Genomic DNA, 72089 nt, shown 5'->3' with positions numbered 1-72089 from the left:
TACAGGTAGCTTGTCACCAAGGGGAACACATTATTGTAATCCTTAAGTTTACGTTGAAGAGATCATATATTGATATGCAGAAGAACAATATCAATAGTAACTGATGATGGTCGAAGTAGAGAGGATATAAAATGTAGACTGGCAATGGCAAGGAAAACGTTTCTGAAGAAGAGAAATTTGTTAACATCGAGTATACATTTAAATGTCAGGAAGTCGTTTCTGAAAGTATTTGTATGGAGTGTAGCCATGTATGGAAGTGAAACATGGACGATAAATAATTTAGACAAGAAGAGAATAGAAGCTTTTGAAATGTGGTGCTACAGAAGAATGCTGAAGATTAGATGGGTAGATCACATAACTAATGAGGAGGTATTGAATATAATTGGGGAGAAGAGGAGTTTGTGGCACAACTTGACTAGAAGAAGGCACCGGTTGGTAGGACATGTTCTGAGGCATCAAGGGATCACCAATTTGGTACTGGAGGGCAGCGTGGAGGGTTCGCAGGAGAGCTTCTGTAAACTTTGGAAGGTAGGAGACGAGATACTGGCAGAAGTAAAGCTGTGAGACTGGGCGTGAGTCGTGCTTCGGTAGCTCAGATGGTAGAGCACTTGCCCGCGAAAGGCAAAGGTCCCGAGTTCGAGTCTCGGTCGGGCACACAGTTTTAATCTGCCAGGAAGTTTCATATCAGCGCACACTCTGCTGCAGAGTGAAAATCTCATTCTGGTGGAGGGTAAAAATTGTAGAGGGAGACCAAGAGATGAATACACTAAACAGATTCAGAAGGATGTAGGCTGCAGTACGTATTGGGAGATGAAGAAGCTTGCACAGGATAGAGTATCATGGAGAGCTGCATCAGACCAGTCTCAGGACTCAAGACGACGACGACGACAACAACAACAACAAAATACTTGGAGTTTAATGGGTCCAACCATACCATTTGTTTATTTGTGGTTGGAAATTTTCAGAGAGATTCACTAGAAAGCAGGGTTGGCTGGTATAGACAAATTTGTGGTGCGTATTATGTGTCAGTTTCGTAAGTCTCCAGAACCTAAAGAGAAACAGATGAGTGTGTCAAAAATGTGTTGTTTGAGCAAGTATTTATAAAAGATCTGCCATTTAGTTCTGTGTATTTTCACAAACAAGGGTCTATCTGTCATCTAGAGAACAATTATGACCATGCAAGTAAAGCAGAAATCTCTCAGAATGATTAAAGTGTACTGATAAATGTACAATGTTATATATATTTTTTTATTAATATTCAGGATTCAATAAATTTAAATCATTTCCATGCTGAAGAGTTCACAGCCAATGAGAAAACAGTGACATTTACTCATTCAGTACAGAAGTGCCTTAAAACATCATCTGGTTTAATATTTCAAACTGTCATTGAAGGAGGCAGTTTATTTAAAATTGTCCACGGAGAATCGCACTCTGAAATACATACCTACATACATACATACAAAGTTAATAAAAATCATTCAGAACAATAGTCATTTAACATCAGATGTAGATTTGTTTGGATCAATGATCAAACATTACAGTGTAAAAGCACTGTAGCTCAAAAATAACCTTACTAAAAATGCTAATAGTAATGTTATGTGGGAAAGAAAAAAATCCCTTTCAGGTTTTGTAGGTTAACTGGCTAAAATCTAGAAGAGGGGCAGCACTAATCAGGGTTCTTTTCCTGTATATCACAAGGGGCGGCAATGCATTGCAAGGTATTGTGTGTGCGATAATTGAAATCCTTCCATATTCTTCTAAGATTATTTGTGGTTCCATAGGTTCGTGGGAAGTCGGTAAAATTGCCACTGCCACAACTTCCATATTTTTTCCTACATTTTCTTTGAAATCAAGGAGATAGTCAAACTTTTGTCGGATCGGGCAAAGCAAATGAATTGGAGGTCATGAGAAACAAATCTGTTTCAGGTTATGAACAGCTTCAGTAGAGATTTTGTCTGCCTGTCATGTGATACAGTGCTACAGTGAATATTTTCCAACTTTTGTAATCACAGTTAGTTTTTTCAGAGATTGAGCAACCTGAGGTTATATTTCCAGCAAGATTTGATAGAGTTGCTAAACTCACTGCTGCTTTCTCGGTGTGTACTTACTATCAACTGCTGACATAAACCTTTCTGTTCCTGTAACGTCTCACAAAATGTCACATACTGTTTTACATTCTTACAGGATTAATTTATCTTAAGAACCTGTTGAGTAACACCATATGCTAGTGAACTCTTTGGAGCTATGGTTCCATTGTCAGGCAAAAACTGTGTGTGAAGATGTAGTCCAGAACATGGCCAGGATGAGGCATAAAAGGCATATAAGAATGTTAAAATTTTAAAAATCTTAATTACCTATGTCACCTACAGATATAAGAATTAAAATTCACAACTAGACTAGCTTCAGTTGTTAGTGGAACCAACCTCAGATCATGCTCATCTTACATGCAGGTTGAACAAAAACTGGATGTACCAGTAATAACCAATCATGCAATTACTTGCACTTGTATAACAGGCAAGTTCAGTGATTTTTTTTTTTTTTTTAACAGCACAACAAAAATCAGACTGGTTCTACTCCATGGATTGCAATATTCTAGTCCAACATAAAATATAAAAAGGCCCTCATGACTCCACCTAACTTGTCAACAGCAAAATAAAAAGTTTGTGTGACTAGTTAGACTAACTTGACTAACGTCTATTTAGAACCATAACATAACTCAGTTTTAACAAATTATGTGGGACTGCTTTCTCCTTCATTGGAAATGTCTGGCATTACTACATATAAAAGACTATATTTTGAAAATTACACACTTGCATGTAAATGTCAAAATTTGCTGGAGTCACAACTAATGATATTTAAGACATCACTCTTCCCACAGACAACGAAGGTGTTTTTTTTTTTTTTTTTTTTTTTTTTTTTTTTTTTTTTTTTTAAAAAAACAGTTAAATACAATCACAGTTTCCAACTAGGTAGTTCCAATAAAAGTATAGCAGCAAAACCAGTTCACTCAAGAGTAAAATACAGCTAACCAGAAGGTCAGAAGTAGGCTTTCAGTGACGAGATTCTGTGAAAACCAGAAAACTGGGTTACAGCAGATATCCAAGACTATTGAAGGAAGATTAAAGTTTAATGTCCATTGATAATGGAGGTCATTTCAGATGGAGCACAAGCTCTGTTCATTTCAAGATGGGGAAGGTAACTGCCCAGGTCTTCTCAAAGAAACCACCCCAACATTTGCCTGGAACAATTTAGAGAAATCACGGAAAACCTAAATCTGGACGGCTGGGTGTGGATTTGAACTGGTGCCCTCGCACATGCATGTCCAATATGCCAACCACTGTTGCACCTTTCTCACTGACAGCGTCACGCTGCTCGTATGGGATGACCTTCATAGTCAACTCATCTCCCTGACTACCCATCTTCAAGCTGTTGCCGTTCGCCTTTTCCTTCCTCACCTGACTTTCTCCCTCTGTGCTATTTATGTCCCTCCCGACATTCGATGTCACCAGGGCAGGCTTCCTTCAGCTTATTGGGCAGCTACCTCCCCAATTTTTGATGCTCTGTGACTTAAATGGCACATCATCCCCTCTGGGGTTCTCCCAGGACCTGCCAGAGAGGTGCCCTCTTGGCTGACCTTCTTAACCAACTCAACCTCTTCTGCCTTAACACTGGAGCACCCACTTTGCTCTCTGACTTCTCGTACACCTGTTCCCATTTGGACCTATCCTTGTGCACTGCCCAGCTTGCCCACTGTCTTGAGTGGTCTGTTCTTCCTGACGCCTACTCGAGCGACCATTACCCGTGTGCATCTACTGACTCCTACCCCATCCACATGCACAACCAAATGGCAGCTTAGTAAGGCTGACCGGCAGCTTTACTCCTCCCTGGCGATCTTTGAAGAACAAGATTTCCCCAGTTGTGATGACCAGGTGGACTATCCCACCAACGTTATCCTTACTGCTGCAGAACGTTCCATTCCTTGTACTTCCTCTTTACCAAATCGTGTCCCAGTCCCTTGGTGGACTGAGGCATGACGCAACACAGTTCTCACACGGAGACGTGCTGTCCGCGTTTCTGACCGCTACCCCACGCTGGAAAACTGCATTTGTTGTAAACACGTGCCTGAAAAGTGTCAATGAGTTCTTCGGGATAGCAAAAGATCTAGCTGGATTTCATTCACTAGTTCTTTTAAAAGTTCCACACCTTCATGTGTCGTGTGGGCCAACCTCCGACAGCTCTCTGGAACCAAGTTCTATTCCCCAATTTCTGGCCTGACAGTAGCTGACAATGTCATCATGGATCCTATTGCTATCTCCAACACCTTGGGCCGCCATTTTGCGCAAGTTTCGAACTCTTCCCACTATCATCCTGCCTTCATCCATCGGAAATGAGTGGAGGAAGCTCGGGCGATACCCTTCTCTTCTCCGAATCGTGAGTGCAACAATGCCACCTTTACTATGAGGAAGCTACATCATGCTCTCAGTTCATCCTGGTCCTCCGCCCCAGGGCCAGACCCCATCCACATTCATATGTTGCAGCACCTCTCTCTTGCAGGCAAGCATTTTCTGCTTAACGCATATAACTGCATCTGGGCTGAGGGCACATTTACTGGATGCTGACATGAAGCCACTGTCATACCCATACCTAAGCCCGGTAAGGACAAAAACCTTCCTTCTAGCTAGTGCCCCATCTCCCTTACCAGCTGCGTTTGCAAGGTGATGGAACTTATGATTCATGCCCAGCTGGTGTGGTGGCTCAAGTCTCGCTCGCCATTGACTCACGAATGCAGTTGCCCATCTCGTTACTTTGTCTACCCATGTCATGACTGGTTTTCTGTGGAAATCCCAGACTGTGGCCATGTTTTTCGATTTGGAGAGGGTCTAAGAAGCCAGCTGCAGAACTGGTATCCTCCATACTCTTCACACGTGCGGCTTCCGTGGGCGCCTGCCCGTTTTCTTCCGGCATTTTTACAAAACCTTGTTTTCGAGGTGCGTGTGGGTTCTGCCTTGTTGGACACCTTTATCCAGGAAAATGGTGCGCCTTAGGGTTCTGTCCTGAGCGTCATTCTCTTTGCTATTGTCATTAACCCTATAATGGCACCATTTTTGTTGATGATTTTGTCATCTATTGCAGTTCTCCACGGACCTATCTCACTGAGCATAGTCTTCAGCGCTGTGATCGTCTTCACTCCTGTGGCATTGACAATGGCTTTTGCTTTTCCACTGACAAAACCATCTGTATGAATTTCTGGCAGCGCAAGTTGTTTCTCCCACCATCTCTACATCTTGGGCCTGTTGCCCTTCCATTCGTTGACACTACAAAATTCCTGGGGCTCATGCTGAATAGGAAACACTCTTGGTCCTCCCATGTCTCTTACCTGTCAGCCTGCTGTACGCAGTACCCAATGTCCTACGTGTCCTCAGTGGTACTTCTTGGGGTGCTGATTAAACCACCCTCCTCTATTTGTACCAGACCCTTGTCCATTCGAAACTCAACTATGGGTGCTTAGTTTATGCATCTGCACGCCCATCCATTTTACGTCATCTCAACACTAGCCGTAATTGTGGCATCCATTTGGCCATGGGCGCCTTTTACACCAGTCAAGTTGGGTCTGTATGCTGAAGATGCTGAACTACCACTGTCCTACCTCTGTGACTTTCTCCTCAGCAAATATGCATGCCGTTTATCTGCGATGCGTGGTCACTGCTCATATGCCTCCTTTTTTGACGATTTCTTTGATCATCAGTAGGGGGTCTTGTCCCTCTTCTGTTACCTCCTGGAGTCCACTTTCGCCACTTGCTACTATGGCTTAACTTAATGCTACTTGCAACTTTCCCAGTGGGTGTGAACCCTTCACACCTTGGCTTTGCGAAGCAGCCCATGTTAACCTTGGCCTTGATTCACTTCCTAAGGACACTACGTCGGCCTCGGTCTATCGCCTTCAGTTTTACAACCTTCGCATGGAACTTAGCGATAGTACCTTTTCATACACTGATGGCTCTCGGACTGACTGTTGGGTCAGGTGTGCATTTGTCAGTGGCACCCGTGTCTTTCGATATCAGCTTCCGGCACAATCCTCAGTATTTACAGCTCAGCTTTTCGCCTTGTATCGGGCCACAGAGTACATCCAGCGACACAGCCTTCCCAATTGTGTCCTCTGCTCAGACTCGCTCAGCACCCTCCAACGTATCTGTGTGCTGTACACTGCTCATCCCTTAGTGCAGCAGGTCCAGGAAAACTGTCACTTGCTCACTCTTGGTGGAGCTAATGTCATGTTTCTGTGGGTGCTTGGCCATGTCGGTCTGCCAAGAAACGAGGCTGCTGACGCTACTGCCGAGGCTGCAGTGCTCGTACCTCAGCCTGCGAGTACCTATATTCTCTCTGATGATACCTGTGTTGGCGTCTGTCAGGTGGTGGTGTCACTTTGGCATTTCCAATGGTCCTCCCTTCACGGGAATAAGCTTCGACTTGTTAATCCTCTCCTGACACCTTGGACGACCTTCTGTCAGTCCTCCCACTGGGAGGAGATACTTTGTATTGGGCACTGCCATTTTAGCCATTGTCATTTGCTCAGTGGCACTACCTCACCACTTTGTACACATTGCACCTAAATTTTAACTCCCTGCCACTTTCTCCTGGAATGCCCTTTTTATAAAAATTTACATTCCAGGTTGGGTTTGCCGTCTGATTTATCAGCCATTTTAGAGAATACACTCAGTCTGTCAACTGCGTTTTACTTTTTACCTGCCGAAGCAATATCGCGAAGGCCATTTAATTTTTAGTTTTGGACCGCCATTTTTGTGTGGCGTTTTTTAGCCCTTTTTCCATGTGCCTTTTTTAGCTGTCTTCTATTCTGTCCATTGGGACTGACATATAGTTGTTTCCCTCGTCTCAGTGTTTGTGCTCTATAGTTTTGACTTGGGCACATGTGACCCCAATTGTTTTTTGTGACATAAAACAAAACAAAGGCTATTTACAATTTGTACAGAAACCAGATGGCAGTTATAAGAGTTGAGGGGCATGAAAGGGAAGCAGTGGTTGGGAAGGGCGTGAGACAGGGTTGTAGTCTCTCCCCGATGTTATTCAATCTGTATATTGAGCAAGCAGTGAATGAAACAAAAGAAAAATTTGGAGTAGGTATTAAAATCCATGGAGAAGAAATAAAAACTTTGAGGTTCGCCGATGACATTGTAATTCTGTCAGAGACAGCAAAGGACTTGGAAGAGCAGTTGAACGGAATGGACAGTGTCTTGAAAGAAGGATATAAAATGAACATCAACAAAAGCAAAACGAGGATAATGGAATGTATTCGAATTAAGTCGGGTGATGCTGAGGGAATTAGATTAGGAAATGAGACACTTATAGTAGTAAAGGAGTTTTGATATTTGGGGACCGAAATAACTGATGATGGTCGAAGTAGAGAGGATATAAAATGTAGACTGGAAATGGCAATGAAAGCGTTTCTGAAGAAGAGAAATTTTTTGACATCGAGTATGGATTTAAGTGTCAGGAAGTCATTTCTGAAAGTATTTGTATGGAGTGTAGCCATGTATGGAAGTGAAACATGGGCGATAAATAGTTTGGACAAGAGGAGAATAGAAGCTTTTGAAATGTGGTGCTACAGATGAATGCTGAAGATTAGATGTGTAGATCACATAACTAATAAGGAAGTATTGAATAGGATTGGGGAGAAGAGAAGTTTGTGGCACAACTTGACTAGAAGAAGGGATCGGTTGGTAGGACATGTTCTGAGGCATCAAGCAATCACCAATTTAGTATTGGAGGGCAGCGTGGAGGGTAAAAATCGTAGAGGGAGACCAAGAGATGAATACACTAAGCAGATTCAGAAGGATGTAGGTTGCAGTAGGTACTGGGAGATGAAGAAGCTTGCACAGGATAGAGTAGCATGGAGAGCTGCATCAAACCAGTCTCAGGACTGAAGACCACAACAACAACAACAAAACAAAACATAAACTAACTCTGCCATCATATACATACTGAATTAAATAAACATCTTAAACATAAATGTTTGTTGAAGCATCTGTATAAATGATCACTGTCTCTACCACAAACTGAACCTTCCTTGTACATTCCTGAAGGATATGGTTCTAGCAAGTTCCTTCTTTAGGACTAGAATTAGCCATGGTGGAGAAGTATCTGTTTTTGTAAATTGCCTTAACACTAAATGTTTCTCAAGAGGAAGTATTCGAAATTGCAGCTGCATCTTTTTCTAGTATTAAGCTAATACTTCTCTGCCACCTGTAATCCCACAATCTGGTGTTGCTGTGTTTACTAAGCATATCGAGAACCTCACTGGTAATCCTGACATTAAATATGGCAACTTCAAGCTTGTATTTATTGGAGACAACATTGAAACTAGGTGTAAAGCAAACTTTTTTTTTTTTTTTTTTTTTTTTTTTTTTTTTTTTTTTTTTTTAACTGTTCACGAGCTGTCAATTTGTATTGTATTAATGAACATTTAAGAAGATGGGTTGCATGCTTGGACAATATAATTACCATTCTACAAATAATTAGATTGTGGTGCAATAGATTCAGTGTCATCAAATCGTCTAGACATGGATGACTACTGAAAGTGTTAATTATAGTGTACAGCAACCTTTCTATGTTAAGAAGTTCAGAATGTTGAAAGCAGACCACATACATTTAAGGTACAAGTTATCCAACTGTGACCATTATGAAGTGCGTTTGATATGTTTAATACTCTTAATACCTACAAGTAAACTAAAATGGTCAAAACTGATTATGCGTGAAGCAAGCTGAATAAATGACAATGGTACACTACTTATCCAAAAATACTTTCTACCTTTTATGCCATTATAAAAGCTAGTGACCCTGTTATGAAGCAAATATATAGGGTGGGCGGGGTGGGGAGAGGGGGACTACTTCATAAGCAAATCACGAATAAACTACTTCCTCAGAAAGAGATGAAAATAATTCTCAAGGTACTTGGGACAATATAGGCCCACTTGATTTGAGACATTGCTTTCAAGTATACTCAGGTTAGTAGCCAGATTGTATACCTAACTGTGTCGAAGCCAGGTAAACTCGTGTAGTGAAGGTATCTATTTCTTCTCAAATTACATTCTAAAACATATTGACATAATGATTCTCCTCTGACTTACCCTGTAAACTACATATTTCAAGCTGGAAAATTTCCTGAGGTCTTGAAATCCACGAATGTTGTCCTAGTTAATGAGAAGGGAAATAAAAACAGTCCTGAGATTAACAGGCCAATATCTGTCATTCCCATAATATCTAAGGTCATAGAACACTGCGTGAAAAACCAACTATGAAGCTACTGTGTGAACAACATGCTAATCTCTTCTTTCCTACCCTCCATCAAAGCTATGAATTTTCTAGTTACAGATGTTCTGGAAGGTTTTAAAAGGCACTCTTTTGTTTGTGCTGTATTCCTAGATTTACGTATTTGACGCTGTATCTTCAGCCTCAGGGGTCATTCGCAGCTTCTGTTGAAGATAAATGTTGTATGTTAGGTAAGTTTATATTTCCAGTGTGCTATATTTTATATTTCCCAACAATCCCCTACACTGAACCAAAATTATATAAAATCTTACAAGAAATAGTGATTTCACATACTCCTTTGAAAATTGTTTGCGAATGTGGAAACAATTATTAGTTTTTCCTTTACAAAGTTAGGAACAAAGATAAGTTTGAGTTGTTACCTATACAAATGTTTCTTTGTATGCTAACAGGGATACCATATCATTTTGCATCTAAGCCTTCATTCATTTGAATTTGTCACTACTGTTAAGTAAATATAAACACAAACTTTATAAGAAAGCACCAAACGGTGTGGTGTAATAGCTAAACAAATCTGTCATGCTTCTAAAATTTATGTATTATCTGTACAGTGATAGTGTACAGTGGTCATCAAACTGCAGCACAGTTACAATTTTCCTCAAGAGCAAGTACACATCAGTTCTGCAGTTTGCCACCAAATGTGTGTGACAAGTAGGGATGGCCAATAAATCACACCCCTTGACATTGTTATCAATGTAGAGTAGCTCCCATTACCGACACTGCTGTAATGAGTTTACATACAGCAAATGGCTCTGAGCCCTATGGGACTTAACATCTGAGGTCATCAGTCCCCTAGAACTTAGAACTACTCAAACCTAACCAACCTAAGAACGTCACACACATCCATGCCCGAGGCAGGATTCGAACCTGCGACCGTAGCAGTCGTGCGGTTCTGGACTGATGCGCCTAGAACCGCTCGGCCACCGCGGCTGGCTTACATACAGCAGACAGTGTCAGTTGCCACTACTGCGTGTAATTGTACCCCTGCTCTATTGTACGTGCTTGAGATGGAGATACCCTTACCCCTCTCATGCTTCACATCACGCAGCTGAGCGACCGTCATAACTGCTTTGGCCTTCGGGCTATGCACGCAGTCTTTTCTTCACCTTTTTAAGATCAATGAGTTAATAGAGTTTTAAGTTTGAATGTAACTGCCAAGACAAAAATTAAGACTTATAAGGACCAAATTTTAAAAAAAGACAGAATAAGCACTTATAAAGACTTTTATTGCACAGTATAAAAATTAAGTACTTTTAAGAAACATTCAAAACCTGTTAATATACGAAAATTAATCAACATCCCATCCATTGGAGGAACAGAATACGGATTGTGTAACTAAAACTCCCATAAAAAACTGTGCAACTATCATACTGACAAGACAATGCTGAGGACTCATGCTTCTGCATCAGTTGAAACAAACATCTGGAAAGACTGGAGTACATTTAAATGTAATACCCGTCAAAAATTATTTCAATCATAGGACTCAAGGTTACAAGCTGTTTGTCGTCAGATCAAATAACTTATTGTTGATTAAGTTTTTTATTTAAAACAAGATATAGTAATTGACCCATTAAGTAATGATATCACGAACAATAAAGACAGGCTTAGCTGTAAGCAGTGGTTCAAAGAATAATCAACTGCTCCATAATCATGTCGCTGAAATGACTGAAGGTACAGTATTTTGTCATGAAGTGTAGGCCTCTATGAGTATAGAGCAGCAAAATAGTGGCCAACAAATTCTGACAATGTGTGAAATTTATAGGTAAGCTGTTAACTGCTTTCATAAAGTACTCGTCAAGCGTGTTGGCAACATGTCATTCCATACCAAGATAAACTGATTAAGAAAAGGCTTACTTGGTAATTAATGCATTGTTTTTAGATACAAAAACCTTATATTGAGCAATTCATGGAATGGAAACACACAGCAGCAGAAAGTACCGGCATGAATTCAAACACTTTGTTACAGGAAATGTTCAAAATGTCCTCCGTTACTGAGGATACATGCATCCACCAACCGTTGCATGGAATCCCTGATGCACTGATACAGCCCTGAAGAATGGCGTATTGCATCACAGCCGTCCACAATACGAGCACGAAGAGTCCCTACATTTGGTACCGGGGTTGCGTAGACAAGAGCTTTCAAATGGCCCCATAAATGAAAGTCAAGAGGGTTCAGGTCAGGAGAGCGTGGAGGCCACAGAATTGGTCCACCTCTACCAATCCATCGGTCACCGAATCTGTCGTTGAGAAGCGTACGAACACTTCGACTGAAATGTGCAGGAGCTCCATCGTGCATGAACCACATGTTGTGTCGTACTTGTAAAGGCACATGTTCTAGCAGCACAGGTAGAGTATCCCGTATGACATCATGATAGTGTGCTCCATTGATTGTAGGTGGAAGAACATGGGGCCCAGTCGAGACATCACCAACAATGCCTGCCCAAACATTCACAGAAAATCTGTGTTGATGACGTGATTGCACAATTGCGTGCGGATTCTCGTCAGCCCACACATGTTGATTGTGAAAATTTACAATTTGATCACGTTGGAATGAAGCCTCATCCGTAAAGAGAACATTTGCACTGAAATGAGGATTGACACATTGTCGGATGAACCATTCGCAGAAGTGTACCCGTGGAGGCCAATCAGCTTCTGATAGTGGCTGCACACGCTGTACACGGTACGGAAACAACTGGTTCTCCCGTAGCACTCTCCATACAGTGACGTGGTCAACGTTACCTTGTACAGCAGCAACTTCTCTGACGCTGACATTAGGGTTATCGTCAACTGCACGAAGAATTGCCTCGTCCATTGCAGGTGTCCTCGTCGTTCTAGGTCTTCCCCAGTCGCGAGTCATAGGCTGGAATGTTCCGTGCTTCCTAAGACGCCGATCAATTGCTTCGAACGTCTTCCTGTCGGGACACCTTCATTCTGGAAGTCTGCCTCGATACAAACGTACCGCTCCACGGCTATTGCCCCGTGCTAATCCGTACATCAAATGGGCATCTGCCAACTCCGCATTTGTAAACAATGCACTGACTGCAAAACCACGTTCGTGATGAACACTAACCTGTTTATGCTACGTACTGATGTGCTTGATGCTAGAACTGTAGAGCAATGAGTCGCGTGTCAACACAAGCACCGAAGTCAACATTACCTTACTTCAATTGGGCCAACTGGCGGTGAATCGAGGAAGTACAGTACATACTGATGAAACTAAAATGAGCTCTAACATGGAAATTAAGCGTTCCCGGACACATGTCCACATAACATCTTTTCTTTATTTGTGTGTGAGGAATGTTTCCTGAATGTTTGGCTGCACCTTTTTGTAATACCCTGTATATACGATGTACATGATGTCTTACGAAAGATGCCGAGGAGTGGTCCGCGATTCGCACGGCCCGGCCACTGGCCACTACCACCGCACCCACCGTATGCTACTGCGCCCTACTGACACTAATCTGCCGGTAGTAGGCTGGTGTGTGCTCCCCTTCAGTTGAGTATAAAGAATGGTGCTATCTGATTAACTTGATCTAATCATTATTTACAGTAGGTGCTCAAAATGATTTCCCTCTGTGATAAGAGCAGCCTGACATTCCCTCAACACATTAGCAAACATTCAACTAATTTTGGCTGCTGAAACCTGGGAAATGACTAGCTGAACCCCATCTTCCAACTCTTTGAGCATGTTGCGATTTGTTGCATACACCTTGTCTTTTAACATACCCCAAAGATAAAAATACGGATTTAGACCTGGAGAACAAGGAGGCCAGTCAACTATCCTGTCATCAAAAACTTTTCGCATTGCTGTTATAGAAGTGTTGGCAATGTGTAATCTTGCACTGTCCTGCATGAAATAACCATACATCTTTTTGTTAATGTTTTTTCTCAACAAAAAAAAAGATGATATATATTATTAACATACTTGTCCGATCATATTGTTTCCTGTACTGACTGCACAGCACGCAGCATTCTTGTTTTCACATCATGCCAAGATTGTTGAAGTAATCATTGAGGATTTTCAGAGCTCCAGTGTTGACTGTTCTGAGAATTTACATACCTTGATAAATGTGGGCTTCATCAGAAAAAAGCATCTCAGGATCAACCTCCCCATAGAGCACAGACTATAACAGCCACTTGCAGTAATGACATGAGCAACAGTATTCAAGTTCCTCAGTTGATGCACTCCCATTATTTTGTATGGTTTCAATTTAAGTCTCTGCACAGCTCTGTGAGCAGATACTTTTTCACACACCAGTCTGAAATGCCAAACGGCGCAGAGATTTTCTCGGACCACTTTCCAAGGCCGCCTGTATCTTGCCAAATTTATTTTCGGTTAAAACACTAGGTTCTCTAGACCTTCATCTGTATAACACAGACCCAGTCTCTTGAAATTTGATGACTAATCTGCATGTTGCCAAATCATTGAGATTCGAATTCCATTCAACATTCCACATACGATTCTGTTTCTTCATAGTTCAACAGAGGAAACACCCGTTCATCCTTCATGTATATCCCACCGAATGGAAGCTTGACAAGAAACTCAAAACAAAACGCCAGAACACCTAGTGGATCTGTGTAGGTGGCACATGCAAAGTATTGGTGTCCAAGAACTACACCTAGTGACAACTGGCAAATGCAGTGGCAACAGCTGGAAAACACACCATGTGACCCACAGACCCCTCCGGGCACCTTTCATGAGATGCCTTGTACTTAAAAGTTACAGAATACTTGGGAAATTCTCCTATAGTTGATTTCACGAGCATGGAATTTAATTTGCACAGAAAATAACAAAATTCAATTTTTGAGGTTTGCAAACTGTCCCTGGCACTTTCAAGTGGATACAAAGTATAAAGATCATTTCATAATTCTCTGTGTAAAAATAGTTATTTTTGAATAAATCAGACAAGATAAAATTATATCAACTTCTCTTTATTTGCCTTTCGACTGTGCAGAATAATATGTTAATGTCAAAATGTTAGAGAAATATCTGCATAAAAACTGATTAGGAGTTAACATTGTCAAACTACACAGTTGGGTTTTTTTTTTTTACGACGCAAAAACAACCAGTCATAGGCACCCATGTCAGAACTGTAGAACATGAAGACAAAGTGAGCAGTTACGAATGAGACTATACGTTGACCCCTATCGACGGAACAGAAGACAGCTAAAAACAGGGACTTGGAGAGAGGTATATAAAATACACCATAGAGAAACAGAGGTAAGGAATTAAAAAGCAAATGGCCTTTGCCATATTGCTGTGACAGATAAAAAGTAAAATGCGGTCGACAGCCCACGTGTTGTTTGTTAAAATGGTCTATAATTCAGACGGTAAACATAAATGATACCATAAGTGGTTAAAAAAAGGCATTCCGTCAGGAAATGGCAAAACTTTAGAGGTCAAGGGCAATGAGCAAAAAGTGGTGGGGAAGCACCACTTAACAAATGGCGATGGCTAAAAAGACAGTGCCCAATAAGCAACCTAGCTAACATGATCTTGTCATGAGAGGGCAGAGAGGAGGTTGTCCAAGCCACTGGGAAAGGCTTACTTCCCCAGAGCTTGTTCCCATGAAGGGAAGACCAGTGGTGATGCCAAAGTGACACCATCTGCTGACAGACGGCAACACAGAGATCATTGGAGGGAATGAAAGAACTAGCAGGCTGAGGTACAAGGACTGCTGCTGTGGCAGTAACATCAGCAGCCTTGTTTCCCATCAAACCAACACGACTAGTAACCCACATAAACATCACTGTAGCTCCCCAAGAACGAGCAAGTGACAGCTTTCCTGGACCCGTTGTACTAACAAGGGAACCTCCCCATCGCACCCCCCTCAGATTTAGTTATAAGTTGGCACAGTGGATAGGCCTTGAAAAACTGAACACAGATCAATCAAGAAAACAGGAAGAAGTCGTGTGGAACTATGACAAAAATAAACAAAATATACAAATTGAGTAGTCCATGTGCAAGATAGGCAACATCAAGGAGAGGGGAACTCAGGAGTGCCATGCTCCCGTGGTTATTGTGAGCAGCTGCTAATCGAGAGGTCCTAGGTTCAAGTCTTCCCTCTAGTGAAGAGTTTACTTTCCTTATTTTCGCAAAGTTATGATCTGTCTGTTCGTTCATTCACATCTCTGTTCACTGTAATAAGTTTAGTGTCTGTGTTTTGCGACCGCACCGCAGAACCGTGTGATTAGTAGACGAAAGGTCGTGCCTCTCCAATGGGAACTGAAAACATTTGATCGCAAGGTCATAGGTCAACCGATTCCTGCACAGGAAAACACGTCTGATATATTCTATACGACACTGGTGACGGCATGTGCGTCACATGACAGGAATATGTTGTCGACCCACCTAACTTGTACACTTGGCGAATGGTAAAAAGATTCTTCTACCTTGCCCTATTTAGGTTTTCTTGTGGATGTGATAAACTGTTATGTTTTCATCACTTTTTGGGAGTGATTATCACATAAACTGCAACAAATGAATGCAACAGTTTCACAGTCGCATAGTTTTCCCTGTGCTCTGTCAAAACATACGTTTTTAACATTTTCAAATTTTTCCGTGTGTACTCTGTCAAATCCTGCATATGTCCAAGCAAATCTGAACATGTCCTGGAATTTTGGAGAGCGAAGTTGATTATGTGTGAGTGCCTGAACTTTGATAATTGTCTGAAAATAAAAAATTAAAACATTTTACTCGAGGGAAGACTTGAACCAAGGACCTCTCATTCCGCAGCTGCTCACGCTAACCACGGGACCACGGCGCTGATGAGTTCTCACTGTCCTTGATGTGCCTACTCAGTTTGTATATTTTGCTTATTTTTTTCATACTTCCACACAACTTCTTCCTGTTTTCCCCGATTGATCTGTGTTCAGTTTTTCAACGCCTATCCACTGTGCCAACTTATAACTAAATCTGAAGGGGGGTTCGGTGGGGAGGTTCGCTTGTAAGCAATGGATGGTGCACGGCACACAGATGCCCTGAAGGGCCTGAGAGAGTTGGAGCAGATGACACAAATGAAAAGCCTGTGTAGCCGAATGTACTGCACGGCCTGATACAGGGCGAAGAGCTCTGCTGCAAATACTGTGCAGTGTCCTGGGAGCCTATACCAAAAATCGGTGCCAGTGACGAAGGCAGACTCAACACCATGGTCGGTCAGAGAGCCATCAGTGTACGTGAAGGTACTATCGTGAAGTTCTGTACAAAGGTTGTGAAACACAGTGATAGAGTGAGGCTGGAGTAGTGTCTTTAGGAAGCAAATGAAGGAGAAGGTGAACAATGGCCACCACATGACGCCAAGGTAGTGAAAAGTTCAGTCATCGAGAAAGTGTGAGGTAGTGTGAAGTTAAACTGCCAGAACAAGAGCTGAAAGTGAACTCCACGAGGTGACAGAGAAGAGCATTGCACCCCATACTGGCAATCAAAGGAGTCATCGAAAAAGGAGGTGTAGGATGTGTGGCCAGGTACAACAGACAAACGGCGTGCATATCAGCTGATGGGGAAAATCACAGTGGTATGACAGCAGTAGTTCAGCATACAGTCTCTCAACCAGACTAGTGTAAAGGGTCCCAGTGCCAAAATGGATGCCACGATGGTAGATAGTATTGAGACAGCATAAGAGGGACAAATGTGCAGATGCATAAACAAAATACCCATGGTCTAGTTTTGAATGACAAGGGACTCGTACAAATGAAGGAGGGTTGTCCAATCTGCTCCCCAGGAAGTACCGTTGAGGACATGTAGGACACTGAGGGACTGTGCAGAGCAGGTGGCCAGGTAAGACACTTGGTGTGACAAAATTTTCCTATCATGCTTGAGCCCCAGGAATTTTGAAGTTTCAATGAACAGAAGGGTAACAGGCCCAAGATTTATAGATCTTGGAAGCAGCCAATTACACCACCAGAAATCCGTATAAACAGTTTTGTCAGTGGAAAAGCAAAAGCCACTGTTGATGCTCCATGAGTAAAGGCAATCCCCACTGAAGATGGCGCTCAAGGAGACAAATCTGTGGAGAACTACAATAGATCGCAAAATAGTCAACAAAAAGTTAGTCAGAGATGCCTGGCAGGAGATAGGCCGTTATAGTTTTAATGACAATTGCAAAGAGAACGACACTTATGGCAGAACGCTGAGGCACACAGTTTTCCTGGATAAAGGTATCCGACAAGGGAGAATCGACACATACCTTGAAAATCGGCCTTTCAAAAATTCTTGAAGGAAACGGAGCATGCAGTCATGGCTGCCCCACATATAGAGAGTACGGAGGATGCCAGTCCTCCAGCAGGTGTCGTAATCTTTCTCCAAATCGAAAACCCGACCACAGTCTGGTATTTCCGCAGAAAACCATTTGTGTGATGGGTTCACAAAGTGATGAGATGGTCAAGTGCAGAATGGTGTGCTCGAAAGCAATGGCTAGTAAATTGCAAGACTGAAGCCACCATACCAGCTGAGCATGAATCATATGTTCCATCACCTTGCAAACACAGCTGGTGAGAGAAATGGGGTGATAACTAGAAGGGTGGTGTTTGTCCTTGCCAGGCTTAGGTATGGGTACGACAGTGACTTCACACCAGTGTCTGGGAAACGTGCCCTCTGCCCAGATGTGATTCTACATATAAAAAGTGCTTACCCACAAGAGAAAAGTTCTGCAACTTTTGAATATGAATATCGTCTGGCCTTGCGATGTAGGATCGGGATGATGTGAGAGCACGATCTAGCTGCCTCACAGTAAAGGCGGCATTGCAGAACTCGTGATTCTGAGAAGAGAAAGGTATCGCCCTAGCCTCCTGCACTCATTTCCGATGGAGGAAGGCAGGGTGATAGTGGGTGGAGCTCGAAATCTTCGCAAAATAGCGGCTCAAGGTGTTAGAGATAGCAGCAGGGTGTGCTATGACATCATCTGCTACTCTCAGGCCAGAAATTGGGGAATGGACCTTAGTCCTAGGGAGGCATTGGAGGTTGGCCCACATGATGGAAGAGGGAGTGGAACTGTTAAAAGAATTAATAAAGGAAATCCAGCTAGCTTTTCTGCAACTGCATCTACATCTACATCTACATGACTACTCTGCAATTCACATTTAAGTGCTTGGCAGAGGGTTCATCGAACCACAATCATACTACCTCTCTACCATTCCACTCCCGAACAGCGCGCGGGAAAAACGAACATCTAAACCTTTCTGTTCGAGCTCTGATTTCTCTTATTTTATTTTGATGATCATTCCTACCTATGTAGGTTGGGCTCAACAAATTATTTTCGCATTCGGAGGAGAAAGTTGGTGACTGAAATTTTGTAAATAGATCTCGCCGCGACGAAAAACGTCTTTGCTTTAATGACTTCCATCCCAATTCGCGTATCATATCTGCCACACTCTCTCCCCTATTACGTGATAATACAAAACGAGCTGCCCTTTTTTGTACCCTTTCAATGTCCTCCGTCAATCCTGCCTGGTAAGGATCCCACACCGCGCAGCAATATTCTAACAGAGGACGAACGAGTGTAGTGTAAGCTGTCTCTTTAGTGGACTTGTTGCATCTTCTAAGTGTCCTGCCAATGAAACGCAACCTTTGGCTCGCCTTCCCCACAATATTATCTATGTGGTCTTTCCAACTGAAGTTGTTCGTAATTTTAACACCCAGGTACTTAGTTGAATTGACAGCCTTGAGAATTGTACTATTTATCGAGTAATCGAATTCCAACGGATTTCTTTTGGAACTCATGCGGATCACCTCACCTCACTGCTTGTAATGAATGCAGTTTGCCATCATAGGATGATGGTTAAAAACGCGGAGAGCACATCTCCATGCATGAAATGGGTCGTGGTACACTTCAGTCCACCAAGGGACCGAGACAGGGCATGTTAAAGAGGAAGTGTGGGGAATAGAATGTTCTGCAGCATTACGGATAATGTTTGTAAGATATTCTACCTGGTCATCGCAACTGTGTAAATGTTGTTCATTACAGGTCACCAAGGGAGGAGCAAAGCTTCCAGTTGGCATTAGAAAGCAGCCATTTTGGTGTGCACGTAGCTGGGGTGGGAGTCATCAATTGTATAGCACATGGGAAATGGTCGCTCGAGTACGTGTCAGAGACAACAGACCACTCAAGACAATGGGCAAGGAGGGGAGTGCAGGAAGAGAGGTGCAAATGAGAATAGGCATGAGTGGAGTCTGAAAGGAACGTGGATGCTCCTATGTTAAGACAAATAAGGTAAAGTTGATTGAGAATGTCAGCCAAGAGGTCACTTTTCTGACAGGTTATGGGAGAACCCCAAAGGGGATGGTGTGCATTTGTCACCAGGCAGTAGAAAGGAGTGAGGAAGTTGCCCAATAAGCTGGAGGAAGCCCGCCCTGATGACATCAAATGATGGGGGGATGCAAATGGTACAAAGGGAAAAGGTCAAGTGAGGAAGGAAAATCCCGTTTCCAACTAATCGAAACTGAGTAGTCAGGTAGATGGGTTGGCTATGAACATCATCCCAGATGAGCAGCATGAGTCCCCCATGAGATGCAATGCTGTCTTTGGAGGGGGGGGGGGGGGTGGTCCAAATGGACCAAGAAGGAATGCAAGAGCTCAAAGCTGTCCTATGGATGCAATTTTGTTTCCTGGAGGCATAGAATAAACAGACACTGTGATTCTAAGAGCAGCCCTACGTCCTCTCTGTTGGATTGAATGCCGCAAGCATTCCATTGGAGAAGTCATGATAAGGAAAGCAGAAGAGGACAAAAATGAATGAGCGTCACCTTGGCTGCTGCCGAGTGCCACCCTTCAGAGATTCACTGTTACAGGTTGCAGATACTGGACATCCCGCTCCATGAGATCCAGAGGTGTTGGCGTTCTCCTTCTGTCAGTCCGTGGAGTCCAGGGCAAAAAATGATTGGCGGTACACACCGGTGATACGGAGGTCAGCCGCACGAGGGTATCACATGGCGACACAGTCAAAGAGGAAAAGATTGTTTGCCTTTGACTTCTTGGAGCCTTTCTAGTTGTCAGGGGAAGACTGTTGGCTGGGAGGATGTGGGAAATCTTTGCAGGAATATTCCTTCTGCCCTTTCCGGCTTGACAGTTGTGTAGCAGGTGACTTTGCCTGATGAGGCAAAAGTTTGGTGGCTTGTTGCACAGCTGGAGGAAGAGACGGGGATGCTACCATGACAGTGGGTGTTTTTACAACTGCAAAGCTGAATTTGAGGCCCCATGTCTGCATGGCCATGTTCTTCATGGAGAAAGATGTAGCAAGAACAGTACTGTAAGTGCAGAATGGTAACACAGGGTTTCTAAGGGACCAACAATTTCCGAGCGAGTGGGTAAGGCACGTTTTCCTTCACCCAGATTTCCTGGACAGTCCATTCATTATGATTCATGGGACAATCTTTGGAGAAGCGGCGTGGTCACCATTACAGTTGATATAGCAGGGAGGAGTAGGAGAAAAATTGACCTCGTGAGCATCTGTACCACAAGCTCACATTTGGCCAGGTGTCAACAAGACATTAAAGTGTGGTTGCAACGATGAAACTGCTACCAGCACATAAGATTCGTAATGTATGGTCGAACTGTGATAACTTCATAGCCTCCTGTGATCTTTCATGGAAGCACCACTCCATCAAAAGTGAGAAGAAGAGTGCATGTAGGCACTAAGAATGCATATACTGTTTCTATCAGTCAATGGACTGCAATGACACTCTGATCAGAGAGGTACGTTTGGATTTCTGCCTGAGACAGACCATTGAGGAGCCTGTTGTAAATAACACCACTGGAAGAATTCAGCATTCGATGGGCCTTGACATGAACAGGATAGCTCTGGATGAGCGAAGCTGCAACCAGTTGTGCTTGAGAATCAGAAGTTGTCTCCTAAAACAAAATGCCTTTGCGTAGACGAGAGCAGGATTTCGCAGGGCCAGCAATTGCATCAACACATTTCTGAATAATAAACGGATTTACCATAGCAAAGGACTGATCATATTCAATACGTGAAACCATGAGGAACCATCGTGCAGCTGGGAGGGAATCATTCACCTCATTCTGTGTACGTTTAATGGATGTTGACAGTAAAGTTGGTGATTGGCTCATAGCGAGAAAATCCCCCATGGTTGCCAGTGTCTCCGATGGTGCGCTCCTTCCAACTAGTGGTCCCCCTCAGAAGGGGGTGCACCTGTCTTAGATGATTGCTCACACCTCCCGAACACCTGACAGAGGGACCGATCGGCAATTTGGGAAGGTAGCAGCTCAGGTAATCACCTCTCCCTGGACCAGGCCTGTATGAGGGTGTACAGGCGAGCCTACCTGTCAACCCAGGCTGGGGAATATGCATTACCCAATCATCTGTTGTGTGTCAGGCGCATGGCCTGGCCTTCAGGAGTGCACAGGAAGAAAGATGAAAAAGAGGAACTTCAAACACCAAAGTGGAGGAAAGACAGGAACAGGGGAATGAAGAAAGAAAAAGGAATGAAAAACAGTGGAGAGACTGTTCTGGTATTGGCTACTGAAAATCTGAAAATGCGGAACGCCTTTCCAAAAACATCCCAGACATGTTCCTCAAGGTGGAGGGGAAGGGGAAGGAATAGCAAGAGGACAGATGTGCAACACAGAATGGAAAAGATGCTGCAGAGGTTGGGGCCAAGCATGAAACCGCCAAAGAGTGGCAAGCTGTCTGTGGGCAGACTAAACAGTGTTGGGACTGGGCAAATTGACCAAGGCCTCAATTTTATCATCCCACCGTCCACCTTAAGCGATGTAGGAAAACCTAAATAAGGATGACTATAGAGGGATTAGAAATCCCCTCCTTTCGAATCTAGGCCAGTGCCCTCAGCATGTATGAAATGTATAGAAGTGCTGAATAAATTACGTTGACAGCTACAATGAAACACGTATTTCACCTTCAATAACTACAACCACTACTTACATTCAACTTTGTTCACAAATATCACACTTTGCATCTCACTTCAGGAAGAAGCTGCATATCTGATGTACCTGAAACAGAAAAACAGCAGAAGTAATCTTGATAGAAGCACAGAAAGCTTTTGACAATGTTGACTGGAATACTCTCTGAAATTCTGAAGGTAGCATGTGAAAAATATAGGGAGCAAAAGGCTACATACAACTCTTAAAGAAACCAGAGGGCAATTGTAAGTGTCTAAGGGCATGAAAGGGAAGCAATGGCTGAGAAGGGCGAGACAAGGTTGTAGCCTACCCGTAATGTTATTCAATCTGTGCATTGAGCAAGCTGTTAAGGAAACCAAAGAAAAGTTTGGAGTAGGAATTAAAGTTAAGGGAGGAGAAATAAAAAGTTGGCTTTTCTGATGACATTGTAATTTTGTCATTGACACAAAGGGCCTTGAAGATCAGCGGAATGGAATGGTCAGAGTCTTGTAAGGAGTATTTGAGATGAACATCAACAAAAGCAAAGCAATGGTAATGGAATGTAATTGAATTAAATCAGCCAAGGGGATTAGATTAGGAAATGAGACACAAAAAGTAGTGGATGAGTTCACAATGTGGACAGTAAAGGAATTAATGATGGCCAAAGTATAGTGGTTATAAAATGCAGACTTGCAATGGCAGCAAAACCATTTCCGAGGAAATGGTTTTGCTTCAGGAAGAAGCTGCATATCTGATGTACCTGAAACAGAAAAACAGCAGAAGTAATCTTGATAGAAGCACAGAAAGCTTTTCAGAATGTTGACTGGAATACTCTCTGAAATTCTGAAGGTAGCATGTGAAAAATATAGGGAGCAAAAGGCTACATACAACTCTTAAAGAAACCAGAGGGCAATTGTAAGTGTCTAAGGGCATGAAAGGGAAGCAATGGCTGAGAAGGGCGAGACAAGGTTGTAGCCTACCCGTAATGTTATTCAATCTGTGCATTGAGCAAGCTGTTAAGGAAACCAAAGAAAAGTTTGGAGTAGGAATTAAAGTTAAGGGAGGAGAAATAAAAAGTTGGCTTTTCTGATGACATTGTAATTTTGTCATTGACACAAAGGGCCTTGAAGATCAGCGGAATGGAATGGTCAGAGTCTTGTAAGGAGTATTTGAGATGAACATCAACAAAAGCAAAGCAATGGTAATGGAATGTAATTGAATTAAATCAGCCAAGGGGATTAGATTAGGAAATGAGACACAAAAAGTAGTGGATGAGTTCACAATGTGGACAGTAAAGGAATTAATGATGGCCAAAGTATAGTGGTTATAAAATGCAGACTTGCAATGGCAGCAAAACCATTTCCGAGGAAATGGTTTTGCTTCAGGAAGAAGCTGCATATCTGATGTACCTGAAACAGAAAAACAGCAGAAGTAATCTTGATAGAAGCACAGAAAGCTTTTCAGAATGTTGACTGGAATACTCTCTGAAATTCTGAAGGTAGCATGTGAAAAATATAGGGAGCAAAAGGCTACATACAACTCTTAAAGAAACCAGAGGGCAATTGTAAGTGTCTAAGGGCATGAAAGGGAAGCAATGGCTGAGAAGGGCGAGACAAGGTTGTAGCCTACCCGTAATGTTATTCAATCTGTGCATTGAGCAAGCTGTTAAGGAAACCAAAGAAAAGTTTGGAGTAGGAATTAAAGTTAAGGGAGGAGAAATAAAAAGTTGGCTTTTCTGATGACATTGTAATTTTGTCATTGACACAAAGGGCCTTGAAGATCAGCGGAATGGAATGGTCAGAGTCTTGTAAGGAGTATTTGAGATGAACATCAACAAAAGCAAAGCAATGGTAATGGAATGTAATTGAATTAAATCAGCCAAGGGGATTAGATTAGGAAATGAGACACAAAAAGTAGTGGATGAGTTCACAATGTGGACAGTAAAGGAATTAATGATGGCCAAAGTATAGTGGTTATAAAATGCAGACTTGCAATGGCAGCAAAACCATTTCCGAGGAAGAGAAATTTCTTAACTTCAAATACAGATTTAAATGTTAGGAAGTCTTTTCGAAAGGTCTTTATCTGTAGTGTAGCCATGTAATGAAGTGAAACATGGACATAAACAGTTTAGACAAGAAGAGAATAGAAGCTTTTGAAATGTGACACTACAGAAAAATGTGAAAGATTAGATGGGTAGATTGCCTAACTAATAAGGAGTTACTGAGTAGAAATGGGGAGAAAAGAAATTTATGGCACAGCTTGACTAAAAGAAGTACCATCATGAGACATCACGGGGTTACCGATTTAGTTTGGAAGGGAAGGTTTGGGGGTAAAAAGTGTTCACAGAGACCAAGAGATGTATACAGTAAGCAGATTCAAAAGGATGTAGGTTGCAGTATTGTTATTCAGAGATGAGGCTTTCATAGAATATAGTAACATGGAGAACTGTATCAAACCAGTATTCAGACTGTAGACCACAACAAAAAAGCACTCAGCAAATAGTTCAAGGAACTGAAAATAGCATGAACCAACATACATACTTAATATGTGTAAATGGAAACATTCCTCAAGTAGAAATATTGACAAAACCTAAGCACAAGTTCAGAAGCAGTTTCAAAAGTGAGACATGTGATACTACACTGTAAACAAGTGCATTTGTTACCTGAGACTGTGCTACAGATGAGTGTGCCACAACAATACGCAAAAAAGTAAAATAAAAAAAAAGTGAGTGATTCATTTTATCTGTGTTCTCTTTTGGATATATTCTCACAGCAAGAGAAAAGTGTATTGAAAGTAGGCTATATGTGCTAGTCGATTAATTTTTCAGGAGAGGCACTGTTTCTGTTCCTAGAGTCAGTTACCAATATTCCTTCATCCTAGACTGATATTGAAGTTTAGGTTTTTTATATGGTGACACAAACATTTGATTTTTCTATTTAACCACTCTGTATTGGTCAGATTCACACAGTATCTCAGGTACTGAAGCTCCAGGGGGAAATTGTTAGATACTATGGACATTGCACTGCACAAGGTGGCCAGTTGTTTTAGAAACAGTCTTATTGGTCCTGTCACCGTATATTTACAAATGTAGAATGATCTTTGGAGAAACATCATTTAAGGAGAACCATTTTTGTCACACAATACTAGACACACAAATAATTTCATTCTTCTCACGATAGACACACTGAATGACATTATATTCTCAGAGTACACAAAATATTTAACAGATTAATACAAAAAATAATCAGTTTGAGTCTACATCCTTCAAAATAAAGGCTACAAGACATTCAGTGGGAGAAATGCTATTCTGCTGAAGATTAATACTTTCAGGATCAACTGATGATTTGAGAAAGGTGTGAGCAACAGAATATGTGCTACCAGAATGAGATTTTCACTCTGCAGCGATGTCTCCGCAATATCCTTTCTTTCAGGAGTGCTAGTTCTGCATGGTTCACAGGAGAGCTTCTGTAAAGTTTGGAAGGTAGGAGACGAGATACTGGCAGAAGTAAAGCTGTGAGGACCGGGCGTGAGTCGTGCTTCGGTAGCTCAGATGGTAGAGCACTTGCCCGCGAAAGGCAAAGGTCCCAAGTTCGAGTCTCGGTCGGGCACACAGTTTTAATCTGCCAGGAAGTTTCATATCAGTGCACACTCCACTGCAGAGTGAAAATCTCATTCTGGAAACATCCCCCAGGCTGTGGCTAAGCCATGTCTCCGCAATATCCTTTCTTTCAGGAGTGCTAGTTCTGCATGGTTCGCAGGAGAGCTTCTGTAAAGTTTGGAAGGTAGGAGACGAGATACTGGCAGAAGTAAAGCTGTGAGACCGGGCGTGAGTCATGCTTGGGTAGCTCAGATGGTAGAGCACTTGCCTGCGAAAGGCAAAGGTCCCGAGTTCGAGTCTCAGCCGGGCACACAGTTTTAATCTGCCAGGAAGTTTCAGAATATGTGCTAGACTGAGCTGATAGTGTGCACGTCTCCCCCCCTTGAAATCTTGGTTGTGGTGACATATTTACAGTAGCCTGAGGTCTTAAGTTTGAGTGAAACATGACTTTGATCTGTGGCATGGTTCAAGGTCTATCTTTGTCACTGTAAAGTTTCCTTTGTATTTTCCATGTCCTTATGAATTGTGAACACTGCTTTGTGGTTGAGCTATTTCCAATTTTGGTATGAATCCTCAGTTAACATTCACTCCATGTCTAACGTGTACTTCTTTAAAAATAACAAATGACAAGGTATGCTCAAACATTAAAAATATTACATAAATCTTGATAAGTCTATGTATCTATGTATGGGGGGGGGGGCAGGCAAAATACAGTAGGAGGCCACCAAGTAAAGGAAGTCATTTAGCTCTCAAGCCCCCCCTCCCCCCTGCACATACCCCCACCCCAAAAAAACCTTCTTGTGGTGACAGACTGATCTGCAGTGCAGCTAAAATCTAGGCTAGGTTGAACGGTGATAATTTGGCAAAGCCAATAAATGTGAATGCCAAATAAAGGTTTGGTAAGAGAGTGATCTATAGTGTACCCTCGTGTTCTCCCCATATTTAAACGCAATTTTCATCCAAAAAGTAAATTCAGAAAATGTACAACAGATAATGAACAAGTCTCTGACAAGTATTTTGGTGCACGCAGTGTACGTACACAAGGAAAAATCAATGAAATCCACAATGTAACTTTTACCAAAAAAACTAAATTTTTGCAGCTGAATTGCTCACCTTTTGATGTGATTTTCTGCATCATTTCATTAGCCAAGGGCACTTAGTGAAACCCGCGTAAATAATTTCAAAGCTGTGAATACAGCAAGTGTAACCAGTCTAAGACAAATCACATTTGCATATAGCTTGTAGACTCACCTACGACATAGTTTCAAGTACTTTCCCATAGAAAAAATTTTACAGCAGTGTATGCAAAGAGTACTTCTTATGTTTACAAAAGAGGAAGGGAGCTTTCGCATATATGAGGTTTGTCCGGAAAATACTTATAAAAGTTGAATAATGTCTTTATGTTACAAGTTGCAGTCACCGCCAGGTGGGACTACTGCTGTAATCAATCCCATCAACGCTCAGTTCGAGTCAGAGCACTCTGCGTGAAGGTGGGAGTGTGTGGCAGCTTGTTAACAGTTACCCTTTCTCACCTGCCGTCGGCATGGAGCTCTCTCTGATTGAGGAACAGCGCGTCAACGTCAAGTTTCTTGCAAAGCTAGGCAAGAATGGCCGGGAGATTTTTGAGTGTTTGAAACAGGTTTACGGAGACAATTATCTGAAGGAACCGACCGTGAACAAGTGGTTAAAAAGGTTCCGGGATGGCCGAGAAGAAGTGAAAGATGACCCTCGCCCAGGACGCCCGTCAACATCGAGTTGCGATGCAAATGTTGAACGAATTCGGGCTCGTGTTCTTAAAGACCGTAGATTGACAGTCAGAATGATTGCTGACGAGCTGTCAATTCCCAAAACAATCGTTCACGAAATCCTGACACAAAAACTTGAAATGAAAAAATTGTGTGCGAAAATCGTACCGAAGCTCTCGACGCCAGAACAGAAAGGAAAGAGGGTAGAGTGCTGTGAGGATTGGTTGGAAGCAGAGGAACGAGGGGACTTTCTCAACCAAGTCATCACCGGAGACGAGTCCTGGTTTTATGAATTTGATGTGGAGCTCAAATCTCAAAGCAAGGAATGTAAACTAGCAGGAGAACCGAGAACAAAACAGTCACGAAAATCAAGGTCCAATGTGACGACAATGTTGATTGTTTTCTTTGATTCTAGGGGCATTGTTCACAAGGAATTTGTACCTCCCAGCCAGAGGGATAACAGAAATTTTTACGTTGAAGTTCTGACACGTCTCAGAGCTCGTGTGGCCCGAGTTCGATCGGAGTTGGCAAAAGGGGGCAGGTGGATCCTTCATCACAACAATGCACCCGCTCACACGTCGCTCGTTGTGCGCCAGTTTTTGGCACGAAGCTCAATCACAGTGACAGACCACCCACCTTATTCACCCGATTTAGCCCCGTGTGACTTCTTCATGTTCCCGAAATGCAAAACGGTGCTTCGGGGCAGCACTTGGGAGATGTGGAAGCCATCGAGGCGGAAATGACACGGTAGCTGAACATCATCACAACTGAAGACTTTCAGCAATGTTATCAACAGTGGAAACGGCGTTGGCAGAACTGTATCGCGTCTCAGGGTGAGTACTTTGAAGGAGACCGTATTGTAATACCTGAATAATTGTAAAATAAAGTTATTATTCAACTTTTGTATGTATTTTCGGGACAAACCTTGTAAATGTCTAAAACTGTTGGCCAAAACATTTCCTAATGATTCAATATAACTATTTTATAAGTTTTCTTAAATGCAATTGGTAGATGATAATCTCAACACTAATATAATTGGGCTCATGTAAAATGTGTAATCTTTAAACTATTGCTTACGTGAAAACACTGAACTGCAACATCTCTTCCTTAGCCAACACTCATTGTGAAAAACCACAAATGATTTCACAGCTGTGAATGCTGCCTAAATGTTTACATGCACTCAGAAATGGAACAAATCAAACTGCCAGAAGTTCCTGAGTCCACCCCATGAACATGCTTCAAATGCAGTATCAAATACTTCAGCTTTGACAAAGTTCTGTCATTGCACACAAGACTACCCGAGTTTACGTCCATGTCACTTCTGCTTGGCTCCTTTTTCGGAGGTGTGGGACAGTTAAGTTCTTGTTTGCTGCTGGGCTGTGAAGGACAGCAAAGTCCTTGTTTGCTGATTGGTTGAAATGGTTCATTTGAGCAGTTTCCAGTGGGCTGATGAATATGCACAGAGCTGAATACGCATATGAGCTGTGCCTTCTCCTGCATCTGGCTACCTGAAGTCTGGCTGTTAGCCATACGAGCAGGAACACTAGCAGCAAGCAGCCAGATGTTACCTGGAAAAATTTTTCTCGAACACCCAGGCTGCCAGATTCGAGCATGAGCAGAGCAGTTTGAGTTGTAGTGGGGGACATTCTCCACATGATCCGTGTATACGTTTTGTGATATTGCTGTTTCATCTTCGGTTACAGCTCCCACGCCCAATTCTGTGGCTGGGAGCCATCAAGTGAATTAATATACATTTCCACCATCGTGAAAAATTAAAACGCGTTACTAGTTTCAGTTTTGTGATTTTTTTATATGTTTTCCACATTATTGGGAATCAATCATTAATCATCTTCCAGACTAATAAAGTATTTTTGCCAGTTAGCTAAACTTCTATTAATCTTTTCCACCCAGCCAGTTAGTTTATTTTGAAATGAAGTGTTTCATTCCACACTATTGGCTAGTTTCAACTGTTATCTCAATTTTAAGTGCACACTTTCATTTTCTGTCACGTATGGCATTATACCATAATAAAGAAGCAAACATGAGATAATACAGCACTGGTACTCCAAGAAAACTGGCATCCCAAAAACCACACAGAAGAGATTAATGTCAGGTGTTTCAGTGTGAATCCGGGTGCACAAATGTGCTCTTTAAACTGGCTTATGCCATTTTAGTATGGCTTATGAAATTGTAATGCTCTTGGAGTACATTCTGATGTCCAGTTTCTTTTATGACATTGTAAGATCTCTTAATGCTACATACATATGAGCGTATCTAAATATTCACTTGAAGCTGACTAAGCAGGCAAATATGCTCAGTAGTACTGAATTAAATATTTTGTTTCAAATATATTGACAGCTTTAGCAGAAATTTACAAATCTGCCTTCCATGAAAAACAGTGTTTTTTTATCTCAAGGCTTCATCTAGTACTTCCTCTAGGCTTGATGTTATTTACTAATTTGTGTTGTTTACATCATAAATTTATGGAATGCCATTCTATGGTTAATTGTAGACTCGAAACACAATATGTTGTATCACTTTAACTCTAAACATGGCTTCATGTTTATTTCTAGAGTAGAAAATAAACTTCCAGATTACATATAACCTTGTTCATTTATATACAGTTTGGAATAGTCATGAAATAATACATTGTTCTTTGTTTTGGTGTAGGCTACCCAAGGAACCATTTCTTTTTTTTTTTTTTTACTTCAAGAAATTTGCATTCCTTTTTACTAGCTTTTTGCAGTGACGTGTAGGTGTAAACCTGTTTGCACATGCTACATAACAGATAACAGTATTGCAGAGTTTGGATAAAAAAAATCTATGTTAAAATCACCACATAGCAAAATATTAGGGTGCTTTGAGGTGTAGAGTCTAGTTTTGAAATGAATATTAGTCCAAGAACTGCTTCCTTTCTTTGCATTCCTTATCTGGGTAGGATGTAATAAAACGATTGCTCTAAATACAACTCCATATGACTCCTCTCAACAATATGCTGCAGTGCTGAACATGGCTGTGAGATGCCCTACCATGCACAAAATCCCAAACAGAAATGCAACAAAAAGCGTATGAGGAAATCAAACACCAAACACAGGCTTCTTATGTGATTGCAGTTGCACATGCGCAGTAATGCCTGTTTTCTGGCACTCGCTGGCAACTGCTCAAATGATTACCTTGACAATGACATCATATCTGTCAGCCAATCAGGCAACAAGGACTTTACTGTACACAGATGCTACCTGGTGGACCAGGGTTCCAAGGGATGCAATCACGACAGCGTGACCATAGCGACATGTGTCGGTTTGCTCAGTAGTTGAGGATCCCTTACATTACGATGTCTCCAGGCGCGTCTGCACATCGAGTTACACACAGCTAAACAAGATGTAAAAGAGAAGCTTGGTCCAAAGTGAGGGGAATGGGGCTTGCATCTTGTGGGCCCCAAGGAATTGCTTCATGATGTCATCAGAAAGGCTGAAAGTGAGCCTGGTGACTAGACCTATAAATAGCTCTTTTGACAGAAATGATGTTAATCACTTGTTTACCAAAGCTTTTATACAGACCTGTCCACAGTTGTCATTTTGGAACGTCAAATCAATATATATTGCGTGAATGAAGGTTCTGTTATGAGAATTAAATGTAGAAACAAGGTTCGAATGCAAATAATCTCGATTATGGTGACATACTAATCAGTAATGTAGTCAGAGTTACACATTAGAGTGTTATGTGTTAGAGAGTGTTACGTGATTGATTGAAGCCAACTGATTACGAATTCTTTGTTGAATGGCAGAGTGATTTATAGCATAACACAATATTATACCTTCAGCACAGTGTCTCTAAATGTTTTGGCACATATTAAGTTCAGCTTACAAATGTAACTATAATTCAGATGTTTGCAATACTTAACTATGAATTTGTCTTTGCATCCGTATCAGCAGTAAGTAGCAAATGCAGAAAAATGGATCAAATGTAGGTAAAAGTTACACAGTGGAACGCCCTTTGCATTTTTCAGTTTGTGTACGAAATATGTATGTAATATACATCAAAACACATGTTAGATGCGTGTTCATTGTCTAGTATATGTTTTTGGGCATGACCCAGTTGTTTTTGTTATGAAAAGAGTGTAAAATACAGGAAAGTGCATTTAAATATGGCACAAATAAAATATTAGGAGATGTCACACATCTGTTTGTTACCTTTATTTCACATTCGCTGAGATCACGACTGTCAACAAAATTATCATGTTTCAACCTACAGTAGGCCTCAAATGAGCATTTTACTCGAGCCAAGGTTTCTCAGGAAGGGAGGGGGGAATTCAATATAGTACTTTATCCCAGATAATGTGTTCTTGCTCAATCTGTTACCAATGTGATCAAATTTTGATTGTTGTTGTTCTCAAACAAACAGCTATAATTCTATCACATCTTCCTGTGTGTGGTTTCTCAAAATCCAGTTCATTTTTATGTGGTATTTTGATAAACAGAGCTGAATCAGGAATTATCAATAGATCTAAGCAATACCCAGATCTCCAAATTGTGAGACTGTTACAGACGCAAGTCACCGATTATCAGAGTGCTTCAGGTACTCTTAAATGCGTAACAAAACATTTGAAATATATCATGAAGCTTCAGGTTAGTTTCAACTAATATTTTTTTAATGTAGTAGGCAACCACAATTTTCTTCTGTGTTTTAATATACATACAATAGAGGGAAACATTCCATGTGGAAAAAATATATCTAAAAACAAACATGATGTGACTTACCAAACGAAAGCGCTGGCAGGTCGATAGACACACAAACAAACACAAACATACACACAAAATTCAAGCTTTCACAACAAACTATTGCCTCATCAGGAAAGAGGGAAGGAGAGGGAAAGACGAAAGGATGTGGGTTTTAAGGGAGAGGGTAAGGAGTCTTTCCAATCCCAGGAGCAGAAAGACTTATCTTAGGGGGGAAAAAAGGACAGGTATACACTCGCGCACACGAACACACACACACACAGACACAAGCAGACAATGTCTGTTGTTTTTAGATATATTTTTCCCACGTGGAATGTTTCCCTCTATTATATACATACATACTATGCAAGCAACCAAAAGGTGCATTGTGGAGGTTACCTTGTACCACTAGAAATCTTTTCTTTCCTGTTTCACTCAAAAATACCTTCATGGTCCTTAAGCGAAATATACTTTGGTGGTGGTAGAACTGTTCCGCAATCAGCTTCCAATGGCAGTTTCCTAAAATTTCTCAATCGTGTTCCACAAAATGAATATTGTTTTCCCTCCAGGGATTCTCGTATAAGTTTGCCAAGCATCTTCATAATGCTCACACATTGTTTGAACCTACTGGTAACCTATATAGCAGGCCACCTCTGAGTCACTTCAATGTGTTGCTTTAATCTGACGTGGTGGGCATCCAAACATTGGAGCAGTACTCATGATTGGGTCACACAAGTGTTCTACATGGGTGGTCTAAGTGATCTTCCCCTCATTCCCAATCTTGCAAAACATATCCATCTTCCCAGAGGAAGGAACTAATGGTCCTGAAAATTAGAAGTAGTTTTTTATTCAAGTGCTGCTTTTCTCTCAAATTTCATACAGAGCATTTCATAATTTTACAAAGAGTACTGTCAGACAGTTAATACAAACCGTAGTGTTAACCAGCAAATGCATCCTTGAGTCCAAACATTATGCTTAATTACAATTAATTATAGAAGGAGAGACTAATAAAATAATCTATTACTTTGCATTTTTTTTAATATCTTGGGATTTCCAGTTTTCTGCGTGACATCTAGCAGCAACCTGTTAACTTTTGTATCAGAATGTAAAATTCCCATTCTGAAGCGTAGGCAGTGATGCACAGCATACATAGGCATTATTTTTACTACCAGTATTTTGTAAGTTCACTTCACTGAATACAGGGTGGTCCATTGATATTGACCGGGCCAAATATCTCACAAAATAAGCATCAAACGAAAAAAAACTACAAAGAACGAAACTCGTCTAGCTTGAAGGGGGAAACCAGATGGCGCTATGGTTGGCCCGCTAGATGGTGCTGCCATAGGTCAAATGGATATCAACTGAATTTTTTTAAATAGGAATCCCCATTCTTTATTACATATTCATGTAGTATGTAAATAAATTTGAATGTTTTAGTTGGACCACTTTTTTCGCTTTGTGATAAGATGGCGCTGTAATAGTCACAGATGTATAAGTACGTGGTATCACGTAACATTCTGCCAGTATTTGGTTTGTGACACATTACCTATGTTAAAATGGACCATTTACCAATTAGAGAAAAGGTCAATATCGTGTTGATGTATGGCTGTTGTGATCAAAATGTCCAACGGATGTGTGCTATGTATGCTGCTGGGTATCCTGGATGACATCATCCACGTGTCTGGACCGTTCGCCGGATAGTTACATTATTTAAGGAAACATGAAGTGTTCAGCCACATGTGAAACATCAACCACAACCTGCAACAAATGATGATGCCCAAGTAGGTGTTTTAGCTGCTGTCATGGATAATCCGCACATCAGTGGTGGACAAATTGAGTGAGAATCGGGAATCTCAAAAACGTTGGTGTTGAGAATGCTACATCAATGTCACTTGCACCCGTACCATATTTCTATGCACCAGGAATTCCATGGCGATGACTTTGAACGTCGTGTACAGTTCTGCCACTGGGCACAAGAGAAATTACGGGACGATGACAGATTTTTTTGCACGCGTTCTATTTAGTGACGAAGTGTCATTCACCAACAGTGGTAACGTAAACCAGCATAATATGTACTACTGGGCAATGGAAAATCCACAATGGCTGAGACAAGTGGAACATCAGCGACCTTGGCGCGTTAATGTATGGTGCGGCATTATGGGAGGAAGCATAATTGGCCCCCATTTTATAGATGGCGATCTAAATGGTGCAATGTATGCTGATTTCCTAAGTAATGTTCTACTGATGTTACTACAAGATCCTTCACTGCATGACAGAATGGCGATGTACTTCCAACATGATGGATGTCCGGCACATAGCACGCATGCGGTTGAAGCGGTATTGAATAGTATATTTCATGACAGGTGGATTGGTCGTCGAAGCGCCATACCATGGCCTGCACATTCACGGATCTGACGTCCCTGGATTTCTTTCTGTGGGGAAAGTTTTGCTATCGTGATCCACCAATTATGCCCGACAACATGCATCAGTGCTTTGTCAATGAATGTGCGAACATTACGGAAGGTGAACTACTCGCTGTTGAGAGGAATGTTGATATACATATTGCCAATTGCATTGAGGTTGACGGACATCATTTTGAGCATTTATTGCATTAATGTGATTTTTACAGGTAACCACGCTGTAACAGCATGTGTTCTGAGAAATGATTAGTTCACAAAGGTGCATGTATCACATTGGAACAACCGAAATAAAATGTTCAAACGTACCTATGTTCTGTATTTTAATTTAAACAACCTACATGTTACCAACTGTTCGTCTAAAACTGTGGGCCATATGTTTGTGACTATTACAACGCCATCTATCACAAAGCGAAAAAAGTGGTCCAACTAAAACATTCATATTTCTTTACGTACTACACGAATATGTAATAAAAAATGGGGGTTCCTATTTAAAAAAAACACAGTTGATATCCGTTTGACCTATGGCAGCACTATCTAGTGGGCAAACCATAGCGCCATCTGGTTTCTCCCTTCAAGCTAGACGAGTTTCGATCTTTGTAGTTTTTTTTCGTTTGATGCTTATTTTGTGAGATATTTGGCCCGGTCATGATCAATGGACCATCCTGTATAGTAAAATTACACCAATTATTAAAACAAATGCTATTAGACAGTTCATATATTGATATATAAGTGTAATGCTCCCAAGGACCCTGAAAAGGTTTCTGTAAGATGCTCAACTATCGGTTTTACACAATAATTTTACTCATGTGCATAAAATGTTTTGTTAACTTGTCACATTAAATTTGTATGAAATTCCAAGCTTTTCATAACACCCTCTATCACCATCAGCAGGGACTAAGTGTTACTGTCATGAAATTACATCATGACGACATCATGGAGGTGATGTTCTTTGCATTCGTAGGCTACATCTGTGCTACTGTCCAACATTGCTGGCAGCACCATCACTCAAATCGGATGGTGAATATCATAGAGAATAGGTAGCCAGATACGTGAGTGGTTTAAGGACTTCTTGAGTAATAGAGCCCAGTACATTGTTCATGATGGCAAGTATTCATCAGGGGTATTATCAGGAGTGCCCCAGGGAAATGTGATGGGTCTGCTGTCATTCTCTGTACACATAAATGATCTGGCAGACAAGGTGAGCAGCAATCTGCAACTGTTTGTTGAGGATGCTGTGGTGTATGGGAAGATGTATTCGTTGAGTTGCCTCAGGAGCAGGGCTTCCCAACCTTTTCAGCTGGCGGACCCCTTCTTCACTCAAAAATCCATGTCGGACCCCTAGTCAGTCAAGAGCACAGTAACTTTAAATTTCAGAGCGAAACCCATGGGAACTGAAAGCTTCTTAATGGAAGTGCCATGTTCCCAATGACCGCCCCCCCCCTTCTCCCCCCCCCCCTCGAAGTATCAATAGTCTTTGGTTTAGAGATGAATGAAAACAACTTGAAATTAACGACCCAATTTGAATTCCCACTGTATCCAGACACTTACTAGTGGATTTACTCCCTTTGTTCAACACACTATAGCCTGATTAAAATTACTTGGTAATTGAAATTTCACACAATGGAGCTGTCTTACTCAAAGAGCAATCAACGTCACGTCCAAACTGTTCGTTGTTGACAAGCAGCCGCTTATGGTCTGTTCACTTCCACTACTTGGCTACTGCTGTGTATGGAGCATGCATATTTCGTAACAGTCGTGTGTGTGTGTGTGTGTGTGTGTGTGTGTGTGTGTGTGTGTGTGTGTGTGTGTGTGTGTGTGTGTGTGTGTGGGCGCGCGCGCGCTCAATGATCCTGACTTCAGCCACCGATCCATGTTAGAAGTAATAAACTGGTCAAAAATCGTCTTATGAAACAGGTAGTGCACTGACAAAGCAAGTTTAACATTTAATGATGCCTGGGGCCACATACGTGCCAGCGAATGCTGTGATTGGTCGACAAAGCTCACTCCGCGCATGCGTAAAAGGCTTCAGCAGATCTAGCGCCATGAGCCGGGGCACAAACGACCCCCGTATTGTTGCTAAACAGTCGATCGGAGAAGCCGCATTCTCCGGCACTAAACTGCGTATACGTTCTCAATTAGGAACCGCAAAGGCTGCTTGGGGATACGACTTGAAGTAAAAGTACACATGTTTTTCACACGAAAAAAAAAAAAAAAAACACTGATGAATTAGATTTTCACATTTTTATTCAATAATTTTACTCATTATTTTACACGATTTGGTGAAAGGTGGCCACGGACCCCCTAGAAAGAGCCGGCGGACCCCTAAGGGGGCCACGGACCACAGGTTGGGAAGCCCTGCTCAGGAGGATACAAGATGACTTAGACAAAGTTTTTAGTTGGTGTGATGAATGGGAGCTAGCTCTAATGTAATGAAGATGAGTAGGAAAAAAAGTTGTGTAATGTTCAAAATAAAGCATTACAGCTAAGCTGTTTAAATATCTAGCCATAATGTAGCAAATGAATATGAAACGGAACAGGCATGTAAGGGTTGTAGTACACGGTGTCCAGAAAAGGACTCCCTGATTTCAAAATTAAATATCTCGAAAACAAAGAGCGATAGAGGAATTCAGTAAACGGTATGTTTATTGTGAAAGCTGTAAGAAGTTTATACAGCAGTTTGGAATAATAGGTACAAAAGCTGCTAACAGATGGCGCTGTAATCGCCATACGTAATGCCTAGTATAAATAGTGATCCGAAGCCCAGAGCGATCAGTTCCACTATTGAAACATGAAAGGAGGTTAGCGTACTGAAGGAAGAGATTAAAACCATGTACTCCATTTAACAATGCATTTTTCTGGTGCTAGAGTACCACAGGTTAGAAGAGAGTCCTACGGCAACGAGGCGAAGTTTTCAAGCATGATTTAATGTTCCAAAAGGACCCGATGCGAAAACCATTCGTACGCTCTTCGCAAAATTTCAACGAACAGGCAGCGTAACTGATGATCTAGTGGGGCACGTTGGGCGCAAGCAAACCACAGTAACACCTGAAAATATCGCCACAGTTTCTGGAAACATTCAGTGAAATCCAATGTCATCCGTCCGTAGAATTGCATCGGAGACTGGTTTGAAGTGTTCCAGCATGCAGAAAATACTGAGAAAGAGCCTACACATGTTTCCATTCAAAATTCAAACTCACCATGCCATACCCGTACGAGCTGTGCAACAAAGCGTTGCCTTTGCCAATCAGATGCTCACAATGATTGATAGTGAAGGATTTGATGTTGGCTGCATCTGGTTTACAGATGAAGCACACTTCCACCAGAATGTATACGTGAATAAGCAGAACTGGCGATTTTGGTGTCCCGAAAAGCCATATTGGTGTGAAGCGAAACCCCTGTATTCTCCTGAAGATACTGTGTGGGCTGCAGTATGCAGCAGAGGCATTATTGGCCCTATTTCATTCGAGAAATGGTCACTGGTGCATGCTACGTTGCAATTTTGGAACAATTTGTCACCACACAGCAAGCGTTACAGGATCGACCAGGTACTGAATGGTTTATGCAAAATGGAGCCCGACCACATCGGATCGAACAAGTGTTTTGCTTTCTTGAGGAATACTTCGGGAATCGAGTCATTGCTTTGGAGTATCCCAAATTTACTGGTGCAGGCATAGATTGGCCTCCATATTCGCCGTATTTGACTCCCTGTGACTTTTTTTTGTGGGGCACAGTGAAAGACATGGTCTACCCGAAGTATCCCACTACGCTGGACGAGCTCAAATCGGCGATCTCTGTGGCATGTGAATCCATTTCGGTTGAGACACTAAGAAATGTGTTGGCGAATTTCATTCTTCATTTGCGCCACCTCTGTAGTGCCAATGGTGAACATTTTGAAAACATTGTGATGTGAGTGATGTGATTGTTTGCAAAGATTGTTTTCATACGATTATTTCACTTATGTATGCTGATATGAGCTGTACAGCATACAGCGCCATCTGTTAGCAGCTTTTGTAACTATTATTTCAAACTGCTGTATAAACTTCTTACAGCTTTCACAATAAATATACCATTTACTGCATTCCTCTATCGATCTTTGTTTTCGAGATATTTAATTTTGAAATCAGGGAGCCATTTTCTGGACACCCTGTACATAGCATTAATGGTCAATTTTGGTTTATTGGAAAAATTTTGGAAAAGTGTGATTCATCTGTAAAGGACTCTGTGCATAGGAAACTAGTGTGACACGAACTTGAGTACTGATAGTGTATTTGGGATCTCCAACAGATTGGATTAAAGGAAAACGTTGAAGCAATTCAACAATTCAGAGGTGGTCCTCTAGATTTGTTACTGGTATGTTTGAACAATGTGAATGTATTATCGAAATGCTTTGGAATCTCAGATAGGAATCCCTGGAGGGAACACCATTCAGAAAATTTAAAGAACTGGTATTTGAGGCTGACTGCAGAATGATTTACTGCCACCAATATACATTTCAAGTAAGGATCACAAGTATAATATGAGAGACATGGGGGCTCATACCGAAGCATAGTCATTTGCCCCTCTCTCTATTTGAGAGTGGAACAGGCAAGGAAATGAATAAAATCTTCTCAGTTTTCAAGCCACGTCAATTCAAAAACTCCAAGAAAATAAAATGACTAGTAGTGGTATAGGACACCCTCTGCCACATACCATATGGTGGCTTGCGGAGTGTGTGTGTAGATGTAAAACTATGTTACGTTTACCTCTACAATTTTTCTTTCTCAAATGCATGTTTCCATGCATTGCTTTAGTTATACTAAACTCATTTGAAATTGTGTTAAAATGTTATGTTCTGTATTTATGTAAACAAACTTACACATAACATTTGATCTGTTCTTGTATCTAGCTAAGACTAAAACCAATAGCAAATAAATAAATAGCTAAGTGTGTTACCAGTATCTGTTGAAGTTGCAATTTCTACTGCTTCCCTTATCACAGAGACCCAACAGTTGGAATCATGGGTCTGAATCCTTGCCTGCACAACCAATCTTGTGTTTGTCCATTAGGCTGTTCCTGGAAAGTGCTGTTTTTGATGTTTCTGTATTCAAGGTGACAATGTTCAACACAACAATTAGCAACAGTCTGTATAGAGTGCCCTATGTAACGGATGCCACACTTGCAAGGAATATTATAAATCCCTGGTCCTCTGAGGCTCAGTGTATCTTCGACAGATCGTGTTTCTTTAATTTTCCTGGATGGCCAGAAGTCCGGTCTGATTCTTTGGCCAGTTTAGACTCTACTTATCTTACTCATTGTTGCACCACGTAATTGAAGCCTTTCCATGTTGGACCACATGGTTCGGTTGAATGGTGTCATATCTTGTGGTTTGCTTGACAGATTTGACCTAATTTCACAGGCAGAATATGCATTGTGGTGGTGGGTGGAAGAGGGTTAGATTTTGCATAAGTAATGGAAAGGTGAGCATTCATGGGCAAGGGAATAACTGAGCTGAATAGTAAATAAAGGGTGACAAAGGGATGGGATGAGCCTCCAAATAAAAGGAAGTCTCGCTGCACTGTGTGTGGCAGAAAAAAGAACAGTGTTACAAAAATTTGTTGTCAGTGTAAGACATTCATGTGCAAAAAGCTGTCTTCCATTTTCTGTGGAAAGTGTGCATGCAACATTACAGATGAGCTGCAGGAACAGGATGAGTAAAATTTGTTTATACATAATAAAAATAACAGCATGTCTAATAATTAACCCAAGTTTGGTACAATAAGTGTTGTAGAAATAATATGCATTGCAAAATGAATGTAGGCCACGTGTGATATGAAATTATTATGTATGAAATTTGTTGTTAAACAAAAGAGAGGTTGCTTTTATTAGATATTGTAACTACTTATTAAGAAGATATAATGTTCAAACATTGAAATATATGTTAATGTATGTTTAAAAAAAAATAAAGTTAATTTTTTCAATACCAAGTTTATTAAGGCATTATTTTCATGCCATTAAGGAACGCAATAGCTGGTTGACAGTCTCAACCATGCGACCATTGGTGTTACAAAAACTGACATGACTTCTCGAGTGATGACAATGAGAAGGCATGGTATGGATCGAAATTGGTGCAGTCTGATTCACCACTTAACATGTTGACTGATACAGACATGCTGGTGGATGTTTCACCACCGGACCAGCATATACCAGCGTCAGGCGTGACTGAGGCTCTACTGTAGCCACCGACGACCTCGTGGCAATCAATGTGTTAAGATATATCCAGTACAGAAACATTCCAAAATTCTCAGAGATATGTGTAACCCAGAACTTAGGAAGAAAAGAGGTTTCAGAGGGAAACACTGTAGAAAAACTTTGCTTTTATATAAATTGTATGTAGCAAAGTTTTTAAATTTGTATATGAAATTGAAATAACTGTTGAATTTGAAACAAACTCTCTGTGTTACAGGCAAAATACAGAAATTCTGATTCATGCATCAGGTACAATGTGACCCAAATCACCCACCCAGCAAGGAAATTGTTGACTGATCGCAAGTTTATGAAATTAGTACTTAATACATTAGCTAAATGAAAAATCTTTCTTCTGAATCAATCATACAGTGTGAGTCAAAGAAGACCTTAGAACTTTGAAATGACATACAAATTTATTGAGATAACATACAGAATTAGTAGATGTGTCATTTTGTAGCAAACAACATCAAGTGTCATTCACTTAGTGCATCAGTACTCCACTCGACCACCAGAAGCATCAGTGTAGTGCACAGTTAAAATTACTACTTTCACCGGTGCGGAGTGTGCTCGCTGTGTGTTTTTGTTTCATGAAACGAACTCTGCAATTTATTAATTCCACAGATTGATGAAGGTGACTGAGATGGGATGGTTTACTAACAGCAAGCGGTGCACCATTCATTTCCTCGTGGAAGTTTTAGGTTTCCTTGAGAATCGCTTCCCATGTCAGTGCATTGGCCATGAAGGGCCAATCACACCTTGCCTCACTCCTCACAAACTTGACACCACTGGATGTCTTTCTCTGGTGTTTCATTAAAGGCCATAGGTGTAGTTCCTTCCCTATTAAATAATTTAGCCTATGTGAAAAGTCAAACAAAAGAAAAATTCGGAGTAGGTATTAAAATCCATGGAGAAGAAATAAAAACTTTGAGGTTTGCCGATGACATTGTAATTCTGTCAGAGACAGCAAAGGACTTGGAAGAGCAGTTGAACGGAATGGATAGTGTCTTGAAAGGAGGGTATAAGATGAACATCAACAAAAGCAAAACGAGGATAATGGAATGTAGTCGAATTAAGTCGGGTGATGTTGCCGGAAGTAGATTAAGAAATGAGACACTTAAAGTAGTAAAGGAGTTTTGCTATTTGGGGAGCAAAATAACCAATGATTGTCAAAGTAGAGAGGATATAAAATGTAGACTGGCAATGGCAAGGAAAGTGTTTCTGAAGAAGAGAAATTTGTTAACATCAAGTATAGATTTAAGTGTCAGGAAGTTGTTTCTGAAAGTATTTGTATGGAGTGTAGCCATGTATGCAAGTGAAACATGGATGATAAATAGTTTGGACAAGAAGAGAATAGAAGATTTTGAAATGTGGTGCTACAGAAGAATGCTGAAGATTAGATGGGTAGATCACATAACTAATGAGGAGGTATTGAATAGGATTGGGGAGAAGAGAAATTTGTGGCACAACTTGACTAGAAGAAGGTATTGGTTGGTAGGACATGTTCTGAGGCATCAAGGGATCACCAATTTAGTATTGGAGGGCAGCGTGGAGGGTAAAAATCGTAGAGGGAGACCAAGAGATGAATACACAAAGCAGATTCAGAAGGATATAGGTTGCAGTAGTTGTTGGGAGATGAAGAAGCTTGCACAGGATACAGTAGCATGGAGAGCTGCATCAAACCAGTCTCAGGACTGAAGACCACAACAACAACAACAACTACAACATGTGAAAAGTCATATCTACACTTCTGTTGCGCAAGTTACACCTGAGTTGCTGCAAGGAGTGTGCGAAGAGATTGATTATCAGTAGGATGTTTGCCACATCACAAATGGTAGTCACATCAAACCAAACTGATACTTGATACTTTCATGTGAAACTTGAGGTTGTTTGCTACAAACTAACCCATCTAATGAGTCTGCAAGTTGTCTCAATAAAATTCTATATCATTCCAACGTTGTAAAGTAATTTTGGACTCACTCTATATAGATCTGAAATTAAATGTATCCAAATTTTGGAAAATGACTACCCATATTGAAAATGTGTCATATAGTAATTTCATTTACAATTTGTACTTCTTACTTTCTATACAATAAAAAGGGCTCTCATTAGAATCTGAAATTACAATTTAAAGCATTAAGCATCACTTGACTGAAACCGGGGAAGGGCATACGGTAGAAGACAAATGGGTAGAATTGGGAGATGGAATAATGAAGAAAGCAAATGGTCAGATAGATCAAAAAAAGAAGGCCCGATAGAAATCCTTGGCTATCAGATGAGGTATTAAATTTAATGTTGCAAGGAAAAAATATAAAAATGTAACAAATGAAGCAGACAAAAGGGAATAAAAACGTCTACAATGGACAGGAAGTGTACAGTGATTTAGCAGGAGTGGCTAGACGACAAATGTAAGTCTATAGATGCACATATAGCTAGGGGAGATATAGATAATGTTATAGAAAGAGAAGATGGAGCAGATGAAGATGAGATGGATGATACAGTAGTCTGAGAAGAATTGCCCGCATCTCGTGGTCGTGCGGTAGCGTTCTCGCTTCCCACGCCCGGGTTCCCGGGTTCGATTCCCGGCGGGGTCAGGGATTTTCTCTGCCTCGTGATGGCTGGGTGTTGTGTGCTGTCCTTAGGTTAGTTAGGTTTAAGTAGTTCTAAGTTCTAGGGGACTGATGACCATAGATGTTAAGTCCCATAGTGCTCAGAGCCATTTGAACCATTTTTTTTTGAGAAGAATTTGACAGAGCACTGAAAGATCTAAGCTGAAACAAGGCCTCTGGGATTGACAACGTGCCCCCAGAACTACTGATATCCTTTGGAGACCTGGCCATGACTAAACTATTATACCTGGTGTGCAAGTGGAGGAGACAAGGGAAATACCCTCAGACTTAAGAAAGAATGTAATAGTTTCAATTCGAAAGAAAGCAGTAGCTGACAGATGTGAATATTACCAAACTATCAGTTCAATAAGCAATGCTTGCAAAATACCAACACAAATTATATACAGAGGAGTCGAAAAATTGAAAGAAGACAACCTCAGGGAGGTCAGTTTGAATTCTTGAGAAATATTGGAAAACGCAAAGCAACACTGATCCTGTCTTAGAAGATAGGTTAAAGAAAGGTAATCCTATGTTTATAGCATTTGTAGATTTGCAGAAAGCTTTTGACAGCATTGACTGGAATTCACTCTTTAAATTTCTGAAGTAGCAGGCATAAAATACAGGGAGTGAAAAGTTATTTACAACTTGTACAAAACTATACAGCAGTTACAAGAGTCGAGAGGCATAAAAGGGAAGTGGTGGCTGAAAAGAAAGTTATACAGGGTCGTAGCCTATTCAGATGTTATACAGCCTGTACATTGAGCAAGTAGTAATGGAAACAAAAGAAAAAATTTGGAGTTGGAATTAAAGTGCAGGGAGAAGAAATAAAAACTTTGAAGTTTGCTGATGACATTATAATACTGTCCGAAACACCAAAGGACTTGGAAGTGCAGTTTAATGGAATGGAAAGTGTCTTGAAAGGTGGATATGAGATGAACATTAACAAAAGCAAAACAAGTGCAATGGAATTACATTAGGAAGTTGGACACTAAATGTAATAGATACATTTTGCTATTTGGGCAGTAAAGTAACTTATGATGGCTGAAGTAGGAAGGATATAAAATGTAGAACGGCAATGGCAAGAAAAAGCATTTCTGAAGAGAAATTTGTTAACACCTAAAATAAACGTAAGTGTTGGAAAGCCTTTTCTGAATGTCTTTGTCTGGAGTGCAGCCTTAAGCAGCTGTGAATGTGAATGACAAGCAGTTCAGACTAGAAAACATTATGAGCTTTAAAAATGTGGTGAGTACAAAGTTATATACATAAACAATAATACCATTCTACATTAGGTTGAATTGTCAAACACTTCACAAGGTTGTTTTTTTTTTAGAGTGACGTGAGTTACACAATTATCACAAGTAATAGTTGTACACTACATTTAGTTATTTTGATTATTCAATGCATAACACCAAGACATGAACAGTTTGGTTACTATTTTGGTCTTTCATTAAAAGGTTTGGATAAAAATTGATTAGTTCTTAACGTTCAGGTGAATTTTAAATGCAAGCTTCAACCTGGTGACATGTTCATTGCAAATGATGGACCAGCTGTATATGTCTACAGACAAGATGGCGTGATGTCTCAGGACGCACCATAGGAAGCCAAAGACCATCTACGAAGGTTTTTTGGAAGTAATGGAGAGGATACCACAAAGCCATTCAGGACGGGGTTCCAGGAGATTGTGACGATGTCCACATATGATAGATACATGAAAAAAATAGACAGACGTGTATTAGAGTAGTAGCACGCAATTTGATGTCTGGAAGTGATCACAATCTTCTCACAAACGAAAGTCAAGGCTTGATTTTTAATCCTTTGTACCTCCTGTTAAAAAATACGTATCTGTTGAGTACACATCAATTACACTAGTTAATTATAAATCTATCGCGTATCATAATGAAACAGTGCTTTTAACTGCAGTAATTACTCACCTGACAGTCAGTGTCACTGACACTGCAGATTTGTTGCAGTTTGTGAAACCAAAGAACTAACTCGATTGTCGGTTCTTTTTCGCCTTCTAATTCATCTGTGGCCTCTTTAAATGGTCTCATAAAATGCGCACTTTTTCCTGCAAGCTCATTATCATATCCTGTAAGCGGAGTCCTTTTCTATCAGCAAAGCAGCAACTTCGTTATACTGAGGGTGCAAGGATTCCAGCATAGCATACAAGCTGTTCCAGCATGTGCAGACCTCTTGTTTCAACGATGATTTCAAAGATGAGCAGAGGACACTTTTCTTAATGTACCTTACAATGCATTTTGCAGTATTTATTGTTGATGCGATGTTTGGGGCATGATTTAACAAGAAGTTATCTTCATCGAAAGTACGGCTAAGTGCTGTGTTTATACAATGAGCAGCACAAGGCATCCTTTCGTGATTTTCCAAAGCCTTTATTACATTGGCACCCTGGTCGGAGACAAAAACAAAACTGGGCAACATGTCCGGTGAAACGTCCCAATCAGCCATTCTCTCTTCAATTTCTTTCATAATATTTACTCCCGTCTTATTAATGTCCGGGAATTTTGTTGTAAATAAAACATTGTTCACAAGAGACCAGTCTGTGTTAATGTAATGTGTTGTAAGCGTCAAATAGTGCATCTAATTATGTGAATCAGTCCACATATCAACTGTCGCAGCACATTTTTTATTAATAACTTCCGCAATAACTGAAGGCATTATGCTGTTTTGTATCAGCTTGTTCTTTGACATGTCTGCTTAGAGTAGAGGGATGTGGCATGACATCTCCATAATGCACACCTACATGTATTAATTCTTGTCCTAGTTCTCTGAAACCTTCACCGGAAACAAGATTAAAAGGTCTCATATCTTTAACACACATTGCAACACATTGTTCTGCAATACTATTTTTTATTACTGCCGGTATCCCTGAAGGAGCTGTATCTTTGTGAGGTTTCTTGCAACTGTGTTTCTTTAAATGAGTGGTTCCCGACTGGAAGCACAATAATGTGGAGCAGTTTATGCATGATACGTACTCACAAGGGAACATCCCCATCGCACCCCCCTCAGATTTAGCTATAAGTTGGCTCAGTGGCTAGGCTTTGAAAAACTGAACACAGATCAATCGAGAAAACAGGAAGAAGTTGTATGGAACTATGAAAAAAAATAAGCAAAATATACAAACTGTGTAGTCCACACACAAGATATGCTACATCAAGGAGAGTGTGAGGTCAGGAGCTCCATGGTCCTGTGGTTAGCGTGAGCAGCTCCAGAACGAGAGGTCCTTGGTTCAAGTCTTCCCTCGAATGAAAAGTTTAATTTTTTATTTTCAGACAATTATCAAAGTTCAGACACTCACTCATAATCAACTTCGCTCTCCAAAATTCCAGGTCATGTTCAGATTTGCTTGGACATATGCAGGATTTGACGGTCTACACATGGAAAAATTTGAAAACGTTAAAAACATATGTTTTGACAGAGCACAGGGAAAACTGTGTGACTGTGAAACTGTTGCATTCATTTGTTGCAGTTTATGTGACAAGCTCTTATGTTTTCATCACTTTTTTGGGAGTGATTATCACATCCACAAGGAAACCTAAATTGGGCAAGGTAGGAGAATCTTTTTACCCATTCGCCAAGTGTACAAGTTAGGTGGGCCGACAACATATTCCTGTCATGTGACGCACATGCCGTCACCAGTGTCGTATAGAATACATCAGAAGTGTTTTCCTGTGGAGGAATCGGTTGACCTATGACCTTGCGATCAAATGTTTTCGGTTCCCATTGGACAGGCACGTCCTTTCATCTACTAATCGCACGGTTTTGCGGTGCGGTCGCAAAACACAGACACTAAACTTATTACAGTGGACAGAGATGTGAATGAACAAACGGATCGATCATAACTTTGCGAAAATAAAGAAAGTAAACTTTTCACTCAAGGGAAGACTTGAGCCAAGAACCTCTGGTTCCGCAGCTGCTCATGCTAACCATGGCACTCCTGAGCTCACACTATCCTTGATGTTGCCTATCTTGCGCATGGACTACTCAGTTTGTCTATTTTGCTTATTTTTTCGTAGTTCCACACAACTTCTTCCTGTTTTCTTGATTGATCTGTGTTCAGTTTTTCAAGGCCTATCCACTGTCCCAACATATAACTAATTCTGAGGGGGGTGCGATGGGGAGGTTCCCTTGTCAGTAGATGCACTGTTTTCGTCTACAACCAATGTACTCTACACTTGGATTTTTAGACCTTCCCGTTTCTTCAATGTGTAAACATTGGTTTCAGTCTTACATCTTACTGCACTGGCTTCCTCGTGCTGCACGATTACAGAGAGAGACACACCACAAATGAAAAGCCCATACTGCCTGCAGTCTCGCACGGATAATGACACATGTAATGTGTTTGAAGTTACGTGCTACGTACTCGATCATGGCACCGATGCTCAGTCACTAGAACTAGTGCGAGCAGCCTATCCAGTTAGGGTTTGCTCACCCCATCCCGTATTTTGTGCTCGCTTACTCGGTCATGCAGGACTCTACTTCACGTACTTAGTGCTGTGTTTCACTGGGTGTTGGCTTGCAACGTACACTGTCTATTAACGTACCGCTGTAATGCCACATCGATGCACTCCGTCTTCAGACCACCAGTGGCCCATCGGGACCATCCGACCGCCGTGTCATCCTCAGCTGAGGTTGCGGATAGGAGGGGCGTGTGGTCAGCACACCGCTCTCCCGGTCGTTACGATGGTTTTCTTTGACCGGAGCCGCTACTATTCAGTCAAATAGCTCCTCAACTGGCATCACGAGGCTGAGTGCTCCCCGAAAAATGGCAACAGCACATTGCTGCCCAGATGGTCACCCATCCAAGTGCCGGCCACACCCGACAGCGCTTAACTCTCACGGGAACTGATGTATCCACTGCGGCAAGGCCATTGCCCAATGCCACATCGATATTATAATATTATATTCTGGCAGTCGTTATTGATGACGACTTTTGGGATGTAAGACTCCTGCTTCTTGTGCTGCCTATATAATTTTACATAGCATGCAGGGATGAAAAAATCATTATCAGTATTTCGCAACTAGATGTTGCAGTTAGATAACTGATTGCTGGCACGCCACTGGTCTTAAAATGCAGTTCACGCATGATGTTTCAGCTGTGCTTGGAGGCAGTACACGGTTGACGTTGGGTGTTGTATGGGGCAGTCATGCAGACTATGGTGGCATTGAAGTTTTTCCTGATGCAAATATTCTGGCATGGAAGACTTGGAGTATAGCAGAGAGTACGGGACTACTGGCTAAGATTCCATATGGTACCTTGGTTCCAAGTAAACAGTTTTCATTGTCAACTAAAAGAAAGAAGCTTCTTAATTCTGATGAGTATTTGTACATTTGGGCTAAAGTAGGCAACAACAATTGTATGATTAAGATTGTAGGTAACTGTATGCTGTACTGTAGACAATAAAGTTGCCCTTTAATTTAAAAATGGCTTTATTTGTAGTGACCTTGAACCCAAAAAAATACTACACATTGATATTGCCAAAAGCTGAGAAGCGATTCTTCTAGGTGTTGTACGTCTCCCCATCGCAACCCCCTCAGATTTAGTTATAAGTTGGCACAGTGGATAGGCCTTGAAAAACTGAACACAGATCAGTCAAGAAAACAGGAAGAAGTTGTGTGGAACTATGAAAAAATAAGCAAAATATACAAACCGAGTAGTCCATGTCCACGATAGGCAACATCAAGGACATTTTGAGTGCAGGAGCGCCGTGGTCCCGTGGTTAGCGTGAGTAGCTACGGTACCAGAGGTCCTTGGTTCAAGTCTTCCCTCAAGTGAAACATTTATTTTCTTTATTTTCACAAAGTTGTGATCTGTCCGTTCGTTCATTGACGTCTCTGTTCACTGTAATAAGTTTAATGTCTGTGTTTTGCGACCGCACCGCAAAACCGTGCAATTAGTAGACGAAAGGACGTGCCTGTCCAATGGGAACCGAAAACATTTGATCGCAAGGTCATAGGTCAACCGATTCCTCAAGGAAAACACGTCTGATATATTCTATACGACACTGGTGACGGCATGTGCGTCACATGACAGGAATATGTTGTCAACCCACCTAACGTGTTCACCTGGCGAATGGGTAAAAAGATTCTTCTACCTTGCCCGATTTAGGTTTTCTTGTGGATGTGATAATCACTCCCAAAAAAGTGATGAAAACATTAGAGTCTGTCACATAAACTGCAACAAATGATGCAACAGTTTCACAGTCGCACAGTTTCCCCTGTGCTCTGTCGAAACATATGTTTTTAATGTTTTCAAATTTTTCCGTGTGTAGACCGTCAAATCCTGCATATGTCCAAGCAAATCTGAACATGTCCTGGAACTTTGGAGAGCGAAGTTGATTATACAAAAATTAAAGTTTTCACACAAGGGAGGACTTGAACCAAGGACCTCTCATTTTTCAGTCGCTCACGCTAACCACGGGACCACAGCGTTCCCGGACTCGCAGCTTCCTTGATGTTGCATATCTTGCACATGGACTACTCAGTTTGTATATTTTGCTTAGTTTTTTCATAGTTCCATACAACTTCTTCCTGTTTTCTCGATTGATCTGTGTTCAGTTTCTCAAGGCCTATCCACTGTGCCAACTTATAACTAAATCTGAGGGGGGGGGGGGGGGGGGTGCGATGGGGAGGTTCCCTTGTCAGGGGCACTCTACATTGTGCAGAAAGAGAAGACTTTTTTATTTACAAAACAAAAATATATTTTTTTGTTTATGTCATTACATCAGCTGGCCTTTTAAAGCTGAAAGTTTGTTTTCTTACTTCTCTGGTGTGAGACTACTTAGTTACTGCAAACAGGTGTACACACATTTTAAAAGCTCAGGGAAATAAAAGATAGTCCATTTATTATGTGCTATTCAGTACTCTACAGTTTCTTAACATTTTTTGTCAGAGGCATGTATGTAACGTACCAAGTATAATACTGCTATTTACTAACTAAGGAAACAGACAAATGAATCAGGAAACTGAATGGAGTGGAAGATGTAATTATGTAAATGAAATGGAGGTGAGTGGCACAAGTAGCCAAGCAAATGAATGGTAACTGGACCAAGCGAGTTCTTTGCTGGATTTCAAAGGATAAGAAGTGACTAAGATGTTGAGCTACTGGAAGCTGGGTAGTTGACATTAGTAAACATGCAGGATGTGTCTAATGGAAGACTGTGAAGCAAGTAGAGCTCTGGAGTATGCATCTGTCCCACTGTGTGTGGGAAACAGCTGATGTAACAAAGATAGTTTAAGGCTGTTATTTTGATTCTATGGAAAATTTGTAATAGCAGAAACTTCTGACACCATTTGTTTCACATGTATGCTGAAAAACAGTGACAAATGAATATGAGCCATGTTTGAGACTTAAAAAATGAATTATTGGCAAGTATGATGCTGTAACATTCTGACTTTTGGCGACCATTTTGAATGGCACTTGACACCTCTGGGGATGGTCTGTGAGTAATTCCATACTTCTAGTTTTCCAAAACGGTTTTCTCACCATTTCTCACAAATAATCAAATGAAATTGTATGTTTACGGAGTGTCTTTCTGGCTATGTGCCTGGATTTCTAATTATCTGTTGGAATAACAACAGTTTATGACAACTGATGTGAAGTTGTCTATTGAACCCGCAGTTATATCTGGCAGTTTCCTAAGGAAGTATTACAGGCCCCTGCTGTTCTCAATATATGTGAACAATTTAGGAGACAGTCTGAGCGAAACATTCTTAGATTGTTTGCAGATGATATCATCAGTTATTGTTTATTAAATCCATCTGAAGATTAAAACAAATTACAGAATGATTCAGACAACATACCTGCATAATGTGAATAGTGAAAATTGACCCTGAAGAGTGAAAAGTGTGAAGTCTTTCACATTAGTACTAAGAAAATTTCATTGAATTTCGGTTACATGATAAATCGCATAAACTACAAGCCGTGGATTAAAATTTCCAGTTGGTGTGATAGGTTGCATCTAGCCATAAATGAGAAAAAATGTAAGTTAATGCAGGTGAGTAGGAAGATTAAACCTGTATTGTTTGGATACAGTATTACTTGTGTCCTGCTTGACACAGCCAAGTCATTTAAGTATCTGGGCATAGTGTTGCAAAGTGATATGAGCTGAAACGAGCATGTGAGAAGTGTGGTGGAGAAGGCAAATGGTTGAGTTCAGTTTATTGGGAGAATTTTTAGGAAAGAGTGATTCACCTGTAAAGGAGACTGCATATAGGACACTGGCACAGCCTATTCTTGAGTACTGCTTGCATGTTTGGGATCCATACCAGGTTGGATTGAAGGAAGACATCAAAGCAATTCAGAAGCGGCTAGGTTTGTTACCGGTAGGCTCAGACAACACGATATGTGTTATCGAGATGCTTCAGGAATTCAAGTGGGAATCCCTAGGGGAGGGGGGGAAGGTGATGTTCTTCTTAAGAAACGCTATTGAGAAAATTTAGAGAACTGGCTTTTGAAGCTGACTGCTGGAGGTTTTACTGCCACCAACGTGCATTGTGCATAAGGACCATGAAGATAAGATATGAGAAATTAGGGCTCATTCAGAGGCATATAGACAGTCATTTTTCCCTTGCTCTGTTTGTGAGTAGAACAGGAAAGGAAATGACAAGTAGTGTTGCAGGGTACCCTCCACCATGCACTGGATGTAGATGTAGGTTCAACTAAATACAGGGTGGCACAGGGGAACGGGAAATTTTGAACATTACAGTTGGCAGTACTGTAGCGCCGGCAGATGTTCGAAACTTTGCACAATTGATGTAAATGCATTGCCATTTAGTAATCATGGAGAATTGGACTGGTGTGGAATGTGCAGTAGCTGTGAGAGCATTTTACAAAAATGGTGATAGTGGGACTGCCGCGCAGAGAACATTTCGACAACATTACCAGCTTGGACGTCACGGACGTGTCCCATCTGCGTATGCGATTACAATGTGGGTGCGTAATTTTGAAGAAACAGGATCTGCCTTGAAAAAGAAACCTCCAGGTGGCATTCCAATGGTACGTACCCCAGAGAACATTGCAGCCGCTAGAGCTGCAATCGAGAGAAGTCCTCGCCACTCCGTTCGACAGCATGCATCTTCGCTAGGGATTAAGCGACGAAGCTTACAAAGAATACTGCACGAATTAGACTTCCATCCCTATAAGTTGCAGATTGTGCAACACTTACACGAACGAGACCCAGCGTCACGTACGGAGTTTAGTAGCCAGACATTGGCTAAAATCAACGAGGACGCGAATTTCCTCGGTAACTTATGGATATCAGACGAAGCCCATTTCCACATGAACAGATTCGTGAACAAACAGAATTTTCGTTATTGGGCACAGGACAATCCTTGTGAGTTTCACCAGCGATCACTACATAGCGCCAAGGTCACAATATGGTGTGCTGTATCATGTCATGGTGTTATCAGCCCCTATTTTTTTGAACATGAGGATGGTAGTGCAGTGACAGTAACATCCGCTCGATATGTTGAAATGCTTCAAACATTCTTTACACCGAGACTGTACGCGCTTAATCTTAACGTCGAAAACATGTGGTTTCAGCAGGATGGAGCCACGTCACACACTGCTCGACAATCGATGGCAGCAATTCGTCAATTGTTTGGAAGACGCATTATTTCACATAACGGTGACATTGCATGGCCTGCGAGATCCCCTGATATTAGTGTGTGCGACTTCTTCCCGTGGGGATATCTTAAAGGCAAGGTGTACCGTACACGTCCTGCAACAATCCACGAACTGAAGGAGAACATTGAAAATGAAATCACTGGCATTCCCCAAGATTTGCTACACCACGCATTCCAGAGTTTTCGTAACAGGCTGTTAAGAGTGTGAACGCCGAATGGGAGCACATCTTTCCGATGTCATCTCTAAAAAGTAAAGATACACTTTTGGACGTTTTGATTGTAAAAACATACTGAATAATGGCATACTGAATACATTCACTTTCGTTAATAAATTACTAGTTTTATGAATTTATTCATGGAAATGACATTATTTCGAAATTTCCCATTTCCCTGCACCACCCTGTACTTGGGGACTACAACTATGAACAGTTTCAAGTAGTACCACCATGTAGAAGATCTTTTGGGGGAGGCAAACCATTCACTGCATTTTTCTGGTAGAAAATTTAGAAGATGGAACAAATCTACTAAATATAATGTGTACACTATGCATGTCCATCTTGTTCTGGTAAATTACTGTGCTGTACAGGATCCTTACCAAATACAATTGACAAAGAGGTGCTGGCCATTCTGTAATATTGTGAAATAGGGGTGAGGATGTCATGGCTATAACAAGGAAGCCGAGGTGGCAGTCATTGAAAACAAAAATATTTTTTTATTGAAATGTGATATTTTCCTTTCCTCTGGCTGCCAAAACAGAGAGAATATGGAGAAATTACCATTGTGAGCAGAATGGTTGATAAACAGACTGAAAGTGATTCGATGAACCCGCTGCAAAACTCTGAAGTAAGAACAGCAGAGTAATTGTATAGACATAGAGAAGCAATCTTACGGTGATGGAGAGGACGTCAAACACGGTTTCAGAGCTTTTGGGAGTAAGGTCCTGATGTCTTACGAAATGAATCAAAGTACTTCTGAGCTAGAGGCCTTGGCCACTATGTTTTTTTTTTAATTTGAGACATGGTTGCAGGCACATAAGGCAGTAGTGTTCACTGAGTATGTTTCAGGCATAATTGATAAGCTGTAAATCAGCTACCTAGTAAGGTAGTCACATATTTACAACTGAATATTGAATTTTATATATGTACATCTACATCTACACAGATACTCAGCAAGCAACCGTAGAGTGCATGGCAGAGGGTACCTCATGTCACTACTATTCATTTTCTTTCCCAGTTCCACATGCAAATAGATCAAGAGAAAAAATGACTGTTTATATGCCTCTGTATTAGCCCTAATTTCTCATATCTTATCTTCATGGTCCTTGCACACAATTTATATTGGCGACAGTAGAATCATTCAGTAGTCAGCTTCAAATGCCACTTTTTTTTAAGTTTTCTCAAAAAGAACATCACTTTTCTTTCAGGGATTCCCATTTGAGTTTCCATTGCATCTCTGTAACACTTACATGTTGTTCAAACTTGCCGGTAACAAATCTAGCAGCCTGCCTCTGAATTGCTTTGATGTCAATCTGACTCGGTTCAGATCCCAAACACTCAAACACTACTCAAGAACAGATCACACTACAAAAAGTTCGTAAATCATTTCCTAAGGCCACTTTCATACCAGTTGACAACTCTGTTAAGAGAGAATATTACAACTCACAGTTTGCACTGAAATAACAAGGGTATAGAAGCCATGGGTGCTGAAATAATAAAAGCATAAATGATTTACCTTTAAGCATTGATGTTCACTTCATTTTATTCGCAGATGACATCTCGGTTTTAATTGAAAATGACAATTTAGAACAAATTCATGATACTGTGGAAAATGTAGTGGAAAATCTAGAATTATGGTTTCAGCAAAATGGATTAAAACTCACTGTCACAAAAGCATGATTAGTGCAGTTCAGTGTTAAAACATCAGCATCTCCCACAAAAACAGAGCATGGTGATCAGGAAATGACTGAAGCGAGTTATGTAAAATTTCTTGGTCTAAATCTTGATAAAAATTTAAATTGGAAGGCACATGTAGACTTCTTATCAAACAAACTACACAGCCTAGCGTCATCTGGTTCCACCCATATGGACACCACAAAGATAGTCTACCACAGCTACTTTGAAACTATAATTCGATATGGAATAATTTTCTGGGGAAACTCTACAAACAGCCCAAGATTACTTACACTTCCAAAGAAAATCAGAAGAAACATGTGTCTAGTCCAAAAAAGAACATCATTTCACCCATTATTTAAAAAAGTAAAAATACTAACCATTCCTTCTCTGTACTTCTACAAAAATTTTTATTTTCATAAATAAAAATCAAAACTCACTTGACAATTTTCATTTCAACAACAATTACAGCACTTGTCACAGACACAGTTTCAAACTTCCCTCTCATAATTTAAAACTTTACATTCAAACACCATTGTACATGAGATTAAATATTTACAATAAATTACATAACGCAAATCTGTTAAATATGGAGCTTGACCCACTAAAAAGGCTGTTACTTAATACACTAGTGAAAAAAAGTTATTATTCAATTGAAGAATTCATGCAGGACAGTTTGGCAATTTGAAAAGAAAACAAACAATAAAGATTATGTATTGTATAATAAATTGTTAATACAAAGGGTGTTCCAAAAGTTTTGCACAGTCGTCTCTATTTTTTTAATTTTTTGCAGGAGGAGAATGAAATTTTTTGTGAACATGCTTGGAACATTTAGCTATACATTCAGCCTACTCAATGTAGCGTCCATCAGCTGTGATGCATCTGGCCCAACGTTCTTTCCAATTTTGGTAAAATTCTGGGGATTGACTTTTACACGATCGCTTGACACAGGAAATAAGGTCTTGCTATCAAATGTTTTAGTGTACAGGTGGGCCTTCAGATGACCAAAGAGGTAAAAATCACACTGAGCCAAGTCCGGACTGTAGGGAGGATGAGGAACAATTTTCCAACCTATTTTCCTGGTTTTCTCCTGCGTCAGAAGGGCTGTATGGGGTTTGGCATAGCCATGGTGTAGACTGATGAACTGACCTGACACTGTGGTCTGTGGGTCTTGATGGCACATCACAGCTTGTACAATGACAAACAGTAAAGGTCCCACTTAATTGCGGGGGCCATGTTCCAAAAAGTCAATGAAACTGACGCCACAATGATCCCAGAATAAGAAGGCCTTCACCTTTTGGCCTGCTGTTCATAAAAGTCTTAGCTTCTTCTTCCGAGGGGAACCCAGATGACACCTCTCTGTGGATTGGGTTTTGCTTTCAGGTTCGTACAAAAACAACCATGTTTCATCGTAGGTAATGACACCATCAAAACACTGTCTTCATGACACCCTCGCACACATTCTTCCTCATTGTTTTCATTTCTCTTGTCAATATTTTTCTGTACCCTAGTGACTGTACCAGTGATACCACACTAACCGATGACAAATGAGTCATTTCAGCAAGCTGTCATCTCATCACACATATGTCATTTTGGATGATTTGATCACTTGTCTCGTTATTCACATCATTCACTGCCGTCGATGTTCTACTGGATCGTGGATTGTCCGGTAGAGAGAAATCACCTTCTTTAAACCTCTGCAACTACCACTGGGTACAGCTGCAATCCACTGTGTCCTCACCATAAACAGGGAGCAACTTCCTGTGAACTGATGTGGCAGAGTCATCGCTGGTCTTGAAGAGGAACTCCATCACCAATTGTTGTCGCAGCGTGACATCTACTTTACAGTCCATTATGACTCACCTGTAAATAAAAGAAAATATTTTTATATACGAACTTATAGCTAAATGTTCCAAGTATGTTCACAAAAAATTTCATTCTCTTCCTGCAAAAAATAAAAAAATTAGAGACGAGTGTGCTAAACTTTCTGAACGCCCTTTGTATATTCGATAAATTTATTGCAAACTTCAAAATGACCATAAGTGTTATATACGTTCTTGTTAAATTGTTCATGTTTAAAAATTCAGAAATGCCTGCTTAGACATGTTAATTATTATTACCTCATTTTTTAAAGTAATTTGACATGGCTGCAGCACAAAAAAATCTTTGATTTGTTACTATATGTTATGAGACGAATAAACTACATGCTACAGTCTACATTCTGTTCTGTCAATGAGTAATGTAAACAACATCCCAATTCCCCTGCCAGCAGTGGGAAGCTTAGAAGACCAAACCATGATTGTGCAGACAGTAGAAGTATCAACAGATTCACTACCACAAACTTCAGGTGCGGCAACAGTTATCTTGTAATCTCAAAACATAGCCGTCAAACCTACGACTGCTGTTTCTCTGTGTTCACCAGCAGCAGTGGTAGAAATTTCAACTACTGTTGACCCTCCATCAGTGGCTCAAGACGCTTCATCAGTCTTAGTCCCTCCACAATCTACAGCAGTGCAAGACCCTGCTCCAGCTGATGTGTCTCCACCATCATCAGCAGTAACAGAGGCAAGCAGAAGAAGCACAATAACCAGGAGATGCACAACTCTACATGATTTTTGGTGCTCAGCTTCAGTTCCAGGGGCAACTTCAGTCAAAAATCTGCAGGTACACTGCCTGTTGTTGTTGTGGTCTTCAGTCCTGAGACTGGTTTGATGCAGCTCTCCATGCTACTCTATCCTGTGCAAGCTTCTTCATCTCCCAGTACCTACTGCAACCTACATCCTTCTGAATCTGCTTAGTGTATTCATCTCTTGGTCTCCCTCTACGATTTTTACCCTCCACGCTGCCCTCCAATGCTAAATTTGTGATCCCTTGATGCCTCAAAACATGTCCTACCAACTGATCCCTTCTTCTAGTCAAGTTGTGCCACAAACTTCTCTTCTCCCCAATCCTATTCAATACCTCCTCATTAGTTACGTGATCTACCCACCTTATCTTCAGCATTCTTCTGTAGCACCACATTTCGAAAGCTTCTATTCGATTCCTGTCCAAACTGGTTATCGTCCATGTTTCACTTCCATACATGGCTACACTCCATACAAATACTTTCAGAAATGACTTCCTGACACTTAAATCTATACTCGATGTTAACAAATTTCTCTTCTTCAGAAACGATTTCCTTGCCATTGCCAGTCTACATTTTATATCCTCTCTACTTCGACCATCATCAGTTATTTTGCTCCCCAAATAGCAAAACTCCTTTACTACTTTAAGTGTCTCATTTCCTAATCTAATCCCCTCAGCATCACCCGATTTAATTTGACTACATTCCATTATCCTCGTTTTGCTTTTGTTGATGTTCATCTTATATCCTCCTTTCAAGACACTGTCCATTCCGTTCAACTGCTCTTCCAAGTCCTTTGCTGTCTGACAGAATTACAATGTCATCGGCGAACCTCAAAGTTTTTACTTCTTCTCCATGAATTTTAATACCTACCCCGAATTTTTCTTTTGTTTCCTTTACTGCTTGCTCAATATACAGATTGAATAACATCGGGGAGAGGCTACAACCCTGTCTCACTCCTTTCCCAACCACTGCTTCCCTTTCATGCCCCTTGACTCTTATAACTGCCATCTGGTTTCTGTACAAATTGTAAATAGCCTTTCGCTCCCTGTATTTTACCCCTGCCACCTTCAGAATTTGAAAGAGAGTATTCCAGTTAACGTTGTCAAAAGCTTTCTCTAAGTCTACAAATGCTAGAAAGGTAGGTTTGCCTTTTCTTAATCTTTCTTCTAAGATAAGTCATAAGGTTAGTATTGCCTCACGTGTTCCAACATTTCTACGGAATCCAAACTGATCTTCCCTGAGGTCCGCTTCTACCAGTTTTTCCATTCCTCTGTAAAGAATTCGCGTTAGTATTTTGCAGCTGTGACTTATTAAACTGATAGTTCGGTAATTTTCACATCTGTCAACACCTGCTTTCTTTGGGATTGGAATTATTATATTCTTCTTGAAGTCTGTGGGTATTTCACCTGTCTCATACATCTTGCTCACCAGATGGTAGAGTTTTGTCATATCTCTGATTTCAATTTAGAACTAAATAGTGACATCAGAACAGAGAGTTTAGATAATGACAATCTGTAATTTTCACCAGAATAAAGTGGGTCTAAGAAACAAAGTGGGCCAGCTGTCTGTTTGCATTAATGACACTGATGCAATAAACAATGCCAATAAATACATTTTACTGAACATCATTTGACGGAAAGGATTGGAATGGTGCATCTATATAAGTACAACATAGCAGCTTATTATACTAGAAATACAATGGATAAAGGTGGAGTAATAATGCATGTTAAAAATAATGTAGTGTAATCATAGAGGGAGACCAAGAGATGAATACACTAAACAGATTCAGAAGGATGTAGGTTGCAGTAGGTACTGGGAGATGAAGAAGCTTGCATAGGATAGAGTAGCATGGAGAGCTGTGTCAAACCAGTCTCAGGACTGAAGACCACAACAACAACAGTGTACAAGTCTGTAGATGTAAAAATTTATTGTGTTGATCAACATTTTGGGGCATGTTGCATTGAACTCCACATTAATACTTTGCCTGATTATATGATTACTGTTGACAGAGCACCCTCATGAAAGCTTAGTATATTCCTCAGACAAATAGAATCACTTATAACTTGCCGGTTCTCAAAAAAAAAAAAAAAATAAATAAATAAATAAAAAAAATAAAATAAAAAAATCGTGCTTGGTGATTTTAATGTAAATTTTCTTACATGTAATAATGAAAGAACAGTTTTTGAGAATGTAATGAGCTCTTTTAATCAGAGGGTAGTTGTTGACTTTCCCGCAAGGGTGACTAAGAACTCCACAAGTCTGATTGACAATATTTTATAGACACTAACAGAATTGATAAGATATATGTAAAACAAATTTCAAATGGCCTTTCAGTACATGATGGGCAGTTGTTAAAAATGCGTGATGTAAGCCTGGCCTACAAGAGTAGTTTCATTGAGAGATCATTTAGACTAATCAACAGCGAGACTCTAGAAATCTTCAGCAGACATTTTCAACAGTTAGAATGGCCCACAGTATATAAAGCTAAAAATGTCAATGATAAATTTAACCTATTCCTGAATGAATTTGTTACTCCTTTTTAAGGTGTATTTCCTAAGAGAATTTCAAAAAGTACCAAGTGATTACAGGAAACAATGGCTCACTAAGGGAATCAAGACATTCTGTAAAACAAAGCAAATGCTTTATGTTTCACTCAGATATTGTAACAAACCTCAGGACATGGAGAACTACAAATTATACCATATGATCCTAAAGAATGTAATTAAAAAATCGTGAAAGAGAAAGCTCAAATAATAAAATAAAAACTATTTGGAATTAAATGGGAAGCAGGAGACAGGAAAAATTTCAGAAGATACAGTATAGAAGATAGTATAATGGAAGTATGGTAAAGGAAGGTGATATAGCTGCCAGATCTTCAACAACTGTTTTTGAAAGCAGCTGATCAAGTTAGTTGTAAAGGGACTAAAATTGAAGACATGAGTCCTCTGCAAAAGGCAGTGGGTTGTAAAGGATCTATTATTGAAGCCACAAACCTTCTTTAAAAAGCAGTACAGAACAAAATTAATCAGATGCATGTACCCTATATTACAACCGAAGAGACTGAGAAGGTAATACGACAATATAAAAATAAAAATTCCACTGGCGTAGATAATATATCCATCAAAGTACTGAAGCACTACAGCAAATTTATTCTTGAAGTTCTCCGTCACATACTTAATGAGTCCACAAATCAAGGCACTGTCCCTAATAGAATCAAATATGCAATTGTGAAACCACTGTTCAAGAAAGGTGATATAGCTGATGTTTCCAATTACCAGCCAACTTCATTGTTAAAAAGCCTCTCTAAAATCTCAGAGATATTAATGTTCAACAGAATCATGGATCATCTTAATAAAAATAAAATCCTTAATAATAATCAGTTTGGATTCCAAAAGAGAACTTCACCTGAACACACCATTTTCTCATTTGTCAACCAACTCCTTGAATCCATAAACAATAAAATGTCACCAGTTGGAATCTTCTGTAATCTGTCTAAAGCATTTGACTGTGTAGATCACAAAATTCTACTTATGAAGGCTGAGCAGTATGAGTTAAATGGTAAAGTAAGGGTGTGGCTCAAGTCATACCTAGACAACAGAAGGTAGAAGATAGTATTGACCAACTCTGCAATGGCACCTGCCAACTCTGACTGGGGCACAGAAAAATGTGAAGCGCCACAGGACTCGATGCTTTGGTCCCTTACTTCTCCTCATCTTTATCAATGATCTGCCATGCTGTATAACTCAAAATGCACACTTCACCCTGTTTGCTCATGACATAACCATTATGGTTGACAAAACTAGAAAACACTGCAACCACTGTACTCAAAGAACCTCTACATTGGTTCACTTCCAATGGTCTGTCAGTCGATGTCAACAAGACTCAATTCATTCAGTTTCAAACAGCAAGTAAAAAAAAGAAAAATTATTGATATAAAATATGGTGACAAAGAAATACTGAGAGTCCAGTCTTCCAGATTCCTATGATTACACATTAACAACATTCTAAACTGGTCAGCTCACATCGATGACCTGTGTAAAAGACAAATTCAGCAGCATCTGCTATTTGCTCAGTTTCATCAGTTTGTGACTTGGAAACAATTAAAACTGCATATCTATGATATTTCCATTCACTTGTGACATACGGCATTATATTTTGGGGTAACCCGTCATAAGCAAACAGTCCTTATTGCAAAGAAAAGTCATCTGAATCACAGCTAGAGTGCACCCATATGCTCTTGCAGAAACTTATTCAAACAGCTCAGGATCCTAACCATGCCATCTCAGTACGTCCTTTACCTAATGTGCTTTGTGAATAATGATCATACAATTTACAAAACAAGCAGTGAATATCATGATCATGATACAAGAAGTAAACATGATCTTCACAAAGATATAAAAAAAATCTCAGGATGGTACCGAAAGGAGTACATTATTCAAGCATAAAAGAATACAATAAACTTCCATTTCATGTTAAATCAATCATTCAGGATATGACTAAATTTAAAAACCAGCTGAAACTTTATCTTTTGAATAGTTCTTTCTATTCTTTACAGGAATTTTTTTGACAGTGTGTAATAATTAGCATGTTGTTGTTGTTGTGGTCTTAAGTCCTGAGACTGGTTTGATGCAGCTCTCCATGCTACTCTATCCTGTGCAAGCTGCTTCATCTCCCAGTACCTACTGCAACCTAAATCCTTCTGAATCTGCTTAGTGTATTCATCTCTTGGTCTCCCTCTACGATTTTTACGCTCCACGCTGCCCTCCAATACTAAATTGGTGATCCCTTGATGCCTCAGAACATGTCCTACCAACCGATCCCTTCTTCTAGTCAAGTTGTCCCACAAATTTCTCTTCTCCCCGATCCTATTCAATACCTCCTCATTAGTTAAGTGATCTACCCATCTAATCTTCAGCATTCTTCTGTAGCACCACATTTCAAAAGCTTCTATTTTCTTCTTGTCCAAACTATTTATCGTCCATGTTTCACTTCCATACATGGCTACACTCCATACAAATACTTTCAGAAACGACTTCCTGACATTTAAATCTATACTCGATGTTAACAAATTTCTTTTCTTCAGAAACGCTTTCATTCCCATTGCCAGTCTACATTTTATATCCTCTCTACTTCGACCATCATCAGTTATTTTGCTCCCCAAATAGCAAAACTCCTTTACTACTTTAAGTGTCTCATTTCCTAATCTAATTCCCTCAGCATCACCCGACTTAATTCGACTACATTCCATTATCCTCGTTTTACTTTTGTTGATGTTCATCTTATATCCTCCTTTCAAGACACTATCCATTCCGTTCAACTGCTCTTCCAAGTCCTTTGCTGTCTCTGACAGAATTACAATGTCATCGGCAAACCTCAAAGTTTTTATTTCTTCTCCATGGATTTTAATACCTGCTCCGAATTTTTCTTTTGTTTCCTTCACTGCTTGCTCAATATACAGATTGAATAACATCGGGGAGAGGCTACAACCCTGTCTCACTCCCTTCCCAATCACTGCTTCCCTTTCATGTCCCTCGACTCTTATAACTGCCATCTGCCATCTGCCATCATTAGCATAATGTGTTTAATTTTAAGCATTCCTGTAAGAACTGACTATGTAGCACTGGCATATCAATTATTGACAGAATGCTTTTTATATGTATTAGGATATAAGACTTATTAATTTGTGTGTGTAATAATTACTACTACTACTTTAATCTGCTTTGATGCTTAAACACTTAAACTTCATGTATCTGTTTATATATAATTTAGTTTGTAAGCCTGAAGGCCATTTAGATATGGTTATTACTATAATAATCTGACATGTTGTACATCCTAGTGATACACTCACATCAAGCATCTATGGAGCATGAAAATAAGTTTAAAAAATAATAAAATAAAAATAAGACCACATCTCATATGCTTCGATTCTCTTGTTTCAGATTTTCCACAGTCCATGTTTCATTACCATATGACACAGTGCTCCAAATGTTCATTCTCAGGAACTTCTTCCTCAAATTAAGGCTTATATTTCATACTAGTAGACTTCTCTTGGCCAGGAATGCCCTTTTTGCCAGTGCCTGTCTACTTTTGATGTCCTGCTTGTTCCATCTGTAGCTGGCTGTTTTGCTGCCTAAGTAGTAGAATTCCTTAACTTCATCTACTTCATGACCATTAATCTGATGTTTGACCATTAATCTGATGTTAAGTTTCTTGCTGTTCACATTTCTTCTATTTCTCATTACTCTCATATTTATTCGATACGCTCTCAATCCATATTCTCTAGTCATTAGAGCGTTCATTCCATTCAGCAGATCCTGTAATTATTCTTCACTCTCAATGAGGATAGCAATGCCTTCATCGAACATATCATCGATATCCTTTCACCTTTAATTTTAGTTCTACTACTGGACCTTTCCTTTATTTCCATCATTGATTCTTCGACGTATAGACTGAACAGCTGGGGGGAAAGACTACGTCCATGTCTTGCACCATTTTTAATCCGAGCACTTCATACTTGGTCCTCCACTCTTACATATAATTCCATCTTGGCTCTTGTACATGTATATTGCCTGTCTCTCCCTATAGCTTCCTCCTACTTTCCTCAGAATTTCAAACATCAAACATTTTTCCCAGGTCGAGAAATCCTATGAACGTGTTTTGATTTTTCTTTAGTTTCACTTCCATTACCAGCCACAAGATAAGAATTGCCTCTCTGGTGCTTTTACCTTCCCTATAGCCAAACTGACTGTCACCAAACTGATGGTCAGTGTAGCAGCAGCCACCAAGCCGAGACAACATGCAGCAGAGCAGCAGCAGCATTTGTCTGATAAACTGTACATTAATTTAGTCAACTTTTAGGGTTACTTTGTTCTCCTTTGGTGTATTTTCAAACTCTGTAGTGCCACTTGAGACCTTATATCCATTATATACCGTATTTACTCGAATCCAAGCCGCACTTTTTTTCCGGTTTTTGTAATCCAAAAAACCGCCTGCGACTTAGAATCGAGTGCAAAGTAAGCCGAAGTTCTGAAAAATGTAGGTGCCGCCACAACTAACTTCTAGCATCGAATATGTGTAGCGCTACACAGGCATGCTTTGCAGGCACAAAGATAAATACTTGCGGCAAAACTTCTGCGACAGTAAATAAATTTAAAAAAAAGGTGGAAGACGAGCTTTTTTCTCCACCCCGTATTTTTCATCTTCGAATGTAGCAGCATTTCAATGTACTAAAAAATCCGACTGCAAGACTGTTTGGGATGTTTGTCAATACGGCCAACTCTATGTTCTGAATTTTTTCCTACCTGTGAGAAGAGATGGTTGCTAATAGGAACTTTTATGAATTGTGAATCACGTGCAGTATTCCGTTCACCATAAGAATAATATGAATATAAACATTTTGTCATGTATTCTTTCATGTTTGCTGCTATCTCATTTAAATCGTCTGCCTAATAAACCACGAAAATTGAGACAACAGCAAATGCGGAAGAATATACATATCATGGCATGTTCATATTCGTGTTATTCTTATGCCTAAAAGTGATACAGTCAGAAATGAAGTACGGTAATTGACTAGATTTTTAAATCTAAGATGACTCTAATTTCTGTGCAGAATGTAATGTACTAAAGAGGTGTCTGCAAAGATTTTCAAACAGAGAAAAGTTTTCGCTAAAGTATCGTTCAGAACATCTTCTATCATATGCAGTGTGTTATTTGGTTCTTGTCAATCATTATCAAAGAAAGCAGCAGTGTAAGTAACAACAAATAGGAGTCTCATGCCATTGTTTCACAAAAGCAAGCTATGCCACCAGCGGTGACAGGCCATAAGCACTCGTTATCAGAATGCGACAAACAATGCATGACGCAGTACAGTAATGCATTTTCAGCCTAGAGTGATGTAAACACCTATAACAAAGAGAACGGCACTTAGCAGATCAAAGAAAAATAAGCAATCGATTCAAACCAGAAGAAGCATGAGAAAAAGGAAGGGTACCTGTATAAATACGGACAGAGCGCCTGACGCATAGCAATGGCTACCTGGTAAAACATAACTGCTAAGTTTACGACTTGAACCAGACTACTGTAGCTGTATCATCATTCATTCGACCTAAATTGTGTCTCATATTACAATAGACCAACTTTGTTTCGATTTGGAGGTGCGGCCTAAAACTTTTCTTTCCCCTTGAATTTCGAGTCTCAAATTTCAGGTGCTGCTTAGATTCGGGAAATTTTTCTTTCCTTGATTTTGAGTTTCATTTTTCAGGTGCAGCTTAGATTTGAGTGCGGCTTAGATTCGAGTAAATATGGTACACAGTACGATATGGCTAGGGATTGTACTTGTTGTGAGTGGACACAAGGAGAGTTCACTGCTGTCCATAAACAGCTGGAAGATGCGTTAGCTACCGTGGACAAACTTCTAGCTAATTCTTGAAGTCGTTGTGATGTCAGGGCACCAGTGACGAGATGTGCGACACCTTTGTTGCCTCTGGAATCCCCTGGTGACCCAGATGTCACTGCGGCTTCTGATACACAACATCTGACTGGTCCGTCCGCAATCCAGAGCGGGCGGCTGACAGTGGTGTGTTCGCACGTCACTGGGCGGAAGACGAAAGGGGGAGCAGGCCATGCGGCTGGCTCCCTACATCTTAGTAACAGATACGAGGTACTACCCAATGTTGTTGATAGCTCTGAGCCAGTAGAGGATGCCTCTCCTGTTGGGCCAGTGGTTGATTTTCCTGCCCAATTTGGGCGTAACATTGCAGAGCGATATGAAGTGGGACAAGCATGTAATGGTAGTTGTGAGGAAGGTGGACAGTCATCTCCGGTTCATTGGTAGAATTTTGGGAAGATGTGGTTCATCTGTAAAGGAGACCGCTTATAAAACATTAATACGATCTATTCTTGAGTACTGCTCGAACGTTTGGGATCCCCATCAGGTCAGATTGAGGGAGGACATAGAAGCAATTCAGAGGCAGGCTGCTAGATTTGTTACTGGTAGGTTTGATCATCATGCGAGTGTTACAGAATTGCTTCAGGAACTGGGGTGGGAGTCTCTAGAGGAAAGGAGGCGTTCTTTTTGTGAATCGCTGCTGAGGAAATTTAGAGAACCAGCATTTGAGGCTGACTGCGGTACAGTTTTACTGCCGCTAACTTATATTTTGCAGAAAGACCACAAAGATAAGATAAGAGAGATTAGGGCTCGTACAGAGGGATATAGGCAGTCATTTTTCCCTCGTTCTGTTTGGGAGTGGAACAGGAAGAGAAGATGCTAGTTGTGGTACGAGGTACCCTCTGCCACGCACCGTATGGTGGATTGCGGAGTATGTATGTAGATGTAGGTGTAGGTGTAGGAAAGTACACAGGTTGGGTATGCTAGTCATTGGGTGCTCCAATGTTAGGCAGGTGATGGAGCCCCTCAGGGAGATAGCAGGCAAGGCGGGATAGAGTTCCAGTGTGCAGTCGGTATGTTTGTCGGGAGGTCTCATCCGTGGTCTGGAGGAGGTCCTGCCAGCGGCTATCGAGCGCACTAGGTGCACCTGGCTGCATATAGTGGCACATGTCGACACGCATGATGCCTGCTGCTTGGGTTCTGAGGCCATCCTCAATGGCTGGTTGATTTGATGAAGGCAACTAGCAATGCACGCAAGGTGCAAGCTAAGCTGTCTATTTATAGCATCATGCCCAGGGTTGATTGCAGTCCTTTGTTTTGGATCAGTGTGGGAGGTCTAAACAAGAGGCTCAGATGACTCTACAACGCTATCGGATGCAAATTTCTCAGCTTCCGCTATTGGTTGCAGAACTGTGGGGTTCCCCTTAATAGGTCAGGAGTGCACTACACGCAGGAAGCGGCTACTAGGATAGCGGAGTGCGTGTGGCATGCACATGGGCTTTTTTAGGTTAGAGAACTCCTCCCTTGGGACCAAAGATGATTTGCCTGTAAAATCAGCCACAGTGACAGATAATCTTGGTCCTCGCAGATCAGAGATAGAAAAGATTAATATGATTTTAGTAAACTGCAGGAGCATCCGAGGAAAGGTCCCAGAATTAGTATCGCTTAGTGAAGGTTACAATGCACAGATAGCATTGGGAACAGAAAGCTGGCTGAAACCAGACATCAATGACAACAAAATCATAAGTTCAGGTTGGAATGTTTATCGTATGGATAGATTAGTCGTCAATGGTGGTGGCATGTTTATTGCAGTAAAATATTCATTTGAATCTAGGGAGGCTATCACGGATTCCAAATGTGAATTAATCTGGGTGAAATTAAGTATCAAAGAACAGTCAAAAATGGTGATTGGATGCTTTTATCTCAATATCTGCCATTTCAATGTTCGTTCAGAATTATAAAAGAACAGTAGCAGCAAGAAGGTTCAACACATACAATATAGAAACATTCAATTCCCTAATATATAGAGAGAAGTGAGAAGAAGTTTCACAAACAGATGACACCAACAAAAAGATTGAGAAGCTGGCACCTTCAGTGATTACTCTGAAACTACTTCCCCTCTCAAAACACAACTAATAATTGTCACAATTCTAAAAACAAAGAGACAGATAACAACAGACAACAAAATCTCAAGGGCAAGGAAATAATAACTGCTCTAATACAGAAATTAACAATAATATACCCCCCTCCTCAACTGTTACATTCAGAAATACATTGAAATCTACAGAAACAAAAGCCAAGTTCATAACACAGTTGGCAAATAAAAGACAAGCAGTATGGAAACTAACAAAGAAGGAAGCAAATAAAGTGTCTCATAAACTGGAAAATAGCGCTCTTAACCATAAGAACAAGTCTTTTACTGATTCCCAGTATATTGCAAATCTTTTGTGGCATTACTTTCCAGATATAAGAAATAATTTAATCCAGAATGAGATTTTCACTCTGCAGCGGAGTGTGCGCTGATATGAAACTTCCTGGCAGATTAAAACTGTGTGCCCGACCGAGACTCGAACTCGGGACCTTTGCCTTTCGCGGGCAAGTGCTCTACCAACTGAGCTACCGAAGCACGACTCACGCCCGGCCCTCACAGCTTTACTTCTGCCAGTATCTCGTCTCCTACCTTCCAAACTTTACAGAAGCTCTCCTGCGAACCTTGCAGAACTAGCACTCCTGAAAGAAAGGATATTGCGGAGACATGGCTTAGCCACAGCCTGGGGGATGTTTCCAGAATGAGATTTTCACTCTGCAGCGGAGTGTGCGCTGATATGAAACTTCCTGGCAGATTAAAACTGTGTGCCCAACCGAGACTCGAACTCGGGACCTTTGCCTTTCGCGGGCAAGTGCTCTACCAACTGAGCTACCGAAGCACGACTCACGCCCGGCCCTCTCCGCTGCAGAGTGAAAATCTCATTCTGGAAACATCCCCCAGGCTGTGGCTAAGCCATGTCTCCGCAATATCCTTTCTTTCAGGAGTGCTAGTTCTGCAAGGTTCGCAGGAGAGCTTCTGTAAAGTTTGGAAGGTAGGAGACGAGATACTGGCAGAAGTAAAGCTGTGAGGGCCGGGCGTGAGTCGTGCTTCGGTAGCTCAGTTGGTAGAGCACTTGCCCGCGAAAGGCAAAGGTACCGAGTTCGAGTCTCGGTCGGGCACACAGTTTTAATCTGCCAGGAAGTTTCAAATAATTTAATAGTCAGTGACAAAAGAGACAGTAGAAACAAACAGGAAAACAGAATGCACTATTGTTCCACTTCAGTATATAGTTGTGAAACAATTCCGGGTGAAATCATCTGTGTTGCAACACTTACAAAAATGTTATAAGGACTTCATGGTATTCCAGATTACACAATAAAGTAATGTATTGCAAACATCTCACTGCATCTTGTAGTTATAGACAATTCATCCTTTTTGACAGTCACATTTCTGGACTGTCTAAATAAAGAAGGCAAATCCCAGAAAACTCTAGGTCAGTTGTCTTATTATCTGGTTTTAGTAAAATAGAAAAAGTAGGCTGTAATAGATTAATGAAATTTTTAGACAAAAATAAAATTCTCGCTGATACTCAGTATGGATTCAGGAAACAAAGTGACACTGTTTAAGTAAAGCATTTGGCATTCTGGACAACAACATACCTCTGAAAAAGTAGCAAGCATATGGCATCGGAGACACTGCACAATAGTAGTTCACATCATACTTGACAAACAGGAAACAGAAAATTCAAATAAAACAAGAACTAAAGAGAGATAGAAAAATACTAGGACATTGTTTCTCTGATGCAGAAAAAAAGTAGAGAGAGAGAGAGAGAGAGAGAGTTCATTATTATAACCGATTTAGACTAAACATGAGTCACAAACAAATACCTTCATTGCTGATGACAGGAGCACCCTTATTACAGAAAACATCCCAAGACAACTGCAAGCAACTGTAAATAAAACTACCGCACAACCAAACAGATGGTTTGAAGGGAATAAGCTACTGACAAACATAAAAAAATTCATCCTCCTTAATTTCTGTTTAAAAGGTGTTGCATGCAACATCAGTTTGACAATAAACTCCAAAAAAAGTTGCATCTTTCTTGGAGACAAAGTTTTTAGGCATATGACTTCAAATGGCATGCAATACACATTTAAACAAAATTAATGGAATGCAAAATAAAATATGTTATAGTTCATGTTCACTATTACAAGTTTTCACACTGACCAAATTGCCTCCCTTGTCCAATTCCACAGCATCCTTTTGTACAGAACTATGTTCTGGGCCTAGGGTAATACACCACCTATTACAGTCATTTTCTTAACTCAGAAAAGAACTGCTCAACAAACAGATTCTTGCAAACACCTCTTTCAAATGTTGTCAGTGCTCCCACTTCCTGGGATGAATATACTAGAAATTTGTAAATATGTTGGAAAGAATTTAAAAGACATAAATATAACCTTAATATCTATGAGCATCATACAAGGCAAAACAAACAGCTTCATATCTAATCAGTGAGGACATTAGCTAACAAACTCTCTGCTATGAATAGTGCTATACAAATTTACAACAGTTTTCTACTTAATGTAATAATTATACAATCATTATCATTTTTTTAAACAATAAGGACACTCTTATTGGAACATTGCTACTATTCAGCAGCAGAATCTTTAGAAGTTTAGAAATACAAGAGACTAGAAACAAGACAGTGCAGCTACTGCAAATAGTGCAAGTTCTTTTATACAAGAAAAATAAATATGCTATGTTGAAATACTTCTGTTTTTGTACATTACATAAGTACATGTGTTTTTATGTGTCAGTATTTTTTTTACTGTATTCCACAATCTGGAAATATTTTTGGATGAATAAATAATAATAAATGAAAGATATGTTTACAGTATTACTTGTCATGCACCTTTACCTTTGATATGTAGCTAACAGGAATTTTCAGTCCTTGAATCTAGATTACCATGTAACTTGCAGGAGTGGCTAATGAAATCTGTTTGCTTATTTTATTTTGAATTAGGAGGAAGTTCCTATATCTACATCTATACTCAGCAACCTGCCGTGTGGTGCATGGCAGAGAGGTCATTCCATCGTACCAGTTATTATGGTTTCTTCCATTCGTGTATGGAGCACAGGAAGAAAGATTGTTTGAATGCCTCTGTGCATGCAGTAATTATTGTAATCTTATCCTAATGGTCCATATGTGAGCAATACATAAGGGATTGTAGTATATTCTTAGAATCAATATTTAAAGCTGGTGACTTTGATAACAGACTTTCTCAGGATAGTTTACATCTATCTTCAAGCGTCTGCGAGTTCAGTTCCTTCAGTATATCTGTGACACTCTCCCATCAATTACACAAACTGTGACCATTCCTGCTGCCCTTCTCTGTATACGTTTGATATTCCCTGTTAGTCCTGTTTGGTACGGGCCCCACAGACTTGAGCAATATTACAGAACCGATCACATGAGTGATTTGTAAGCAATCTCCTGTGTAGAGTGATTGCACTTCCCCAGTATCCTACCAATAAACTGAAGTCTACCATCTGCTTTACCCATGGCTGAACCTGTGTGTTCACTCCATTTCATATCCCTCCAAAGTGCTACACCCAGGTATATTTGCTGGAGTTGGTTGATACAAACAGGGACTCATAGATATTACAGTCATAGGATACTACATTTTTCCATGCTGTGAAGTGAACAATTTTACATTTCTGAATATTTATGGCAAGCTGGCAATCTGTGCACCACTTAGAAATCTTATCAAATCTTACTGAATATTTATGCAGCTTCTTTCAGACAGTACTCCATTATAGCTAATTGCATCATCTGCAAAAGGTCTCAGGTTACTATTAATATTGTCTGCAAGGTCATTAATATACAAAATGAACAGCAGGGGTCCCAACACACTTCCACAGGGCCCACCGAATTGACTTCTACATCTGAGGATGGCTTTCCATCCAAGATAACATGCTGTCTTCTCTCTACCAAAGTCCTCAT

The sequence above is a fragment of the Schistocerca nitens genome, chromosome 11, assembly GCF_023898315.1.
Source record: "Schistocerca nitens isolate TAMUIC-IGC-003100 chromosome 11, iqSchNite1.1, whole genome shotgun sequence".
Classification (NCBI taxonomy): domain Eukaryota; kingdom Metazoa; phylum Arthropoda; class Insecta; order Orthoptera; family Acrididae; genus Schistocerca; species Schistocerca nitens.
This window is presented reverse-complemented; position numbering follows the sequence as displayed.